Genomic DNA, 72,089 nt, shown 5'->3' on the forward strand with positions numbered 1-72,089 from the left:
TGGATCAAGAAAATGGTGTATATATACACAATGGAATTCTATGCCTCTATCACAAAGAATGACATTGCTCTGTTAGGAAATGGAAAGACTTGGAAAAAATTATATTAAGTGAAGTAAGCCAGGCCCAAAGAAACATAGGTCCCATGGTTTCCCTTATTTGCAATAACTAGTAAATTTCTGAGTAAAGCAGAAAAGGTCAGATCAGTTCATGTTAGGGAAATGAACCCTAAGATATGTATTCAATTTTTTTCATTCATAGGATTGTTTCTAGTACATTTATAAGATTATTTCTTTGTTGCTTTTTATGTCCCTGCCACACGGTATAATCCCTGCTTTCACTGTATTTGATGTTGTTGTAATTTATGGAGGGGAAGGGAAAAAACAAATCATTTAAAGAGGGATTACAGGTGGACCCATTGCAACAATGAGACGTAGAATTCGTATGTAGAAAATGAACTTTACAACTTTGGTATGGGGAGGTGGAGGGTCGGGTAGGGGGGTGGGGGGAGGATGGGACAGGAAGGGGAAACAAAGGAGGAGCCTACAATGCTTGATAAGAAATGTACTCATTGCCCCATGTAATTTTAACCCCTCTGTACTTTTTCACAATTTAAAAGAAAAAAAAAAAAAGGATCGGCTGCTGTGGACTAAAAGTTTAGGATAATCCATCTAAATTGATGACTGCACATGTTGCTACATGTCTACCATCTCAACTACAGAGTAACAGGCCTGGTGGAGCATACCTGTCACAGATAGGAGGACCTAGCCAGAGCATATATTGAGGCTCTGTTTCAAAAATGCCCAAGAGAAAAAGCCAGGGAGAGGACACAAGCAGGGGGTCATGATGCCCCCAGAGGGGTGTCTGACCCGGGGTAGGGGTGGTTTTGGGGCAGCTACTCACATGTGCTCCTGGAAGAAGTTGCTTGATGCTGCTCCAGGTGGGGCGAGCAGCGATGGCAGTGGCATTGCAGACACCTGGCCTCAGAGAAGAGAGCCATGCCCAGGGACCAGGTTGGGGCTTTAGACAACCTGGCAGGGTGCCATTGCCTGATGTTTGAAATTCTAAACCTTGGGAAGGTGGGGAGGGGGCTGGGGTGTAGGCAGGCATCTCAATTTCCTTCTATATTCCAGTCGCCTTGAGTCTCTTCTCACCATTCAGCCATCTCTACCTTCCTCAACTGCTGGTAGGAGTGTAACCTAACAGAGGGAATCCCAGTGCTACCAGGCAGCATGGAATGTGGGCGTGGCCACCATTCTTGTATCTCATTGGTCATAAGGACCATGAAAGAATGGGGCTGTGGCCAGAATGCTGTGATGCAAGCTGAATGGGCGGAGTCAAGAAGATAGCAGCTCCCCCAGCCCTTTTCCCAGGGAACAATATCCAATTCAGTTGGAGACAAGAGGGTGACCTGCTTTAGTCGGATGGCTGCACAGATTGTTGTATATGGCTGTTTGTTCCCTGTCACAGACCTTGAACTGAGGATATGGGCACAGTCTGTGAGCTGCTTTGGCTCAAGGCTGGCCTTCCACGCTGGAGCCACAGGGATTCTGGCTTTGTTGGCACTGAAGTTGGACTTTCCTTCCTAGGGTGACTTTGACCATGATCCTTCTATCACTGCCTTGTAAGTATCAAGGAAGACTGTTGAGATCCACTGGTGCCTGCCTAATCATTGGTCTTACTGATGTTCTTGGACAGACTGGTGAGTTCCATATCCTTGGGTTTAAGTGGTGGGAGCTGTAGCCCACAGTTGGAATCCTGGTCCTGCCACCTCCAAATGGAAGGGATCCTTAGAAACTTATTCCTGTCCATATGATTACCGATGGAATATGATGTATGTCATGATTAAAGAGCATTTCTTCAATGATTCTAGGATAAAATTATATACAATTGTGTTATAGGACACTAATCAAAATTAATGCTTTATGAAGCATTTAAACAATCACATTCATAAAATGGAGGCATAATGAAATACCTAAGAATTACTATACTATTACATAATATAAAGGTGCCATTTTTCTGCCAGGACTGGGATTGGAACCTATGGCCGTGGTAACTCTGTTGCACTGTGTGGGAAGGGGAAGCTGGCCTCCTTGAAGTCAAGAAATTCAAGTCTGTTCTTTAGGCCTGAAATAGATCCCCACCACTAGAAAACATCCTATTCATGTACCATTTACATATATGATTTATATTTATATACATATGGTGACTCCATATTGCATTCAGTGCTGTTATTTTATTTTTTTGTTTTATTCATGTATTGACAATTTATTTTGACTATTATAGCACATAAAATATTGATTACATTGATTACATAAGATATAGGTCTGCATATGTATTCCACTTCATAGGTGACACCCAAGACTTTCACAGAAAATGAAAACATGTCTCACCAGCAACTCCTTGCTCCACAATTCAATTTTGGGGAGTGCTGGCATCTAAACTCATGGCCTACAAGCCTACAAGGCCCAATTCATGAATGGGTGAGTGTCAGCACGCCATCCTGGGGCAAATTGAGCTGACAGGATGTTCCCAAGACCTGCGATCAAGACCCAGGTGTTACCAAAATAAGAACAGATTGACATGAAGATGGCAGTAGGCTAATAAATATGTATTGTTATAGAGTTTTAGAGATGTCTATAAATTATTCAGTTATATAGACTACATTCTTATCAATTCCTGGGTACTAATTATGCATCCACGTAATTAATGTTATTATTTTCATCCTTGTACTATTAATGAAATCAATCACTGTCCTGAAATTATTGTGTTCCTGTAAGTAATAATATTCTTTTTATGCTTCATAAATATTAAATAAAATCAATTAGCCTCCTGAAATGATGCTGCCTAAATTTATAGGAGCATCATTCATGATCAACTCATTGAACCTTGACATTGATAACATTCCATTTTTCTTCCTATGGATGGGAACCATTTTCTTAGTATCTCCTGCCATTGGTTGGTGTTAGGAGGGGGATTCAAATCGGGGCCTATGTTGCCACGTGGGCCTATAACTTCCCAGATATTCTGGCAGCCTTCAGCAATGCAAGGTGAAGTACCCTCTGCAACAGTGTCATTCAGACCCATGAGGGTCACCGAGCAAAGGAAGAAAACATAAAAAGGCCACATTTTTTCTGTGCATAGCTTTCCCTGCAAGACCTGGGGGTCTAGGATCCCAGAAGCAGCTGTAGGTCTAGTGGCTGTACCCCAGCCTAGGGTGATTGAAGCTGAGGCAGAGTTGCCAGAACCTGACTTCAAGCCCATACTGAGAAAAGTAAAATAAAAAAAAATTAGCTCCCTGGCTTGCAATTCGTGATATTGTATTTGAACCCAGGATCTGGGTAAATCTAGTGAGGGATAAAATTGTAAGAGTGAGAATAGAAATTTGGCTTAGTGGTAAAGAGCTCGCTTACCATGCATGAATGCCAGGGTTTAATCCTCAGTGACACATACTCAGAAAAATCCAGTAGCTCTGGAGTGGCCCAAGTGGCTAACTTGAGGAAAAGGAGTTCAGAGACAGTACCCACACCCTAAGATCAATCCCAAGGACTGCCAAAAACAATAGACGAGATGTCAGTTGCTCACACATGGAACTCTAGAATCTCAGGAGGCTGGGAGCTGAAGATCACAGTTCAAAGACAGCCTAATCAAAGAAAGCCTTTTAGATGCTTATCTCCAGTGAACCACGAAAAGACCACACATGTGGCACTGTGGTTCAAGTGGGAGAGTGTTCGCCTTGACTTGAGGGGCACTGAAACAAGCACAGTGGAAGACAAAATGAGGGTGAAAGTTAACCCCTCTGACTCGGGTGATCCTGATGGTCGTAGGCCCCCACCCTATTCTCCCGATTGGAGGGGAGGTATGGCACCCTAGGAGACCTGCAAGAGGGACTTGCAAGGCCCAGACCCCTATCCCATGGAGGGGCCAAGGGGTGGAGAAGTAACCTACTGGAAGACCTACCCTGGAATGTAAGGGCCACCCGAGAGCACGGACTCTAGGCCACAAGATTGGCTTCCCCAAGCATTTCCGTTCAATCTGTCACCAGGGGTAACAGGCCCTTGGAGTAGTATCCATGGGAAGCTAAGGATCTTAAAGAGCTTCACAAGGTGGTGGCAGAGGATGGCCCAAACTCTCCTTGGGCCCAGACCCTATTACAGGACATTGCTCATCAGCCATTTGTCCCTAAGGACTGCCTGGATGTGGCCAAAGCCGTCCTTACTAGTTCTCAGTTTATTAAATGGTGTGCTTTCTTTGAGGAGGAATGCAGAGTGTGGGCGGAGAATAACTGGCAGGCTCAATCTGCGATAGCTATTACTTATGCCACGTTAGCAGGGATGGGGGAAGGGTACTCCACTGACATCCAACAGGCCACAATACCTGGCCCGTACTGTGACCAGGTGAGACAGGCAGGACTTGCCGTGTGGTACAAACTGGATGATAGGCCTACTGAGTCCCCCATAGCAGGAGTGAGACAAAATCCAGGTGAGCCTCTACGAGATTTCATAGACCGAATCCAATCGAGCATTCACAGCAAGCTGCCGGAAGGGAAATTCTATGATCAGTTTGTAAAGCAGCTGGTCTGGGAAGGGATGAATGCAGACCACCGCATGGCCTGCCTGGGATTGACAGAGCGTTCCCTGGGCAGCTTGTTGGTGGCCTCCCAGGATGTGGGAACGCAACAGCACCAGTTCCCATCATTAGCTTTAGTTTTAAAGGCTCAGACATCTTCAATGACTGAGGCTATTACCCAGGCATTGGCAGCACAGGGCCAAGGAACCACAAGATCATCTGGGAGAGGACTTGTTTTAAATGCAGGCAGGAAGATCACTTTAAGAGGGACTGTTTACAACAATCCCCCACCAATTTGCCTGGGGGCAAACCATCCCCTACACTCTGCCCCAGGGGCGGGGAGGAATACAAGTTTGATTTAGATGGGAAGCCTTTAAACTAGGGGAGGGGCATCCTCCAGCCCCGCTAACTCAAGGAGTAACCCTTCTGCTGAGAGGCCCAGGCAGCCGTGTGGCAGGGTGACCCAGGCCCATTGGACCGACCCCTGGTGGAAGGACTCTGCCCTAAAATGAGTATTCTTGTAGGCGGAAAGAGGTTTCACTGCTTAATGGACACTGGGGAAGATTGAACCATACTCAGGGAGGAGGAAGTGCCCTTGAACTGGAAGCTCTCACCTGGGCCCCTGTTATTGGGGGTAGAGGGCAACACCCAGTTCCAAGAGACGGTTGCCCTTATGACATGGACTAGCCCAGATGGAGAACAGGAAAAAATATGCCCTTTAGTGGCAAAAAAAAATTCCCTGCCAATTTACTAAGACAAGACATGCTAAGACAAATGGATGCTTTGGTCACTACAGACCATCAAGCATCCTATGATGATATCCTGGATGGGGATGAAGCACAAAGGCTTAAACAGCATCTAGAGGGAGTTAAGGAAAAGGATTTGTTTAACTTTCATAATTACAGAGAAGAACATAGGGGACCCACTCAGGTGCACCCCCAATCCTAAAATGTCACTTCCTCCAGAGTACCTCCCATTAGGTGGAACCCGGGAAGCCCAATCTGGATGGAGCAGTGGCCATTGACAATATCTAACACCCATATTTGTTATTCAAAAAGCCTCCTGGGCTTGGCATATGCTCCAAGATCTACATAAGATACATGAAAGGATGGAGCTATGGAGCTAATAAGAACGCCCTAAGAAGCATGCCCTGGACTCCTGCTATACCTTCAGAATATACCTTGGTTGTGAAAGATTGTTTTTTTTCTATCCCCCTGACATGACAATGGAGAGGACCTGACCCCCTAGTTACTATGGGAAGGATTTGGATGCATTTTTCCCATAGGGGAGACAGCCCCCATTTGGATCCCTGCCAGGAAACTTAAGTTTTTACCCATCTCCTCTATACAAGAGGATACCCAAAGATAAACTAACAAGGAAAGAAAAACAGCCATGGGCGAGGATTGTGTTTAAAAGAGAAAATCCAGAAAGATAACTAATAACTATCCCCAAGGGCAACCAGCCCTTGAGAAGCTCTTGTGTTCTCTAACAATTGCAGATGGCGATACTCCAGCTGTTGGTTTTCCTGAACCTCCCAGTCCTGGCAATGGACCTACACAATCTGCATCAACCTCAAACATTGACCTGGGCAGTGATCAGCGCTGGTAATGCAGAAATCATCAATAGCACCACAAGAGAAGCTGTCCCTGTGACCTGGTGGCCTGACCTTCATTTTGATCACCACCGTATGTCATTTTAATATTACCTGCTTTAATTGTTCTTTTACTAATTTCTTGTATGGCGGCATTGAATCCATACTTATTGTTAAACAACCACCTTTTGTTACAAGCCCCACCTCTGGACTCTGAAGTGGCAAAGACTGCTATTCCATCCTTCACTAATGTTAAAGGACTGGTAATGACATTTCCTGGCCTGGTAATGCTTTTGCTAATGCTTTTTCTATGCCTTCCTTGCATTATACCTACACTGCAAAACTCGTTTGAGCTTAGCCAGCCTGTTACATAAGATCAAGCTCCAAGTGAATGAATTTCCCCCCTAGAGGAATCGCAGCCAGAGACAGGTAAGAGGTGGTGTCAGTCTAACCAACCTAAATACAGGGCCTTCAGCTTCACTCTGAAGAACTTCCCCATGACAAGTAAGGCAGACAAGTCAATCCACCCAATGTCAGACAGGTGGGTTCACCTCTTTAAACAAAGATGGGGTAGATGATGTAAGGAGCCATTGACAGTAAAGCTCAAAGGTCATTTTGACCCCTGTGCTAGCTTAAAGGCATGTACAAGGAACTTGCTTACTTAAAAGATACCAGGTGCCAGGATTGCTTTGCTATGTCTGCAGTTTGTTTTAAATTTTCCTTGTTTTTCTGGACTATAGTAGAACGGCCTAAGTGTGGGGGCCCATGAGGATGTACCGTGCCACATGTGTGGAACTCCCAATATCCAGGTTGCTCCCATGTTCTAAAGAGGACGAACTTACGAGATACTGATACTGACTTTTATATATTCCCAGGAAATAATTGAACTGCTTCAGACATTTCTAACTGTGGTAGGACTGATGTTTATTACTGTGCTAGGTGGGGATGTGAGGCAACTGAGACAGGCTCTTAGATCAGGCACAAGGGCCCTCGCTATCCTTGTCTGGTGAATCTCGACTCCCAGACTTGCCTCAAACCCACTATGTGGCAAATCCTATTCTTACAAATGTAATCCTGTTAAAACAAGAAAAAAGTGAGGGGGAATCTTCAGGGCACATGGGCAGCAAACAGGTGCTGAGAGAGTAGAGTGGGCTGAGCACAATTTGCCTTAAGTTCAGTGCGGAACCAGCCCTTGAAAGCTTAGTTGCCTGATAGGGTGTGACCTTGACAGTGGTTGGTTCCTCTTCCTCCCCTGCCATGCCACCCACCCTTTTTGGCTTTAAAAAGGGCTGCTCTCTGTTAATAAATGAGTTTTTTTTCCTGCTTGCTTTGGCTCCCCACTGTGTCTGATTGTCTCCCGAGCTGAAGGAGGCTAGGGAACGGGCGAGCGCGGCACTGACCTTTCCTCGGACCCGTTCATCTTTCGTTGGACAGACACAGACCCAACACCTAGGTATATTTTTGCCAGTTCTTGTCTTGAACTCAAGGCCTGGGCACTGTTTGTAGCACTCTACTACTTGAGCCACAGTCCCAATTCTGACTTAATCCATGTATGTGCTACCAAGAAATCATACCCAGGGCTTCTTGCATGTTAGACAAACACTCTCTCAATAATCCACATTCCCAGCTCCCTCATCTTTTCCTTAATGGTAGTTTTTTACATAAGTATGCTGCCATTTTACATCCCCAAGTTTAATTTTCTGAATACTGGTTACTTCTATGAAACCTGATCTTCTCTTCCCCTGCCTGGTTTGTTACTGTTCCTACATTGGCCTCATAATAAAATGTAAATAAAATCTGCTGAGAGCGTCAGTGTATCATATAAGGACACAGCCTGGAACCCTGGAAGAGAAAAGCCATGGGCCTGAAATGAAGAGAATGATGCAGTATGCATAAGGAGCATATCTGAAAAATAAATCAGTAAATAAAAGGAGAAGCATTATGTAAGGTCTGTTTGCATTCTGGGAGGTAGTATACAGATTAAATAGGTAGATCACTGAAAATTTTTGTGGCCATACTAAGGCTTAAACTCAGGGCCCGATGCGTTTCTCAGCTGTTTTTCCCAAGGCTGAGGCTTTACCACTGCCACAGCTCCACTTCCAGCCATCTGGTCGTTTATTGGACATAAGCACCTCCCAGGCTTTCTTTCCTGGTCAGGCCTGTGAATCCTGCTCGGCTTTCTCTCTTACAGCTGGAGCTCTACTCTCTGGAACATAGTACCACTTCTGGTTTACTGGTGGTTTATTGGAGATAAGAGTCTCACAGAATTCCTGCTCAGGCTGAATTTGAACGGCAATCTCGCAAACAGGATTCAATCGGCTTTTCTCAGGAAGAAACCAAGGAGCCCCTCCATACAAATCCTTGGTCTAAATTTCGAGAGGCACTAGAGAAAAAGAGATACATGAAGACGAGTCTAGTGTGTTCTACATACTTAAGGTTGGAGACACACAACTCTCATAATTATTAGATCATTTTATAGACAAAAGGAGCAATGAAGACAGTATAAGGATCGCTCCAGCTTTTGGTCCTCTCATCTTGAGACAGCAAATTCACTGCAGCTCAATGCTAAGTGACAGAACGTGCGTGTCCTGTGGACATTTGCTCCCAAATCCTGTGACACTCTTTTCTCACTTTTGGCTTCAAACCTGTGACCGAGAGGAGAAGATGAGGAGAGAAAATCCTTCTCAGAGATAATAGTTATAAAGATCATTGGGTAGATAATTTATAAATTCAAACCTTTGGAATGACCCTGTTAAGAAGTCAGATTGTCTGGATGAAAAAATGAAGAAAAGAAAGAAGGTGCCAGTTGCTTCTCACTGTAATTCCAGCTTCTCAGGAGGCTGAGGTATAGAGAATCTGAGTTTGAACCCAGCAAGTATAGCAAAATCCATGACACTGTTATTTCTAAGAGATCACAGGAAAACCCAGAAGTGGGGCTGGGATTCAAAGTTAATGCACTACCCTTGAGCAAAAGGAGTTCAGGGACAATGCCTAGGCTCATAGTTCAACCCCAGGACCTGCCCCATCAAAAAGAGCCTGTACCTCCATGTCTTTGGGTATGTATGGATATATTCCTAGAGGTGAAGCTCCAGAGTAGTTATGATGAATGGCATCAAGCTAGGAAATTTGTATTCAATAAAATGATTTCATTACAGAGACTGCTTTCATGACAGTGCATAATACAGAGCTCCCCTCACTGTTCCCAGTGTAGCCTGAGGGTTTCTCTGCATCCCAGGCCTGCTGGAAGAAGTCTTTCTCATTGTCTGGACAGGTAGGCAAAAGCCCTCACTTCTGTACAGCTGTGTAACAAACAACTCCATCTGGGTCAGATAGTGAGGATGATTTTGGGCGGGCTCTGAAGGTCAGGAGAAAAAGGTCTCTTTGTTCCCCAAACTATCTCTCTCCCCAGTGCTCTGGTTTGACAGGAAGCCTTCATTTGTGCCACCTCCTGTGGCAGGCCAAGTCCTGTGCACTTATCCCGCCTTTGTGAGACTATATTCTGGTGTTCAGATACAGTGCTCAATATAATTCAAGAGTCCTTCTGGCAGACAACTAGGGCCCTGAACTTAATTGTTTCATTGCCAGTGATGATGGGCCTATGATGCCTCTCCTATGTTTCTGGAAGCTTGGGAAATCCAAGCACATGTCTGATATCACAAAGGTTCCTGTCATCTAGGGCTGGTGAATCTCATCAGGTTTTGAAACATTTGACCTCTCCTAGTTGGGCCCTGGGTGGCTAGGTTTGGGGGTTGAACACAGGGCCAGGGTGCTGTCCATGAGCTCAGTGCAGAAGCCCGGTGCTTTACCATTTTGTGTAACAGCATCAATTCTAGTCTGTGTGTGTGTGTGTGTGTGTGTGTGTGTGTGTGTGTGTTTGTGTGTGTGTTTGTGTGTACACATGCGGGTGCACAGGGGCATGGGCACATACACCATTCTTGGAGGTTGAACTCAGGACCTGAGCACTGTTCCTAGTTTCTCTTGTACAATCATAGCCTTCTCCCACTTGAACCACAGAGCTACTTTAGTATTTTTTTTTTACTGTTGTGTTCCTGAGAAATCAAACGCAGGGTTTCATATTTGCAAAGCACTCTACCCCTAAGGCATATTCCAAGCCTTCTATTTCAGGTATGTTAGTTTGTTTCTCTATATTTTTATTATTGTAGGCGTTGATGTCTGGGCCTGGATGCTGTCCGTGAGCTCTTCAGCTCAAGTCTTGTGCTCTACCACTTGACCCAAACACCATTTCAGCTTTTCTGGTGGCCCATTGGAGCTAAGTGTCTCAAGGACTTCCCTGCCCAGGCTGGCTTTGAACTATGATCTTCAGATCTCATCCTCCTGAGTAGCTAGGATGACAGGCATGAGTGACAAGCACCTAGCTTCCACGTCAGGTTTCTTAGAGGTGAACTGGAGATAATACGCTCATGGGACCTTTTGTGTCTGGGATAATTTGGAACACAGATACTCAGATCTCAGCTTCCTGGGAAGGCAGGATGAGAGACCTCAGCTATAGACCCCTAGGCTGTGGCATCTGCTGCAAGGGGTCCATGGCTCCAAGCGGTGGAGTGCTAAACATGAGCCCAAGAGGTAAGGGTCAGAGCTTACACCCCTATTTCAAGGTTTATGACTTAGAAAAAACAAAACAATTGTCTGAAGTAGACAACTCACTAGTCTACAGTAATATATAATTTTGCCCCTGCCATGGATACATATATGAGCCTCAATAGTCTTGTCTGCATAATTATCTCCGTGGGGAGATCTTACAAGGACCCAATGAAAGAATGCACCTGGTGAAGGACACAGCACATGGCACTCTTTGCATGATTCAGCACACAGCATCCTGTGAAAGACTTAGCACCCAGCACCCAATGCAGGATTCAGCACACTGCAACCTGTGAAGGACTCAGCACATAGCACCATGTGCAGGACTCAACACAGAGTACCCTATGGATGACTCACACATAGCTCTGTTCCACAAGCTGTCATTAGACTTAGGCCGCTCTAATCAATATCACCATTCTTTGAGGAACATTTCACAAACCACACAAGTTCACACCTAACAGTTTAGTGGGATTTTTTTTGGAGGCGGGGGGTTAGTCATGGAGCTTGAGCTTAAAGCACGGGGATATTATTGTTCTAATAACATTTCCAAAAGGCTATAACTCTACCACTTAGAGCCATATTTCAAAGAGTCTAGCAGACTTCCTGTCAAGTTTTAAAGCCCCAGAGAAGCCAGGATATCAGGAGTAAGCCAGGGTAAGTCAGGATGATGGGGGTAACCCATGGAGCTGGGTTGCAGCAGTTTATATCTGACTAAGTCAGTTTAGTTGGCAGCTGTCAGCCCCAGACTCCTAGCTTGCTCTTTCATGTGGTATTTGAAGTCCTGTCTTTCTATAGTTGCCGTTAGAACATTGTACCTCTTTTTGGCGGCAGTCCTGGGGCTTGAATAAAAGTTTTGACACTGTCCCTAAGCATTTATGCTCAAGCGTAGAATGCAATTGATCGAAAGACAGCAGAACTTCTGGGTTTTCTGTTTATGTGGCACTGAGGAATCGAGCCCAGGGCTTCATGCACACTAGGTGAGCACTCAACAACCGAGCCCCAGGAGTGAAAAGGTATGAATAGAGATTGATGTATATAAGCATTATATACACAGAAAGATGTCGGTATATTATTAATTTATAGATATTACTACCAATTATTACTTATTATATTATTAATGATGTGTCCCAGTTAACAATTAATAAAGCATTAACTAAATTACTCAATATCCTGTTATTGTTTATCAAATATGTACATACACCCATACACATAATTTCATATTTAATAGAATGAGACAGATATATATATATATATATATATATATTGTTAAATTGTGCATCATGTGTTACTAACAATTATTAGGTATTTATGTTTCCATGCAATTTTTATTCTGGTAATACTTAATAAAATATTAAACTTAATCCACATCCTATCATTGTAGTGTCTAATTTGATCGTAGAATGATTCACTACTAATTCAATCTGCTTTTCATTTATTGTAGTGACTATTCTTCCACCTATGACATTTTTTACATTGATAACATCCTATTAAATATAGATTTGCATACATTACATATAGATTTTCATCTGAATTATACATCCTAGCTATCACCAAGCACTTTCAAAGAAAAAGAAATCATGTGTCACGCTCGGCTTCTCACTTCAAGATTACATTTTTTGGCAGGGTCTAGAAGGCTCAATTCATGAATGGCTGACTGTCAGCACAGCAGCTTCTAGGCAATTCAGCTGCCAGGCACTTCCCAGGCCCTGAAATCGAACCCCGTATGCTGACCCCATATTGTGCTTAGTGTACTTATTCATTTTATTTTTGTTTTATTCATTTACTTACCATTTATTTTATTGACTGTTATTACACATGAAATATTTATTACATTTATTACATAGGATATAGATTTGCCTATGTATGAAACTTGACACCTGATACCCAGGTCTTTCACAGAAAAGGAAAACATGTGTCACCATTGGCTTCTTACTCCACTATTCAATTTTTGTGTGTGCTGGCATGTAAAGTCACAGCCTACAAGGTCCAATTCATGAATGGATGAGTGTCAGTATGCCAGCCTGAGGCATATTGAGCTGACAAGCATTTCCAGAACTTGAGATCCAGCTCCAGGAGTTGACAAAATTAGAACAGATAGACAAGCAGATGGTAATACACAAATAAATATTGATTTTTATAGAGTGCCAGAGATGTCTATACATTATTCGGTTACATAGGCTACATTCCTATCAATTCTTGGGTATTTCTTATACCTCCATGTAATCAATATTATTGTTTTCATCCTTAATTATTAATTAAATCAACCACTGCCCTGGAAATATTGTGTCCATGTAATTAATAGTATTCTTTGAATGTGTCAAAAATATTCATTAAAATCCATTGGCCTACTAAAATCACTCTATTTATATAGTAATATTCAGAAACAACTAATTCAACCTTGCCATTCATAATCTTCCATCGGTATTCCTGTGAATAGGAAGGAGACTCTTAGGATCTCCATCCATTGGTAGGGGTCAGGACCTGGTTTCAAACACAGGGCTTATATTGCCATGTTGGCCTATGGCTTCCCTGGTAGCCCGCCAGCCTTCAGCAATACCAAGTTACCAACATTCTTCAACCGTGTCATTCAGAAGCAGGATGGTCACCTTGCAAAGAAAACAAATGTAAAATTGGTAGCCATCTGCAAGTTGCTAGTATTTTTTTTCTTTTTTTTTTTTTTTTGTCAGCCTTTGGTTCCCAGGAACCCAGGTTCGGCTGTGGGTCCCCTGGCTGCACCCTAGCCTAGAGTAATCAAAGCAGAGGCAGAATTGCCATAACTTGAGTTCAAGCCCTGTGCTTGACAAAAGAAAAATACATACATACATACATACATACATACATACATACATACATTCATACATGCATACATACATACATAAATACATTAAAAATATATTAAAAATTATGAGGCTCCTTGGCTTGGAATTCATGCTATTTTTTCTGCTAGGCCTGGAATTCGAACTCAGGGTCTGGGTCAGGTTCTGGGTAAATCTTCAGCACTGTGGGGGATGGGGAAGATCACCATTCTGGAAGACAAAAAAGTCAGGCCTGTTTCTAGGGCCTGAATTCAAGTCTTAGCACTTGAAAAAATAATATTCGTATATATTTTAAGAACCTGATTTTTATTGACTTACAAATTTTTACTGCATATTGCAGTTAGTGTATTCATTTTATTTTGTGTTTTATTTGTTTCTTATATATTTTAGTGAACATGATTACACATATAATATTTTTTGCATCTTATTACATAAGACATAGATTTGCCTATGTATTCTACATCATTCCTGAGTCCCAGGAATTTCATCGATAAAGAAACCAAGTGGTTGTTTAAGGATACAGGTGGACCTGTTGCAACAATGAGAAGTACAAGTCGTCATGTAGAAAACGAACTTTACTACTTTGGTGTGGGGGGGGGAGAAGGGGGGGAAGGAGAAGGATTGGGATTGGGGGGGAGGGGGGAGGCTGGGAAGGGATGTGAAGGGTAAACAAAGGAGGAGGCTGCAATGCTTGGTAAGAAATGTACGCATTATCCTGCCCATGTAATTGTAACTCGTCTGTACAGTATGTTCACAAATAAAATTAAATTAAATTTAAAAAAAAAAAACAAAAAAACCCAAACCAAAACAAAAAAAGAAACCAAGTGGGACAATTGGCTTTCCACCAGGATTAAGTTTTTGGCAGTTCTGTGACTTGTACTCAGGACCTAGCTGGCCCACTTCGTGAGTGGGTAAAAGTTAGCACACCAGTCTGAGGGAAGAGAAGTTGGCGGGCAAATTTGAGGACCTGAGATCAACCCCTAGGAATGGCCAATATATAAACAGATAGATGATTAGACTGCAGTGTGTGTGTGTGTGTGTGTGTGTGTGTGTGTGTGTTGTTAGCTGTTTTTGACCAGGGCTAGCCCTCTACCACTGGAGCTACACGGCTCTACTTCTGGCTTTGTTGGCACTGAAGTTGGACAAGGATCTCAAGGACTTTCCTGCCTAGTGTGAATTTGACCATGATCCTCCTATCACAGCCTTGTAAACATTAATGAGGACTGCTGAGAGCAAATGGTGCCTGCCTAATCATTGGTCTTGCTGTTCTTGGACAGACCAGTGAGTTCCCTATACTTGAGTTAAAATGGTGGAAGCTGGAGCCAACAGTTGGAATCCTGGTCCTGCCAACTCCAAATGGAAGGAGATCCTTAGATACTCATTCCTTTCTATATGAATATCAATGGAACGTGATGTATATTATGAGTGAATGGGCAGCTCTTAAATAATTCTAATTATACACAATTATATGACACTGATCGATTTTAATCAATACCTCATGAAGGCTTTAAACACTCATGTTCATTAAATGGGGCATAATGAAATACCTAAGAATTGGCATCACATAGTATAAAGGTGCCATTTTTTCTGCTAGGACTGGGATTGGAACTCATGGTCTGGGTAACTCTGTTGCACTGTATGGAAAGGGGAAGCTAGCCTTCTTGAAGTCAAGAAATTCATATCTGTTCCTTAGGTCTGAAATCGATCCCCAGCACTAGAATACATCTTATTTGTGTACATTTTAAATATATGATTTATATTTACATACATAGGTTGACTCCATATTGCATTCAGTGTAGTTATTCATTTTATTTTTTGTTTTATTCATGTGTTTGTGGGGCACATGGGCAGCAAAGATGAGACTGAGAGGAAGTTGAGTGGGCACAGCTCAATTGTTTACCTTAAAATCTGATTGGATAAAGCTTAGGCACATAATAGGGTGTGACCTTTACATTGATTTGTAGGTTCCTTTCCCTCCCCTTCCATTGCTGGCAGTTTTTCTCTTTAAAAGGTACTTGCTGTCTGGTAATTAACGAGTTCTTGCTTGACTTGACTCCCCACTGTGTCTGAATGTCTCCCGGGCTAAGGGAAAGGACCAGTGGTACACTTAACATTCCCGGGCCCCATCCATCTTTCTGGGTCAAACAAAGACCCAACATGTATTGACTGTTTATTTTATTGACTAATATGGCAAAAAGAACACTGGTTACATTAATTAAATAGGATATAGCTCTGCATATGTATTCCACTTCTACCTGATACCCAGGACTTCCACAGAAAAGGAAAACATGTGTCACCATCAGTTTCTTACTCCATGATTCATTGTTTGGGCGTCATGGCATCTGAACTCAAGGCCTACAGGGCCAAATTCATGAATGTGTTTGTGTCAGCATGCCATCCTGGAACAAATTAAGCTGATAGGCAGTTCCCAGGATCTGAGGACAAGCACCAAGGGTTGACAAAATAAGAACAGATTGAAATGCAGATCGTAGTACACTAATTATATATGTATATATATATATATATATATATATATATATATATATATATATTTACAGAGATGTCTATCCATTGTTCAGTTATATAGACTACATTCCTACCAATTCTTGGTTATAATTATGCCTCCATGTAATTAATGTTCTAATTTTTATCTTTAATAAACTATTAAGTAAATCAGTGTCCTGAAATTATTGCATCCCTGTGAGAAATAGTATTCTTTTAATGTTTCATAAGATATTAAATAAAATCAATCAGCCAACTGAAATCATGAATTCTAATTGTGTACAATTACCATTCATTAGCATGTCATTCAACTGTGACATTGATAACATTCCATCGTTATTCCTGTGGATGGGAACGAATTTTTTAGGATCTCCCACCATCTGGAAGTGGCATGACTGTATTCGAACTGTAGGCCTATGTTGCCGTGTGGGACTATGGCTTCTCCAATAGCCCTCAATTAAAAAAATATTTAGTTCCCTGGTTTGCAATTCATGACATTTTTTCTGCCAGGCCTGTGATCTGAACTCAAGGTCTAGGTACATATGTAGCACCGTGATGGAAGGGAATCTGAACATGCTTGTAGACAAGAAAGTCAGGCCTGTTCTCTAGACCTGAATTCAAGCCTAAGAGCTGGAAAACATACTCCTTATATCCAGTTTAAAGATAGTATGTATCCTTCCATACACACAGTCAGACTATATTTTGTTGGGTGTGGTTATTCATTTTATTTCTTGTTTTATTCATTTATTTACCATTTATTTCATTGACTCTAATGACCCCTCTACAATTTATTACATTGTTTACATCCTATCACAGCATCCAGATTTGTAAATATGTTCTCCATCATGCCTGACACCCAGGAATCTCACAGAAAAGGAAAACATGTGTCACACTGGGCTTCTTACTCCAACATTAAATTTTTGGAAATGCTGGGATGTGAACTCAGGGTTTAGCAAGCCCAATTCATGAATGAATGAGTGTAAGCATGGCAGCCTTTAGCCAATGAAGCTGTGAGGTGGTTCCCAGGTGTTGAGATCCAGCCCCAGGTTTGGCCAAAACAGTGATACATGTATAGGCAGAGGGTGGTATACAAATAAATATAGATTAGTAACGAGCGCCAGAGCCATCTATCCATGATTGAATGACACCTACTACATTCCTACCAACTTTTACGCATTTATTATATCGCCATTTAGGGAATATTATTCTTTTCATGCATAATAACCTATTAATTAAGATCAACCAGCGTCCTAGGATTATTGCATCCAATTTTAGACTAGACCGAAGCATGATGTACTCTTTCAGTTGGTATTCCTATGCATAGGAACGAGTCTTTTGTGATCTTCTGCCATTGGTAGGTGTCAGTACTGGGATTTTTTACCCGGGGCCTATGTTCACAGGTTGGCCTATGGATTCTCTGATAAGAAGCCCACCTTCAGGTATGGCAGGTCAGGTCCACTTTGCAGCCATGTTATTCAGACCTAGGATGGTCACTGTGCAAAGAAAAAAATGTAAAACCCTCAGCCCTCTGCAGCTTGCCACTTTTTGTGCTATGCTACGTATTTCTTTTTCTTCCTGAAAGCCCTCTGGGCCTAGGATCCCTGGATTGGCAATGGGTCCGAGGGTGCCCCACCCTTGGGCGATTGAAGCTGAGGCAGAGTTGCCATGACCTGAGTTCAAGCCCCTTGTTGGCAAAATAAAGAATAAATAAAAACATTAATTAATTATGTAACTAAATTAAAAAAGAAATAAAGCTCCCTTGTTTTGAATTTCTACCAGTTTTCTTTCCTAGCCTGGGATTTGAACTCAAGGTCATGGTAAATATGTAGCAATGTGAAAGAAAATGCAGATTTGCCACTACTTGAGTTCAAACCCCATGCAAATCCAAAAATAAAAATTAAGTCACTGAGCTCAGCAGGGGGAGTAGTTGTGGAGATGGGAGGGAAGGAATGGTAGGGGGAAAACAAAGGAGGAGGCAACAATGGTCAATAGGAACTGTACTCTTTACCATGCTCATTTAACTGTAACCCCTCTGTACAACATTTTTACAATAAAAAATGAAAAAAGTAGTGCTTAGACAAGCATTTTGGGGGTAAGAGAAAGTGTCTGAATAGATGTACAAAATTCTACACTACATTTTTTTTTAATGTTCAGTATGTAACTGAATAAACATAACTGCTTCCATTAAAAAATTTAAGTCACTGTCTTGGAACTGGAGCCAGTATTTCCATCATTGCTGGGATTTGTTCTAACCATCCAGGTAACTCTTTTGCACCATGGATGTAGGCAAAGCTCACTGTCCTTGAGGAAAAGAAATTCAGGCTAGAGTTCCCAGCGTCTGAATGAAAACCCTGCAATGGAAAAACTATTTCTATATATGTGTAATATATTTTATATATTACACATATATTTATTTATATTTACATATGTATGTTTATTACAAATTTTAATTATTATTATTGATTTTGTATTTATTTTATTTTTTATTTTTCATTTACTTATTGTTTATTGTATTTAGTATTATTATGCACACAATATTTAGTACATGTTGTACACCTATTATACATTTATACACAATAATTTAGGACATTGACTGGTTTTTCATAAATATTTTATTAAGTGTTAAACATGATACATAATTAAATGGAAACATTTTTCACATTCTTCACGTTTAGAGTCTGTCCCATGTATGAACTTTGTCTTCTTTATCTTTAGAACTTTCCTATAGGAATTTCTTTAGCCTTTTCTTGGGGATAGTCAAGTTGAGGGATAAAATTGTAATGGTGGGGCTAGAAATGTGGCTTAGTGGTAGAGAGCTGGCTCAGCATGCATGAATGGTAAGGTTTGAATTCTCAGTGCCACATACTCAGTAAAAGCCAGAAGCTGTGGAGTGGCTCAAGTGGTTCAGCGCTAGGCTTGAGAAAAAGGAGCTCAGAGACAGTACCCAGGCCCTTAGTTCAAGCCCCAGGTCAGGCAAAAACAATAGGCCAGATGCCTGTGGCTCACAACAGGAACCTTAGCTTCTCAGGAGGCTAAGATCTGAAGACCACAGTTCAAAAACAACCTAGGCAAGGAAAACCTGTTAGACTCTTATCTCCAATGAACCACAAAAAGACCACATGTGGTGCTGTGGGTCAAGTGGTAGAGTGTTCGCCTTGAGCTGAAGGCCTCAGGGACAGTGCCCAGGCTTGAATTTGAGACCAAAACTGGAAAAAAGTGAGGGTTAAGCAAAGTACTTTTCCTATTTGCAAATTAGAACATTCTCTGGAAAAAATGAATGTTCACGCACATCAGAATTGGAGTTAGAGCTCAAGGTTCAATTGTAGCCCATCCATATGCATAGCCTCTCAGATTCTAGCATTATAACCTTGTGTCCTACAGGTTTCTGAAAGGTCCAATGTTGAAAGGCCTAATATACTGCCCAAGCGCTTTGTGATAAGCAGCTGACTTGTAATGCGAACATTATTACAGTTCTGAACCTAGCAGAGCACCAGTAGCTCATGCCCATCACCTTAGCTCAGGAGGCTGAAGTCTGAGGATCACAGGATGAAGCAAGCCAGGGCTGGAAAGTCTATGACTCTCTGACTTCTACTGCTGAAAGATCAGATGTTCAAGAGCTTCCTGTGTGTCCCTTGGTAATGAGAAGTTGCTTGCACTCTAAATGTTCTTAGAGTTCTTGAGTTACAAAAGCAGGAAATAAACATCATGGACCAATTCTGGGTTCACATGAAGTTCTCAGCTTCCAAGCCCTAGTCTTGTTAGAAGGAAGAACTCCAGTGTAACAATATTTGAAGGCAGAAACCAGTTTCAAAAGCCAGACTAGGTGAAGAGACCTAGGCCTACAGGATTAGGAGGCAGAATGTACAAACTCAATAGGGAAGTGAGCTGCAAAACCACTTCATTCATTCCAGACACGGCCAGCAATGAGGGGAAACCTTGAATATTTGTCAGAGTTACACAAGGATCAGGCTTTTATCAGCCTCTTCAAACAATGACTAATTAACCTTCCTCCCTCAGGTGAAGGGAACCACAGGCTATCTTTAGGTTAACAATAGAGAGCCTTGCTCTTTGGTCTTAGGGAGTGGGTTTTTGACTCTCCATCTGTCAGATTTGAAGACCCTTCTTCTCCCTCTGCCAGTCCATTCTCCTTCCTACATTCTCCACATCATTAATGCAAATACCCAGTCCAAAGAGAGGCAGGGTCCTTTCTCTTCTGGCTCCAAGCACCTGAGTTAGAACCTGGCTCTGCCCTCCTGACTCTGGGGCCCTTGACTGACTGAGAAGTGGGAGACAGTCTTCCTGCGCTGTGGTTGTGTGAAGACCATGTTGGTGTCCTGGCACACTGCAGAAGGCCTCATGACTGGGGAGTGTTCCCTTCTTTCCTCCTGACATCCAAGACCAATTCTGGTTTTTTCTTGAATGTGCTACTGAGGAGTCAAACCCACGGCTTCTTGCATGCTAGACAACACTCTCTCACTAAATCACATTCCCAGCCCCCTCATCTTTTTCTTAATAGTAGTTTTTACATAAGTATGCTACCATTTTATGTCCGCAATTTTAATTTTCTGAATATTGGTTACTTCTAAGAAACCTGATCTTCTCTTCCCCTGCGTGGTTTGTGACTGTTCCTGCATTGGCCTCATAATAAAATGTAAATAAAGGCTGCTGAGGGTGACCTGCTTTAGGCAGATGGCTGCACAGATTGTTGTGTATGGCTGTTTGTTAACACTCCTGGACCTTGAATTCAGGATCTGGGCACAGTTCGTGAGCTGCTTTATTGAAGGCTAGCCCTCTAACACTGGAGTCATATGGCTATACTTCTGGCTTTGTTGGCCCTGAAGTTGGACAGGGTTCTCAAGGACTTTTCTGCCTATGGTGACTTTGACCATGATCCTCCTATCTCAACCTTGTAATGAGAAGTGTTATATATATAATCAGATAGACCTGTATTTGCATTTTGTATTAGATCTGCTTGAAGAATGCAGCTGCTATTCTACCCTCCCTTGAGCCCCAGATGCTCCTGGATCTGGAGCTGAAATTAACGACTCTTTGGCAGGGAGTACCTGACAAAGTACACATTCCAGATCACTTTCCCCTGTGCCTAGGATCGGAGATAGTGGCTGCTTGGCAAAACCACTTCCCCTGGGTCGGGGTCAGAGAGTTGCCATCAGGCAACCACTTCTCCTAAGTTACCCTAGAAGTACCGTCTAATCAGTTTAGAGCACAATAGCTCGCTAGCCTGACCAGTTATTAGCCCCAGCCCTTTTCCCACTTTGTATTGCGCCAATCATCTGCTAGAATTATGATTTAAATTTCCCACGTGGTATATTAATTCATTGCCAATACATACTGAGGCCTTACCCCTACCAAAGAACATATAAAAAGTGTTGTAACCCTGTGCTTGGGGCCTCTCTCTGCAATCGGACATCAGTGCACAGAGGGGTCCGTGCTCAAGCTCGTCAATAAAAGACTCATTTCCGCTTGCATTGATCTTTGGTCCCTGGTGGTCTTTTTGGGGGGCTCCAAGTCTCCAGGCATTATAGAAGTATCAAGGAGGACTTCTGAGAGCCACTGGTGCCTTCCTAATCATTGGTCTTGCTGATGTTCTTGAACAGACAAGTGAGTCCCTATCCTCAGGTTGAAGTGGTGGGAGCTGGAGCCCACAGTTCGAATCCTGGTCCTGCCACCTCAAAATGGCAGGAGATCCTAAGAAACTCATTCCTATCCGTATGAATACCAATGGAATGTGATGTATGTCATGATTGAATGGGAAGTTCTTAAATGATTCTCGGATAAAATTATAAACAATTAGATTATAATACACTGATCAATTTTAATTAGTACTTATGAAACATTTAATCAATCACATTCATTAAATGGAGGCATAATGAAATATCTCAGAACTGGGTGTCACATAGTATAGGGGTGCCATTTTTTCTGCCAGGACTTACTTTAGTTAATTGTTATATCCCATTTTCTGAATGTAATCTGGTATGTGAAACTAGGATATATTATAAATCAATTATTCAAACAGTTTTTATCATAAATATTTATAGCAAAATATAGAGATAAATCCAAATTATATATATTTGAAGACAATGCTTGGTTAGTCCTCTTCTCATATTCCCCATGCCCTTCATGAGAATAATACACATTGTAAGGTAATCCTAAGAATGTTTTGCTGAAATAGGTTGACTTTAAACCAGTGAGTTACTCTATGCTGCATTTTGTTTACTTTATATCCAGAAAATCTAATTTCTTACTTTGTCGTTTTCCTTAGGCTTTATACTCAGATTTAATCTCTGATGGGTGACAAATAAAGATATAAACATTTTTAAAAGTGACTAAATTTAGGCTGAGGAATATAGGTACAATGCAACTTATGCAGATAGGCCTCATAAATCATGACACCCTGGTATCAAAATGTTAACCAATGCTTACTGGTGTCATGCTTATGAGATTTTGTGTATTATAAATAGTGTTTATTAGAACGTTTTTGGAATCAAAATCAATTCTTGTGTTAGGAACTGAAGAGAGACATTATACTCAGAACAAAATTTAAGAAGGCATCCAAAATTAGATACCAAGATATACATCATGTAACACAATGTTTTTAAAATGCAAACTAAAGGAAATAATTTATGAAAAAACATTAACATTTACAGTAAATACAGAATCACTTTGACTGATTTTTCTTTTACCACAGTTGCAATACAGCTTACATAATGATTTTCTGGTGATATGTTTACTTTGGTCTTGATATTTAGTTAGAGAAGTTATGCTATTTCATATATTCATTTGTCAGATCAAAGAGGAAATGAATTCCATGCCAGAGTCAACATCCATAATAATGTTACAGATGTATCCTGCAAATTTGCCAAAGTTTCAAATCAGCTTTAGGAACTGAGGTCTTTTTTTGGATCTAAATAAATAGGTATGCAATTTTGTCAGTATTAGAAAGATTTTGACCACCATTTGTTAAGTTATTATTTTCCCGAAACTACTTCTCTCGTTTCATGAGATTTTTAATTTCATTTATATCATGTTTTGATGTTCTGCTTTAGATTCCCCACATTCAGTCTTCTACAAAGTATAATTTGGAGTAGCTTAAAGTTATATACACTCATGTACACTGCTCAGATTTTATTATTTGCATAATTTTTCTTGTTAAATCAGTAGGAATTAGTTCTCAATATGGATAATATTGGACTTATTCATTGCTTTTCTGAATTTGTTAAGTATGTCATGATTTTGTTATTTTGTTCTTTTAAATATGTGCAGATCTCACTCCACACACAGTAACATTCATTTTAAACAATTTGATCCATTCAAGGGATTTGCTACATTAGGTTCAACTAGATGAATTTAATTACAAATTAAGGAAACCATATTTCTGAGACACAGTTATCTTTATGGCTCTACTCCAAGTTAACATGTATTTGAAGTTTTTGTGCGTAAAAAAACTGGGCACAACATGTTTTTGTTCCTGGAGGACTTCTACTTTGTTGGTTGTTTTTCCAGTTGTGGTGACTTCAACATATGTGTGCATTTTATTTCAATTGTTTTGTTTCAGTATTTTGTTTCATATAACAGATTACAAAAATAGTTAGTGATTTAGAACTTTTCCAAATAGATTCTAAGAGAGATACTTGAAATTTTGTGACAACTGGGAATGGGCAGGTCTTCATAGTGAAGGGCATAGCAGAATAACAGACATTGTTTGACATGATTTTCCTCTTGCCTACTCTTCCTCCTTGCCTTCCTCTTCCTCCTCTTTCCTCTCTATTTCCAATGGTATTATTTCAAAGTCTTTAGTGGAAAGAAAATATTTTTGTCTGTATGAACTCAGAATTTTTGCTTCAATTGGGACACATTATAAATTTAAACTTCATTTTAACTCGAAAATCTTCTTTCCTTCATTTAAAATCACAGTTGTGAATTTATAATGCTAAAGTAGCATCTACTAATTTATACGAAATGGTCCAAAATATTTTCACTTCTCACTGTATGTAAGATAGAGTGTAATAATAATAATGAGTAATATAGTATGTAATAATTTCCTTTGGGGAAAGTCAATTACAGTGGGGTTTTGTGAGATACTGAGTAATAGTAAAACATATTTGATTCTATTAAAAAATTCCCAGTTACATCTAGAAATTACTGATAGTTATAAATTAATGCTGAAAAATAACATTGTTTATTAGAAAAACCAGAAGTTTCAATAAGCTTGCTTTTTTAAACTTGTCTTGTATCTGGGCTTCAGTGGCTCATGCCTGACATCCTAGCTACCCAAAAGTCTGAGATCTGAGGATAGTGGTTCAAAGCCAGTGTGGGCAGAAAAGTCTGTGAGACTCTTATCGCCAATATATCTCTTGAAAACTAGAAACGACACTGTGGCTCAAATGTGTTATCCTTGAGCTTAAGTGCTCAGGGACAGTGCCCAGGCCCAGTGTTCAAGCCCCATGACAGGCAAAAAAAAGTGGCATGGATTTTTACTTTATTATTTCATGATTTTTAATGTGAAAATACATATAGAGGGTTTTAAAATTGCATGAAGAAAGTAATGAGTACATCTCTTATCAAGTATTGTTGCCTCCTCCCTTGTTTCCCCTTCCCATCCCTTCCCATCTCCCTTTGGGCCCCCCCCCCCCCCGCCCCCTGCACCAAAGTGGTGAAGTTCGATTTTCGACATAACATCTTGTACATGTCATTGTTGCAATGGGTTCACATGTATCCCAATTTGTTTTTTCCTTCCCCTCCCCAAATTATACAAACATTAAATACAGTGAAAATAGAGGTTATATCGTGGGGAGGGACATAAAAAGCAACCATGTAATCATCTTGTAAATATGGTAGAAACAACAGCAAGAAAGAAAACCATTTGAGTCCTTAACTTGGTGTTCATTTCACCTAACATCAACTTGTCTGAGAGTTTAAGTTTATCTCTGACATATACTAGGTATTGCAAATAAGGGAATACATGGATGCTATGTTTCTTTGGGCCTGGATTACTTCACTTAATATAATATTTTCCAAGGCTTTCCATTTCCTAACAAATGGGGCAATGTCATTTTTTCTGATAGAGGCTTAGTATTCCATTGTGTATATATCTACCACATTTTTTTATTGTAAGAATTCTGTACAGAGGAGTTACTGGGCAAGATATTGAGTACATTTCTTATCAAGCTTTGTTGCCGCATTTTATTGATCCACTCATCTACTGAGGGGCATCGGGGTTGGTTCCACATCTTAGGTATGGTAAATAATACTGCAATAAACATAGTTGTGCTGATAGCTTAAGTATGGGCTTGTGTGTGATCATTTGGTAAATGCCCAAAAGTGGGATTGCTGTGTCATAGGGGAGCTATATATTGAGTCTTTTGAGGAACCTCCATACTATTTTCCAGCATGGTTGAACAAGATTATAGTCCCACCGACATCCTATCCAGCTTCTGTTGTTATTACAGTTCTTCATTATAGCCATTCAGACTGGGATAAATTGGTATCTCAATGTAGTTTAGATTTGCATTTCTTTTATAACTAGGGTGGTTGAGCATTTCTTCATTTATCTATTGGCTATCCTTTCCTCTTAAGAGAAGTTTCTCTTTAGTCTTCAGCCTACTTATTTATTGGGCAGTTGCTTCTTTGAGGATTTGTTGGTGGTGGATTTAATTTTTTGAGTTCAGGTATATTTTAGATATGAGAACGTTGTCTGTTGTATGGCTAGTGAAGATCTCCCAATCCGTGGGATTTCTAATGATCTTGCTAGCTATGTCTTTGCCATGCATAAACTCTGCAATTCCATGCAATTTCATGTGTCCAACCTTTCTTTGATCTGTTGTACTTCTGGGTCTCTATTAAGAAAATTTCAGCTTGTTCCAAGGAAACATTGGTTATCTCCTAGTTTGTCCTGCAATGTTTTCAGTGTGTCTGTTTTGACTCTGAGGTCTTTCATTCATTTGGAGTTGATTCTTGCGCAGGGTGATATATATGAGTCTAGCTTTAGTTTTTTACAATTGATTAACCAATTTTGTCAGCACCATTTACAGACGAGGCTCTTCCTTCCTTCCTATTTTTTTAGCTCCCTTATGGAAGATTAGGTGGCTATAGGTCTGTGCGTTCATTTCTGGGATTTCAATTCTATTTCACTGGTCCTGAGGTCTGTTCTTGTGCCAGTACCAAGTTGATTTGATTACTATGACTTTGTAGTAGAGTTTGAAACTTGGAATTGATATTCCTCCAGCACTTTTCTTTCTGTTAATGATCTTTTATGCTAATCAGAGTCTTTTATTGTTCCATATGAATTTTTGGATTGCCAATTCTATTTTCTTGAAGAAAGAGTTTGTAATATTGATAAACATCACATTGAATTTGTAGATAGCCTAGGGAAGTATTGCCATTTTCACGAAGTTGATTCTTCCAATCCAGGAGCATGGGAGGTTTTTCCACTTTCTAAGTTCCGTTTTTTATTTTCTTTTTCAGGTTTTTAAAATTTGCATCATAAAGATCCCTCACATCTTTGATTATGTTAGTACCTAGGTATTTTATTTTTTTATGGGCTATTATGAATGGAGTTGCTTTCCTGATTTCAGCCATGCTTTTCTCATTGTTGGCATACAGAAAAGCCATTGATTTTTGAGAGTTAATTTTCCCCCTGCTACATTGCCAACGTTTTGAATCAGCATGAATAATTTCGGAGTGGAGTCGGTTGGATTACTTAAATACAACATCATGTCATCTGAAAATAGGGAGAGTTTTACATCATCTTTCCCTATTTGGATCCCTTTTATGTTTGCATCTTGTCTTTTGCTGTAGCTAGGCAGTCAAATACTAAATTGAAGAGAAGTGGAGAGAGTGGACATTCTTGTCTCATTCCTGAGTTAAGAGGAAATGGCTTTAATTTTTCACCATTAAGTATAATGTTGGCTGTTGGTTTGTCATATACAGCCTTTATTGTATTGAGGAATGTTGACTGGATTCATAGTTTTTACAGAGCTTTCATCACAAAGGGGTGTAGGATTTTGTCAGTGCTTTTTCTGCATCTATTGAGATAACTATGTAGTTCCTATCCTTGCTTTTGTTGATGTGATGAAATTTATTAATTGATTTGCATATATTGAACCAGCTTTGCATCCCTGAAATGAATGCTGTTTGATCATTGTGTATGAATTTTTTGGATGAATTGTTGACATCGATTGGCCCAATTTTTGTTGAGGAGTTTTGCATGAATGTTCATCAAAGACATGGGTCTACAGTTGCTTTTCTTTGATGAGTCCCTGCCTGATTTTGGGATAAGGGTTCTAATGGAATCATAGAATGAATTCTGTAATGAACTTTCTCTTTCAATTTCATTGAAGATTTGGAGGAGTTTTGGTGTGAGCTCTACTTTGAAGGCCTTATCAATTTCTACTATGAATCCATCTGGACCTGGGTTTTTCTTAGATGGGAGGATGCTTATTGGTGTTTCTATTATTTTTTTTTTAATTTTATTTTATTTGTGAACATACTGTACAGAGGAGTTACAATTACATGGGCAAGATAATGCATACATTTCTTACCAAGCATTGCAGCCTCCTCCTTTGTTTACCATTCACATGCCTTCCAAGCCTCCCCCCTTACCCCCCACCCAATCCTTTCCCCCTCCCCCCCCACAGACATTGTAAAGCTCCTTTTTGACATGACAATTTGTACTTCTCATTGTTGCAACAGGTTCACCTGAATACTTAAATGACTTGTTTTTCCCGATCTCCTCCATAAGTTATACTGACATCAAATATATTGAAAGCGGGATTATACTGTGGGGGAGGGACATACAAAGCAACAAAGAAAAAAACTTATAAATGCGTTAGAAACACATGCATGAAAGAAAAAAAAACATTAAAATAACCAACCAAAGATTCATTTTCCTAACATCACATTATCTGATTTTTCTGCTTGACTCATACATATACTAGATATTGCAAATAAGGGAAACCATGGGACCTGTGTTTCTTTGTGCCTGGCTTACTTCACTTAATATAATTTTTTCCAAGATTTTCCATTTCCTAACAAATGGGGCAATGTCATTCTTTCTGATGGAGGCATAGAATTCCTTTGTGTATATATACCACATTTTCTTGATCCATTCATCTATTGAGGGGCATCTGGATTGGTACCATATCTTAGCTATGGTAAATAATGCTGCAATAAACATAGTTGTGCTGGTAGCTTTAGTGTGGTCTTGTTTGTAAACATTTGGGTAAATGCCCAAAAGTGGGATTGCTGGGTCATAGGGGAGCTCTATGTGGAGTCTTTCGAGGAACCTCCATACTTCTTTCCAAAGTGGTTGAAACAGTTTACATTCTCACCAACAATGAAGTAAGGTTCCCTTCTGTCCACATCCCCTCCAGCATTTGTTGTTGTTAGAGTTCTTGATTTTTGCCATTCTAACTGGAGTGAGGTTGTATCTCAATGTTGCTTTGATTTCCATTTCTTTTATGGCTAGGGATGTTGAGCATTTCTTCATGTGTCTATTGGCCATCCTTCTTTCTTCTTCAGAGAAGTTTCTCTTTGTCTTTAGCCCACTTATTTATTGGGCAGTTGTTTCTTTGAGTATTTCTTGTTGGGGGATTTAATTTTTTGAGTTCCAAGTATATTTTAGATATGAGACCCTTGTCCGTTGTATGGCTAGTAAAGATCTTCTCCCAATCTGTGGGCTTTCTATTGATCTTGCTAGCTATGTCGTTTGCCATGCAGAAGCTCTGCAAGTTTATGCAATCCCATTTGTCCAACCTTTCTTTGATTTGTTGTGTTTCCGGGTCTCTATTCAGAAAATTTCGGCCTGGGCCAAGGAGACCTAGGGTTTCTCCTATTCCATCCTGTAATGTTTTCAGAGTGTCTGCTTTGAGTTCAAGGTCTTGGATCCATTTGGAGTTGATTCTGGTGCAGGGTGATATATAAGGATCTAGCTTTAGTTTTCTACATGTAGTTAACCAATTTTGCCAGCACCATTTACTGAAGAGGCTGTTTTTGTTCCATTCTATTGTTTTAGCTCCCTTATAGAAGATTAGATGGCGAGAGGTTTGTGGGTTCATTTCTGGATTTTCAATTCTATTCCATTGTTCCTGAGGTCTGTTCTTATGCCAATACCAAGCTGTTTTTATTACTATGGCTTTATAGTTATGTTTGAAATTTGGTATTGATATTCCTCCAGCAGTGTTCTTTCTGTTGAGGAACGTTTTTGCTATTCGGGGTCTTTGTTCCATATGAATTTTTGGATTGCCTCTTCTATTTCCTTGAAGAATGAGGTTGGAATTTTGATAGGTATTGCGTTGAATTTGTAGATAGCCTTGGGAAGTATTGCCATTTTCACGATGTTAATCTTTCCAATCCAGGAGCATGGGAGGTTTTGCCATTTTCTAAGTTCTGTGTTGATTTCCTTTTTCAAGATTTTAAAGTTTTCATCATAGAGGTCCTTCACTACTTTGGTTAAGTTAATTCCTAGGTATTTTATTTTTTGTGGGGCTATTACAAATGGAGTTGCTTTCCTAATTTCAGCCACACTTTTCTCATTGTTGGCATACAGAAAAGCCATTGATTTTTGGGGGTTAATTTTATAAACTTCTACTTTGCCAAAGTTTTGAATCAGCTTGAGTAATTTGGGAGTGGAGTCTATGGGATTCTTTAAATATAAGATCATGTCATCTGTAAATAGGGAGAGTTTTATTTCTTCTTTCCTATTTGGATCCCCTTTATGTCTGCATCTGGTCTTATTGCTGTAGCTAGACATTCTAATACTAGATTGAAGAGTAGTGGAGAGAGTAGAGATCCTTGTCTTGTTCCTGTGTTAAGAGGAAATGGCTTTAGTTTTTGGTGTTTCTATTTTTACGCTTGATATGGGCATGTTAAGTTGATTTAACTCTTCTTGGTTGTTTCGGCATGTTAAGATTTGCTAGGAAAAGGTGCATTTCTGCCAGGTTCTCAAAGTTATTCGCACAATGGTTTGAAAAGTATTCCCTTAATTTTTGAATCTTGGTTGTTTCTGTAATGATGTTTCCATTCACATCTCTGATTTTTTTTTTTGTTTTTGTTTTTTGTTTTTTTAATTTGGGTGAGTTCTTTTCTTATTCTGATAAGATTTTCTAAGGGTCTGTCAATTTTGTTAATTTTTTCGAAGTAATAACTCTTTGTTTTGTTGATTCTTTCTATGATGTTTTTGGTTTCCAATTCATTTAATTCTTATTTAATTTTAATTATTTCTTTCCATCTACTGGATTGGGGTTTATCTTGCTGCTCTTTTTCAAGGAGGTTCAGTCAGATGTCTTATTAAATTGTTGGTTTCAGATCTCTCCAATTTGTTGTTGTAGGACCCCAGAGCCATAAACTTGCCTGTGAGTACTGCCTTTGCTGTGTCCCAAAGGAGCTGGTAATTTGTGTGTTCATTTCTTTTAATATCATGAACATTTGCATTTACTTTCTAATCTCTTCCATGACTCATTCGCGATTCAACAGTGTGTTGTTCAGCCTCCCTGTTGTACAGGACTTTCTTTGTTGGCTTTTGGTGTTGAGTTCTAATTTTATTCACTTGGATGCTGTTTCTTGGCTTTTACTGTGGTCTTGTTGGTTTTCTATGTGCAGAGTACTTTTGCCTTTTGTAGGGCTGGTTTGGTGGAGATATATAGTTTCATTTTTTCTTTGCTATGGACAGTTTTTATTTGACCTCAGGTTATGAAGGACAGTTTAGCTGGGTACAGTATTATTGGTTGATAGTTGTTTGTCTTTAGCACATGGCATACATCATTCCAGACTCTTCTTTCTTTAATCGGCTCTGCTGAGAAATCTGGGATGATTCTAACTGGTTTCTGTTTATAGGTGATTGTTCTTTTTATCCTTGAGATCTTTAAGGCTCCATTCCTTGGTCTGAATTGATCCTGTGAAGATTATAATGTGACAGTGGGATGTCCTGTCTTGGTCTGGTCTTTTGGGGTTTCATAAGCTTCTTGTATCTGGATAGGCCTATCTTTTTGCATGTTTTGGAAGTTCTCTGCTGGAATTCTGTTAAATACATTTTCTAGACCATTAACGTCTGTCTCTAGGTGCTCCTCTACACACATTATCCTTAGATTAGGCATTCTGACGGTGTCTTCCAAATGTTGAATAGATCTATCATATTTTTTTGGATTTGTCTTGCATAGTTGTATGCTTTTTCTCTATAATATCTAGGGTGTCTTTAATCCCCGTGATTCGATCTTCTGCATGGTCTAACCTACTGTCAAGACATTCTACCTTGTTTTTTATTTATTTTCCTTCTAATTGGTCGGCTTTTATGGCTTCAAATTCTTTGTTGGAGCTTTGTTTTAGATCTTGTATGACCTTCTTTACTTCCTTAATTTGGTGTTCATTTTCTCAAATCACTTAGTTGATTGGTTATGGTTTCCCTGGACAACCATTCTTTCTGTCAGGCTCCATTCAGCAATCCGTTTGTGATCTCCCTGACTTCTTTCAGCTGTCTGTTTATGGATCCCATGAATGCCTCTATTGATACTTAACTATTCTCATCCTGCTCTCGTAATTCCTGTATTACTCTTTGATTAGTTTAGTGAAGTTCACACAATTCTAGTAATTCTCTATGGCTGTGCTCAGCCTGTTCACACATTTCCTGTATTTCTCTTTGACTCTTCTCAACCTGCTTATGCAATTCCTGCATTAATCTTTAAGTAGCTTCTTAATGCTTACAAGATTCCTGTATTAATTTTGGTTTGCCTCCTCACCCTCCCTATCACGTTCACACTGAGTCCTTTGCAAGTTTTCAATCATATCATTCACCATTTTTACCAGTAGCATTTGTACAGGTTTTTATGGAATTTCTCTGGATTATTCATTAACAAGTCTGTCACCTGATTAACATGAGTGGGAGTGAGATACCTGGACTTGCCATTTTTATTGTGCTTTTCAACTTGTTCTGCCCATTTGGTATGAAAGTAACACCAATTTTGTGCTACAACACTATTTCAAGGCAAGCATCAACCAGAGTCCTGTAGTTGTGTAATCAAAATGGCTGCAGATACAATCTAATTCAACAGATACAATCTATTCAACATCAAACAACTATGTATTAATGGGCTACAAACAGCAAAAAAGGATTTGACAAACCAGAAATTATTAGCTTTAGGGAGAAATGTGGGGACAAATAGGACTAGAGGGATGTGGAAGGGTAAAAGGAGAGTAAATGTAACCAATTCCTAATCTCAGAGAAGGAAAAGGATTGGACAGAATGACAGAGAAATAAAAAAAAGAAAATTGGAAAAACAAAAATTAAATTTAAGAAGTGAAACACTTAAAAATTATATACGTTTAAAGAAATGATATTTAGAGAAGAAAAGGATAGGATGAGTAGAGGGGAGGGATAGAAAGAAAACATGAAAGCAAAAAAATAAAAAAATTAAAATTAGTAACTTGATAATTATGTAGGTATAAAGAGATGATACTGCTCTTAAAGAAGTTAAGCCTAAGAGGTTGTGAATTGAGTAATAAATTTCTGGATTAAGTATGTACACATTGGGGTATAAGGTCTAATAATTGACGATAGGTAGAAATCTGGGGATGAGCAGAACAGCAATTAAGTCATGCAAAAAAAGACAGAAAAAATGAAAATAAAAAAGGACCTAAAGGTCAACAGAGATTAAACACACACACACACACACACACACACACACACACACACACACACACACACACACACACGCCAAAAATAAAAATTATGAGAAAAAATATTAACAGAAAACACTTTTAAAAAATAAAAATTCAAGAAAAGTTTCAAAAGAGAGTTCCTAAATTTTTTGGGTTCTTTTTGGGGGGGGGTGAATGGGAAGACCCTGTATTTCCCTGTGTCCATAAGAAGTCTCTTGGTGGAGTCTCGGGTCTGCTTTTGGTGTTTGGTTGTCCTATGGCTTGATTGGTTTCTTAAGTCTGTTTGGGCCAGCTAACTGCTCTGTGTTAGGCATGATTTTTGATCTTCCTCCCAGGCTAGTTCAGTGGGAGGGTGCTTGGAGTATCAGAAAAGAGGGAGATGGCTGTTTCCTCTAGTTTGGAGATGCTGTGATGAGGCTAGGTTCTGTGTAGGGTTGAGGTCTTTCAGCAAACAGTAGCTTTTCCCTGAGGGGCTAACTCTTGAGACACTCACAGAGCCCAGTTTGGATCTTTTCTCGGGGTTTATGTTTACTGAATTTCACTTGTTTGTCTAGGCTTTTGTAGAGAGGGGCAATCTCTGGCTGTGTTTACTTGGTGCAGAAAGTCACTTCTCTGTGGGAGGAGTATTTCTGCCAGGGCGGAATGAAGCCACTCCTGGGTGGAACGGACATCGTATTGTGTGATCGTGGTATTTCCCCTGCCAGGTAAGTATGTGAAGGGATGGGAAGGGGAAACAAAGGAGGAGGCTATAATGTTTGATAAAAAATGTACACATTATCTTGCCCATGTAATTGTAACCTCTCTGTACAGTATTTTCACAATAAAAAAAAAAACCTATTGTGACTTATTGTAACATCGTAAGCCTATTGTGACCTCATCACCATTATGGCATCACCTACTAAGTATAAGATCAAAATATTATCACTCAATATTGTGACATCATATTTCCATTGTGATATCGTTGTTCCATTGGGTTTTTCAAACCTATTTTGACCTCATAACATTTTACAAAAATCGTGGCCTTTGAAACTATTAACTTGTGAACTTGTACACTTATGATGCATAAAACACAAGGCAATCCAATGATGCACATTGAAGATAATTTTATTTACACTAGAAATGGGCCTGCATTTACCTGTCCTGTGCTGTACAGTCAGTGACAGCCCAGCCCCAAACACCAAACCTCAGACCTCCAATAGGCATAGTTAATTGGTTTGCAAAACACCAAACCCCCAAATTACCATCTCCACGCTCCAAACTTCAACAGATAAGGCTTTTTCCTTTTCCCTTATTCCTTCCATCTTTATAGACCTTTCCTTCATTTCCCTTTTTTCCCTTCCATCACTTCCTTCTTCTCTTTAGGCCTCTCCACTACACTTCTCTGGCCTGGTACCCAATTGTCTTTCTTCCCCTCCTGCTCTCCCCCAAATTTGTCTTCTCCCAGGTCTTTCCCCTCCTGCGTCTCACCACTTCCTACCTTGCAGGACTTCCCTTGATTTTCTCCAATTCCATTGCTCTGACCATGCAGCCTATATATAGGTTGAACCCCTCCATCACTCCAGTGGGTCTCCTACCTAACAGTGTTCAACCATCACTTCACAAATTGCCTGTTCCCCAATCACTTCTTCACAGCTCATCATGTGAGGATGACATTCTACCTCCTCCAGCAGCATGGCCTGCTCACTTGGGTGGCATGCCCCATGCACTCCAATGGGCCAGGTCATGGGGAAACATTGATTAGTGGGCCTTGCTCATTATTGGGACCATGCTGCTTTATACATCCCCCACTGTTTTTCATGTCCAATGAAATCCTTAATTCCTTCTTACCAAATCCTAAAAATTCCCTTCTCTCCACCCAATGAACAGGCCTAAAAGGTGAATTTAATAGAAAACAAGTAAGTTATAGAAACACACTAGTCAGCAATAATTAACACTTAGTAAGTCTTATCCTTAACATTCCATCTTGCAGCCTTCTCTGTATATTGGTCCACTGCTTATTCCACTTGAGACTGATGGATCCAATGCTGTTTTCGTGCTAATTTAATAGGCGACAGTGATGTTATCACCACCAAGTAAGGTCCTTGCCACTTCGGTTCTAATTCAGGAGCATGATGCATTTTTACCCACACCAGCTGTCCAGGAAAGAAAGAGGGGGCTGAGTTTCTTATTTTCTTATTTCAACTCCATTTCTTAGTTTATTTCATTTACCTGGGGTCTAGTTTTTTAATTTCTATCTGAAGTGAGACTTGCTATAGAATAAACTAAACTATTCTCCCCAAAGAATTTTGCTTCAACTGGATTTAATTTCTTATTTTATATTTGAAATTTTATTTTCATCCTAATGTTTATTTTTAAAACACTTATTATGATTATTATCTTTAAATAGTTGTACAAAGAAGTTCCCATTCTACAAAACAGTACACAAATACAAGGTATCTGACAACATTGTCACCCATCCCTCTAACCCTTCCCTTCACACACATTTTTGTAAAAATTGAGATATGTGATTACATATATTTCACATATTTCACAGTATTGTGGAATTGTGATACTTAGTTAAAGTCACAAAAACTTCTTACCCTTGACAAGGCAAATTATTGTTATCATGGTCAAAGTTTGTTAATTCCATGAGCTTTTACAATCCAAATTATTTTTCCCACCCAAGGTGATATTTACATTTTTTTTGCTTTTGCTTAATGTAGGCTATTCCCTCTTGCCCACTTTCCCTCTCATTCATCTCTTCCCATCACTGTATTTGGGTTACTCAGTTATTTTTCTTCTATGTCCAGCTGATGGGCCCCTTTGTTTTATGTTGTTCCATTTCCCACTTATTGTGTTCCTCCTCCTGGCTTCCCTCCGTTGCATGCGTATTTCACCGTATACATAGTCAAGAACATGGAGTCATTAATGGTGATACAACAAAATGAGTGGCTGTCCTTTTATTCTCTAGTCCTGTTTACTTTGTCATAACTTCTTGCATTTTGGCTTTAGCATCCACGTATCAGATAGACCCTATGCCGTTTGTCTCATTGTTCTTCGCTTACCTCACTCAAATAATTTGGTCTATCTCCATCCATTTCCCTGCAAATACCATCATTTTTTCCTTTCTAATGGCTACATGTATTCCATTGTGTATAGGTTCCACCTTTTTTGGATCCATTTATCAGTTGTGTCTTATTTGGGTTGTTTCCAAATCTTGGCTATTGTGAATAGTGCTGTAATAATCATAGAGGTGTTTATGTCTATATATACTGGTTCCTGTTGTTCAGAGTAGATGCCTAGAAGAGGTATGGGTTCATAGGACAGGTCGATATTTAGCTTTCAAAAGTACCTCCAGACTGCTTTCCAAATTGATAGTATTAGTATACATTCCCACTAGCAATGCAGTAATGTTTCTTCCTTTGTATCCCTTCCAGCATTTGTTATTGGCTGAATTTAGGATGTGGGCCATTTTGACTGGGTAAGGTGGTATCTCAGAGTTGTTTTTATTTGCATTTTCCTTACAGCCAGGGATGATGAACATTGCCTCATGTGTTTCTTTGCCGTTTTTATCTCTTCTTCTGAGAAGTCTCTCTTTAGCTTCCTTGACCATTTCAAGATTGGTTTGTTAGGTTTGTGAAGGGTTAGTTTCTTGACTTCACCTTATATAATATAATGGATATTATAATATAATGGATATTAGACACTTGTCTATTATATTACAGGTAAATATTTTTTCCCATTTCTTCCCATTTCCTGGTAATCTCTATGATTCCTTTTGGTAGGCTTTTATAGTTTTCATGAAACAGACCCTCTATAACTTTGGTTAGGTTAATTCCTAGAAACTTTTTTTTTTGAGGGTAATGTGAATGTGGTTCATCCCTTGATTTCCCTTTCTATTTGTACATGGTTACTATACAGAAAGGTGACTGATTTTTGTGGGTTAATGTTGTATCCTGATACTGTGCCAAATTGGTTTATAAGCTCTAAGAGTTTGGGGATGGAGCTTTAGGGATTTATCTTCTTCCTGTCCTATGTGGATCCTTTTAATGTCTTTTTCTTGCATTATTGCTCTGGCTAAGAATTCCAGAACTATATTTAAGAAGCGTGGATAGAATGGGCATCCTTGTCTTGTTCCTGTTTTTAGGGGAATTGGTTGTAGTTTTTCCCCATTAAGTATAATAATGGCCTTTGATGTGTCATGTAAGACTTTTATTATCTTATGTAATGTTACTTCTATTCTTATTTTTTTCCATAGATTTTAATATAATTGAGTGCTGAATTTTATCAAAAGCCTTTTCTGCATCAATGGAGATAATCATATGGTTCTTGACCTTGGATCTGTTGAGGTGATGGATTAGATTTATTGACTTACATATGTTAAACCATCCCTGCATCTCTAGGATAAAGCCCACTTGGTCATAAGGTATGATTTTTTAAAATGTTTCTGGATTCTGTTGGCTGCAATTTTATGGAGGAGCTTTGTATCTGTCTTAATAAAACAGATTGGTGTGTAGTTTTTTTGTTGGGTCTTGCCTGGTTTGTGGATGAAAGTGATATTGGCTTCATAGAATGAGTTTGGGATTACTCCCTTGTTTCTATTTCTCTGAAGAGCTTGAGAAATGTGGGTATTAGTTCCCATTAAAGGCCATACAGAATTCTGTAGAGAATCCATCAGGTCCTGGGCTTTTCTTGTTGGAAAATTTCTGTTTACTTCTACTATCCCATTGTAGGTAATTGACATGTTTAATTGATTTCTTTCTTCTTGGTTATGTTTGGGCAATTTGTATTTCTTTTTCTCAGGCAGAAAAAGAGTTTAATTACTGAACTTCTGCCCACACCATGTATGGTGAAGAAGCACAGCTTAAAAGGAAGGGGGAGACCCACCTCTGGGCCAGGACTTATCTAGGCTAGGGAAAGGAAGTAGTGTGACCTGGTGGGGGAAAGGTGTGGCCACACTGGATCTCAATGTGACCTCAGGGTCTGAGACCCTCCTAAGGTCAGATGGGAGGTTTGTGACCAGAGATGGCTCAGGATGTGACCTAGCAGGAGGGGAAGGTGGCTGATTCCAGATCTGCTAGTTACCTATGTAACAGATATTGGGCAGAAACTTAGCCAAGAAGGAGGGAGGTGTTCCTGTTCAGACCTTACATTCCAGCCTTTTGATAATTATGAAAAAGGGTGAAGATTCTCTCTGGCTATTTCCTGTTTGCAAGGGGTATGAACAGTAGGAATAAAAGGCTAAAATGAGATCCCATGTGAGAAAAGGCAGCAGGCAACAGCTGTCACTTGGACAATGAGTACTTAGATGAAGTCTGGAGGAGGCAAGTCTCTTGGATGAAGTATGAAGTCTCATGAGGCATTGAGGGACTGAAAAAAAATACTTGAGAGCAAATAAATGGCAAGAGGAAAGACTTGGGGCTGAAAATGTTGCTGGAAATATCCCTATCTACTTCTGACATCTGGTGACTGGGTCGAGAAGAAGTCAAGTGACAAAGGCAAGAACATAAATTCCTGTCCAGTTGAAAGTTAGACTGGTATGGACATTAGATGGGCAGTCTTACTTCTATTGGCCTCCCGGCTCTGGTTAACTTTGAAAGGGCAGGCACAAAGTGGCTGATTTGTGTCATTTCCTCTTACTCTTTTTCATGTTCCTTTGTTCTGCAGACAGGCTGATTCTAAGTGTCATTGGTGGGATGGTTTGTACCAGTTGGTATTCAAGGAGGTTTGAACTCAATTCCTGGGCACAATCCCTGAACACTTGCAGTGTTCGCTGGTTAGAGTTAAGAGGCTTGAGCCAAGCTTCCACCCTGGCTCTTTGCAGGTTAGTTGGGAGATGGAGTGTTAGGGATTTTTCAGCCCGGGCTGGATTTGAATTGCAACTTTTGTCACAAAAACCCTTTGTTATTTCCAATTAAAGCAACAAGGAGATCAAATAGAATAAGTAGACCTTACTTGGTCTTTATCAAGAATTGACCAAATATTCGGCAATGACAAAACTTGTTAGATGGGAGAATATTAGCTCAGATATGCCCAATATTTTAGCATCATGTATTCAGTACTAAACTAAACAACACAATACAAAAGAGGCAAAAGTCAAATCCTAAAATTTTAAACAACAATGTTTAGACATCTTTGCTAACAAAGCACATCAGATGGTGGGCCTCTGTTACCAGACTCTGTGAAAAGAGCAACTTGTTAGCAAGGCACATTTGCATAGATGGATGGAGGAGAAGTAAGTTTTTTGGAAGTGTAAGGATTGGAGGGGGCCAAATCCTTAACCCACCATTTGGCCAAGATGGCAAACTCAAGATGGCAAATTTCTAAAAAAATGCAAAGAAAGCCTGAACAAAAAATCAAGCCTAATTTGGCTAGCCTTTTAGAGGGAACCTAGAATGGTTCCCCTGGACCCAGCCCATGTTGCACACTTCATGGCACAATACAAATAGTAGTAGAAAAGAAAGGGAGAGATATAGAAAGTTGGACATGATTAGCAGAGAGCAAAGAAATCCTGAAAGTGAACAGACTTCTGACTATTTACCATTGCAGAGGTAAAAATTGTCTAAATCTGAGAAAAGCATACAAAAATTAGGTGCTCTGTCTATCCAGGGAGGACAGCAGGCATTTCAGAGGGGTTTCATGGCTCGGGCATGACTTGTAGCACCCCATTAATTTTGGAGTAGAGTCAGTCTGTTGAGTGAAGGAGAGCTGACCAGACAGAAGCGTTGTCCCTACTTCCCTTAGAACACTCTAGAGAGAAATCGCCAAGAACCCATAACCAAGTATCCTCGGGTTCGGAGGTGACCAGCCTTTTCGCTAAAGACCATAGGAACTCTCTGGCATGGCGCCACATCTGAACAGAGATTGAGCAACAGAGAGCTGTAGAGAGTAGTTTCACTTGCCAGAGAAAAGAAGTGGTGTGGATGTGGATATGAAGGCCAGCAATGGTATTGGTGAAAAATCACGTGTGATGTCTCAAGGCAGTTTAGTTCACAGAAAAGGGGTGTTTAGGAAATTCTAACATTTCCAACTCAAAAACCCCATCTGAGTCACAGCATCATATGTAAGGAATATTAAATAGGTAGGTTTCATTCGATATCCTATGAAGAGAATACTACACATTATTAAGGCAGGAAAAGAAGTTTATTTATCTAACTGCTGCCCCCACCATACATGGTGGAGGAGCAGGACCAAAAAGGAAAGGAGGGATAGCAATTTGTATTTCTGTAGACATTCATCCATCTCTGCTAGGTTTTTCTTCCTTTGTGAGTAGAGTCACTTATGATTATTATACAGTCCTTATGATTGTTTGGATGTCTTGGATGTTTGTTGTAATTTTTTCTGTGGTATCTCTGGTAATATTGATGTGGGTCTCCTCTCTTATTTTGTTAGTTACTCTTGCCAGTGGTCTGTCAGTTTTATTGATTTTTTCTTAAAAACAGTTTTTTGTTTAATTAATTTTATTTATAATTTTCTCAGTCTCTATCTCATTAATTTCAGCTCTTATTTTGGTCATCTCTGTCTAGCAAATTTAGGTTCAATTTTTTCCTATTTCTGTAGCAGTTTTACTTGTATCATAAGATTGTTTACTTGGTCTCTGTTTTCTTGATATGTGCACTGAGAGCAATACATTTGCCCCTCAGGACTGCTTTCGCTGGGTCCCATAGGATTCTTTGTGATGTTTCTTCATTTTCACTGAATTATAGGAACTTTTTAATTTCTTCTTTAACTTCTTCTGTGACCCATGTGTTCTTCAACTTAGTGCAGTTTAATTTTCATGTGTTTAAGATTTTTCTATTTTATGTCTTGTTATTGAGAACTAGTTTGATTCCACTGTGGTCAGATAGAATACAGGGTATTATGTTGATCCTCTTATATTTGCTTAAATTCCTTGTATGAACTAAGAAATGATCTATTGTAAAAAAAGTGGAGGGTTTGGCAAGAGTTAGAACCTGCTGGTGTGAATGCCTGTAATTGTAGCTACTCAGGAGGCTCAGATCTGTGTATTCAGGTTCAAAGACAGACCAGGCAGGAAATTTTATGAGGCTTTTCTGGGGTTGATCAGCACCACACACTGCATCATGTCTGGGGTTGTTCACCACATTTGCCACCATGGGCTCAGCTGGGATGCTTATGCAAGCCGGTATGGAGAGGCCCTCCACACCACCAGGAGTCAGTGTTAACCAGTACTGCTGCCTCAGGCTGGCCTAGGGTGCTTATGCGGGCCAGTATGGAGTGGCACAAACAGCCATTGTTCTGGAGTTGTTCACTGCCAATGTCCCCACCACAGTTATCACTGCCTCCCCAGGCTGGTCTGGGCTGTTTCTGTGGGCTAGTACCAAGAGGCATTGTGCCCAGAGTCTGGGTGGTTTGCCACTACTGCCAGCTGCTGCTGCTGATCAAGGTTAGGCTAGGCTGTTTACACCAGCAGGACAGAGGTGCCATACTGTGGGTCTAGGGTCATTTGTCACTGCTGACAGCTGCTGCTGCTCCTGACTGGGTTGGGCTGCTTGCACCAGCCAGGCAGAGGTGCCATGCCAGGAGGTTGAGGGGAATCTTCATGGCGGCTCTGTCTTCTGAGATTTCGGTTTGTATTTTCTGGGTAGGCACTGGACCTTGGGAGTCTTCTGTGAGCCTTGGGATGCTTGTGGGTGTGTGATCCTCAGAGGGTCCAGAGCCAGCCCACTTAAGCAACCTGGCACAAAGCTCCACCACTTAAGCTGCTCAGCAGGGAGCCTCATCACCAACAAGTGGTGTGGGAAGGGTCTTCTTACTTTACTGTCTGTGTAGGTTTTTCCCTTTTATTTTTTCACTTTCTGTATCTCTCTGAGTAATTGCCTTTTTTTTGGTGGGTCACTTGCAGAAACGGAGCATTGAAATCCAAACTCTGTATTTCGTTGGGGAGAGCTGTGGTGTTTTTCTGCTGTTCCATCACCATCTTGGCCCCTCCCCTTCAGGTGGAGTTTTTCTTAGGTGGCTGGTGGGCTTTGGTTACCAAAGGATAGGTCCATAAAAGAATATGTTTTAAAGCCTACAGATTGTAGCTAGACATTTCTGTTAATATAGCCTTCCCAAATTTAGGAAATGAAGGGGGTAGTCTACCCTAAAGTATTTCAAAGGGATTAAATCCTTTGACATAAGGGCTACATCTTGCTCAAAGGAGAGCAAAGTGGAGGAGGCTCACCTAGCCATGGACAGTCTCTGTATTTAATTTAGTTAGTTTGCTTTGAGGGCATATCCATTCTTTCTAATGCCTTGAACTCTGAGTTCTATAAATGGATTGTAACTTCTAATTTATTCCTAGAGTGTTAGTTAATAATTGAGAACTTGGGCCATGAATGCAGGGCCATCTTTGGACCCCACAGCTAAGGGTAAGCGAAATCAAGGAATTATTACATGCCTCAGCTCAACCTGAAAAAGTGTCTATTATTGCTAATAGATACCAATACCCATACTTTCCAGGCTTTACCTCTGTGAAGACCACTTTCCCAAATTCACCATCTGAGTTTCCTCACATATGAATTCTTTCCATAGATTCCAGCTTTTGAGCATTTACCTGTTGGAAATTACCTACACACCTTACAAAGTATTGTCAGGCTAAAGCCACACTGGTTTCAGAACAGTTTTACGTAGTGGTCTCGGGAAATTTACCAGGGTGCAAATATCTACATGTAAACTGACAGAAAACTTGAGCCTGTATGCTTTTTTCAAAAGTTCAGTGTCAACATTTGCACACTTATTACAACTATTTTTGCTTCTTCCTTTAACTTTAACGACGAGTAGCTCTAGAGATCCTACTGGTTTTAGAGTGATCTCCCAAGCTACCTGATCAGCTCAGATGTTTTCCTGTATCTTAGGGTCTCTAGTTTCTTTAACTCCTGTCCAGTACTCTGAACCTTGGAGACTTCTTCCATTTTATTCTCTTCCTTTTCTCTTAAACTTGCTTTCAAAATCCCACTCTCCTTCTCAATGTGCTCCTTGAACTGTAACTGTTTTGGCAGGGTCACAGGAGAGTTCTTTTGACCGGACAAATGCTGCTCCTTCTCACAACACCTTTGCTTGATTTTCGGCTCCTCCCTGAAGTTCACAAAAGTGCTATTGTGAGGTATTATATCTCACCTCAACCTGTTCCCTTGAGACACGATGCTTCTGCATTACATTTATGGTGAAGATCTTAGCAGTCTTTTGGGTCTTTTACTCTAGTAGTTTCTCTTTCTAGTTTTCCACTTCAGTGTATTTTTGTGACAGATCTTTCAACTGTTTGTTTAGCCTTTCTGTTTTTCTTCCTAATGCTCTTTCCCTTTCCCTAGCATTCTCTATCAAAGCATGTGGCTCTTTAACTCTTTCTGAAGAGTAACCATCTCTTTCTTGAGCCTGATATTTTCCTGTTCAGTTTACTTGGCCTCATCTATGACAGCACTTCCCTGTCTTCTCTGCTAATTACTCTTTCCTTTTCACTCTGTTTCTTTGAATTTCTGGTGACAATTTTCAAAGCTTATAATCGACATGTACTTCAGCCTAATACATTCTTATATCAGATCCAGCTCATTTTTCAAGTCCACGATTTCATAATGCAGCATCAGGATATCTTCTTGGCCTCACTTGTGGTTAGCAAGGATGGCAGTATTGGTGTCTTGTGCTTCTGTCGGCCTGTGGTCCCCTAATTTGCCTCATACTCCAGGCTAATGTATTTGATTCTGAGTGTTTTCTAGTTTCCTTTTGAGGATTTTCTTCTCATTTTTCACTCTCACAAGTTTATATGTTCAAATCTTTTCTTAACATCAAATAATTCTCTCTGTTGTCTCCAATGTGCTCTTCTATATGCTTTTAACATCTTGGTTGATTTTAACTGGCACATAATGGAGATTCAGTTTTTTATAAGCCTGTGTTTTGAGATACAAGTGTGTAAATTTTTCTTTGCCACATTTCTTCTTAAGTTCAGAGGGCTGCTTTTCAAATTTAACACAGTTGGAATTAAGAGCCCCAAGCTCCTTTGCATATTGCTCCAGAGATATGAACACATTTTCCATGTATTTAATGTGAATACATACCTGTCATTTTCCTTTTTTAATTTTTTTTAATTTTTTTAATTTAATTTAATTTTATTTGTGAACATACTCTACAGAGGGTTTCCAATTACATGGGCAGGATAATGCGTACATTTCTTACCAAGCATTGCTGTGTCCTCCTTGGACATTCCTTTTCCCAATGTCCACTTTGCTTTCAATAAGCAGTCTGATCTAGTCCTAGAGGTTCCCTACTGCCATTTCCAAATGAATTGTACTGTCTTTGCCAAGGGTTTCTTGATCCCTATTCTGGTGCTCTTAACAAAACTCAAAATCCCCTTTCTTAGAGTCTTTTATCCAGGGTATCTCTGTTATCAAACACCTACTGGGTAACCAATTCCAACTTACAATACATCATTCCCTCAAATCCTTCTAACTTTTGAAGCTTTTTTCTAATATCTGGGGCTGACTGGGTAACAAAGGCCATATTTAGGGCTCTTTGACTCTCCAGGGCTTCAAGATCTATAGGCCTATATGTCCTATAGACTTCTGGGAGAAGTTCCAGAAAAACATTAGGGTACTCACTGGGGTACTTTACCATCTCACTCACCTTAGATTGATGACTTGGCTATCTAGCCAATAAGGTACCCCTGCTAATCAAAACTAGCAATAATAGGTAAGCACTTCCATACCTCGATCACAGTTAGTCTCAGCTTGGGTAAGTCTGTGGAAAGACTTGCTCCAAATGGTCTGGTTAATAGTGGAGCTACTCTCTGGTCTAAGGACTACTTTCAAGTCAATGAGCAGGATTCACTCCCCTTTCTACCAGGTGAAAAGCACCTGTAAAATTTGATGACACTCATTCCGGATGTGCTTGTGTGTGAAAATTCCTGTCTCTAATGAAGTAATGAGCCCCTTTTTTTCTGAAAAGGATAGAGTTTGCTTTTTCCAGTTATACAGGTCACTAGTTGTAAAGGGAATATATATTAAAAAGGGGTCCTGCCCCCCATCTCCTTCATGTTCCTGCCTCAAGTGTAATAATGGTAACATACGACCTACCACCTCAGGCTGGTAAAAGTAACCACTTTTGGTATGGGAGGACTTAACATTACAGGTGCGAATGGCAAAGAATAGGAGAGAGAGTACATCAATGCATCTTCCTCTGAGGGACTCTATAACCCTTGGATAGAATATTTTTTGGCTATAGGAACTTTAGGCCTTGTTCTCCCATCCTGAGAAAAGGAGTAAGCATAAGTGCATACAACACACAGATAGAACTATCAGTATACACAAACAGACCAATAGCCACAGACGCTTAACTTACATGTCCCATATCTCTCAATGTTGACCTCTGCAGGAGGTCCCAGATGACAGAGACAATGTCCCAGATTGCCTCTTGAGGAGGCCGCAGGTGACCCCTGGAAAATGTCACATATGTTCTCCTTAGGAGGCCCTAGATAATCTCTCATGGAGGTTCCAAATGGCTCCCCAAGGAAGTGTCAGATGATCCCCAAAGGAGGTCCCAGATGTCCTCTCAATGAGGCTGAGATTACCTCTCGAATAGCTCCCAGATGGCCACTCAAAGAGGCGATAGATGAACCCCAGAGGAGGGTCCAGATAACCCTCTTGAGAAAGTCACAGATGACTTCCAGAGAAGGTCCTATATGGCTTCTCAAGGAAGTGCCAGATGATGTCTGAAGACAGTCATGCATTTCTCATCAAGGTAACCCAAGCTGACCTCCCAAAGAAGTTCCAGATGACCTCAGGAGGTGGTCCTAGATGGCCTCTTAAGGAAGCCTCAAAGACTACTTTTGAAGAGGTCTCAGGTTGTCTCCTGAGGAAGCCCCAGATGAGCTCTGGAGAAAGTCCAAGATGGCCCCTGAAGAAGGCCCCAGATGACCTCCACAGTAGATTTCAGATGGCTTCTCAAGGAAGTCACAGATGTACTCTTGATGAGGTTCCAGATGGCTTCCCAAGGAAGCCCTGCATGACCTCCCAGAAGCCACAAATGACCTCCAGAGGGAATCCCCAAAACAGGCTGGCAAGCTTTCCCAGACATACACTTAGAGGGACCTAAATGACTTTTGTCACTGTTGGTCCTCCGGAGACAAACACTCGAGGTAGACTCAACCCTGAGGGTTGACACTTTCACCTATGGGGATTTTTCCCTGGGGCCAAGGCTTGATGCTATCCAAATTGATTATCTTCATGGGTTTTCTGAAAATTCGGAACTCTGTAGTTCAAGAGAATCCATCGAGACACATCTAATATAATAAATTTTCTCCAAACCACCAACCCCCAAACTTATGATATCCAACGCTCCAAACATCAAAGGGCAAGTCTTTTTCCCCCTTCCCTTTGCCTCTCCTTGGCTACAGAACTATACATCCTTCTATGTCTTTCCGTTTTTCCCTTCTACCAGTTTATTCTTCTCTTCAGGCCTCTCCACTCTCCACAGGTCTGAACTGCTTTGCCTAGGTCGTCAGTTGCCATCCTTCACCTCCTTCCCCCTCTCAACTTCCTCTCCTCCAAGGTCTTTCCCCTTCTGCTATCACACCAATTCCTTCCTTCCAGGACTTTTCCCTTTTTCTCTTTCCTTTTATTGCTCTGAACAAGTAACCTTTATATAGTCTGTACCCCTTCTCTACACCAACTGCCTAACAATTTTCAACTGTCACATCCCAAACTGCCCACAGCCCAATCAATTCTTAACAGCTCAACACTTAGTGATTAATGCATCTCCCCTCCCACAGAATGCCCCACCTTCTTTGGTGGCATACTTTGTCCTCTCCAACTGGCCAGAAGATGGTGCCTGGCTGATTATCAGACCCTATAGATTATTGGGGCCCTGCTGATTATTACAGTATCCTCCTTGTGAACTAGTAGCAATTGAAATTGGAAATTTGATTTTAACATTACAAACTCGTTGTGACATCACAAACCCATTTTGACATCATCATCAGCAAAACATCACAAACCCATTGTGACAATATTGTCATTGTGACATCATGATTCCATTGTGACATCTCAAATCTATTATGACCTCTTAGCTCCTTTGATAAATCCATGCCCTTTTCAACAGCACAGTCCCTTTGTGTACCCATATCCTTGTTGTTAACTGACAATTGAGATCAGACATGCCATTATAACATCAAAAGTTGTTTGTGACATCAACAGTGTGACATCACATTTTCATTATGAGAGCATCAACTCATTGTGATATCACCAAACTCAATGACATAATCTCATTATGACAACAATTCTCATTTTGACATCATAGACATTGTGAATGCCTATTCTGTGATTTCATTGTATTTCAAATGTGGCATGAGAGATGATATCAGAAACACATTTTTGTGCCTACATAACCATATTGTCATCATAATCACTTTGTGATATCACAGTTCCATTGTGATACTACTAACACAATGTAATATCACAAACATCTCCTGTCCTCATAACTTTTGTGACATGCTAACATTGTGATATCTTAGACCTTTTGCCCTCATAATTTTCCAACCTCATATTTCAGGTATGACATGAGATCCCAGAAATCCACTGACATCATGACCATTGTGACATCACACTGACAGATTTTATGATCATCGTGTCACATTGGGACTTCACAAAAGTTTTGATGTCACAATTAGTTGATGATGCAATAGAGGTAAGGGGTCACAGTAGGTCTATGATGTCACAATTCGTTGGTGATATCCAAATGGCATAAAGGATCGCATTTGTCATGAAATCACAGAGAATATGAGTTCACAAATGGACTGTGGTCTCTACAAAGGCATGTGTTGTCGCAAATGTGTTGAAGTCCTAAGAGGATTATGTCACAGTGTGACACAATGGTCATGATGTCTGTCAGTATGATGTCACAATGGTCATGATGTCACAGTGGATTTCTGATATCACATATCCTAACTGAAAAATTATAAGGTTGAAAACAGTTTATGAGCTTATAAAGGGCCTAAGACATCACAATTGGAGCACATCACAAGACTTATGAGGACAGTGCTGTCACACAGGCATCAAAGATGGCCCTGAGAGGAAGTTGAGTGGGCCAAGCCTGATTTGTTTAAGTTCAGTGGGTAAACAGCTTGTGGAAGCTTAGGTGCATGGTAAGGTGTGACCTTTACAGTGATTGGTTGGTTCCATTTCCTCCCCTCCCACGCAGTCTTTTGCTTCAAAAAGGGCTTGCTCTGTGTTAATAAATGAGTCACTGCTTGACTTGAATCCCACTGCTTCTGATTGTCTCTTAGGATAGAGGAGGCTGGGGAATGGACCTTTCCTTGGACCCTGTCCATCTTTTGTGGGTCAAAGGAAGACCTGACATCTGGCTCCCCACATTGGGATCGAAAGGAAAAGATACCAGCTGAGGCTAAGCACTATCTCAGGGTAAGTGAAACCCTTAGTATGGGTAATGCTATTTCACAGAGGAAGGAAAGGGCAACATTAGGCCTAGATGGAGTAAAGGAGGACTTGGGAAGTGAGAAGGAAATGGAATGGGTCAAATTCCACAGAGAATGCACCAAAACATGCACAGTGGAAATCAAAAAGAGGGTGAAAGTTACCCCCTATGATTTGGGTGCCAGTGACGGTCTTAGATCCCCACACTATTCCCCTGATTGGGGGGGGGGTATGGCGCCTTATGGGACCTGCAAGAGGGATCGGCAAGACCAGGACCCTTACCAACCTTCCATAGAGGGGCCGAGGGCTGGGGAAGTAACCTACTTGGAGTCTTGACATTTAAGGGAAGTGCCACATAGGAGTCCAGACCTTAGGCCACAGGATTCACTTCCCCAAGCTTATCCGGTCAATCTGGCACCAGGAGGTAATATGCCCTTGGAATGGTATCCATGGGAAGCTAAAGATCTGAAAGAGCTCCTCAAAGTGGTGGTGGAGGACGGCCCAAACTCTCCTTGGGCCCAGACTCTATTACATGACATTGCTTATCACCTACTTGTGTGTCTGGTGGGATGTGGCCAAAGCCCTCCTCACCAGTTATCAGTTTATTAAATGGTGTGCCTTCTTTAAGGAGCAATGCAGACTGTGGGCGGAGAATAATCAGCAGGCTCAACCCATGATACCTATTACTTATGCCATGTTAACAGGGTCAGGGTAAAGGTACTCCACTGGCGTCCAACAGGTCACAAGACCTGGCCCATACAATGACCAGGTGAGACAGGCAGGAATTGCTGTATGGTACAAACTGGATGATGGGCCCACTGAATCTCCCATAGCAGGAGTGAGACAAAAACTTGGTGAGCCTCTAGATGAGTTTGTAGACTGAGTTCAACAAAGTATTAACCACAAGCTGTTGGCAGGGAACCTCCAAGATCAGTTTGTAAAGTTGCTGGTTTGGGAAGGGGTGAATGCAGACCACTGCATGGCCTGCATAGGATTTAGAGAGAGTTCCATGAGCAGATGTGTGGTGGCCTCACAGGATGTGGGAATGCAACAGCACCAATCACAATCATAATCTTTAGCTTTACAGGTTCAGACATCTGAATGACTGAGGCTATTACCCAGGTGCTGGCAGCCCAAGATGGAAGAACCTGAAAACCATTGGGGAGAGGGACTTGTTTTAAATGCGGGCAGGAGGGGCACTTTAAGAGGGACTATTCACAACCCCCCCCTGCCAAACGGCCCCGGGCGGTCCTAACCTCCCCCTACACCCTGCCCCTGGAGCAGGAAGGGGTACCATTGGAAATAGGATTGTCCATCCAAATTTGATGTAAACAGAAAGACGTTAAACTAGGGGAATTGTGTCTTCCAGCCCTGTTAACTCAAGGAGGAACCCACTCTGTCTGAGTCCCAGGCAACCTCATGGCAGGGTGATCCAGGCCCATAGGATTGTACCCCTGGAGGAAGGACTCCACCTTAAAATGACTATTTTCATAGGTGGGAAGCAGTTTCACTGCCTAATTGACACGGGGGCAGATCAAACCATACTCAGAGAGGAGGAAGTGCCCTTGGACTGGAAGCTTGCACCGGGGCCCCCAATATTGGGGGTAGAGGGCAACTCCCAGTCCAAAGAGACGGTTGCCCGTATGAAATGGACTAGACTAGATGGAGAACGGGGAAAGATATGCTCTTAGTGGCAAAAACCTCACTGCCAATTTACTAGGGCAAGACATGCTAAGATAAATGGATGCCATCGTCACTACCGACCATCGAGCATCCTATGATGATATCCTGGATGGAGAAGAAGCACAAAGGCTTAAACAGGATCTAGAGAGAGTTAAGGAAAAGGATTTTCAACTTTCATAATTACAGAGAAGAATATAGGGGATCCACTCAGGTACACCCCCAATCCTAAAGGCCACTGCTCTGGAGTACCTCCCATTAGGTGGAAACCCAGAAGCTCTATCTTGGTGGAGAAGTGGCCATTGACTAAACCTAAACTTGTAGCCCTCCACTTTTTGGTGAAGGAACAGATAAACATTGGGCACGTATGTCCTTCTATTAGTCCTTGGAACACACCTGTATCTGTTATTCAAAAGGCCTTTTGTGGCTTGGCGTATACTCCAAGATCTAAGTAAGGTAAATGAAAGGATGGAGTTAGTAGGAACGCCCCTAAGAGGCATGCCCTGGACTCCAACTCTACCTTCAGAATATACCTTAGTTGTGATTGGTATTAAAAATTGTTTTTTTCTATCCCCTGCATCCATATGACTGCAAGAATTTGCTTTCTCCATCCCTTCTCTTAATTTTTCCCAGCCTGATCCGAGTTTTGAATGGACGGTGCTGCCACAGAGAATGGCCAATAGCCCGACCTATTGCCAACAATATTTGGCCCCACTTTTAGGGCCTGTGCTGGGTTCAGATACCTCCTTTGCTTATGCCTCCATGGATGAGATAATTCTGGGGCACCAAGGCCAGGGATGCCTGGAGGGCCCTCTGGACCAGGTTCTCGCCATATTAAAAATGGGTTTTACCATAGCCCTCAATAAAATTCAAAAGGTAACTCCTTTTAAAGTGCTCGTGTCTCACCTTACCTTGACTTAGGCCAGCTCCGTTAACCCTTTGCTGGACATTCCAGCCTCTCTGACCTTAACCCAACTTCAGAGACTGTGGGGGGAAAGCAGTTGGCTGTTGGCATGGGTTCCTCTCCCTAAAGATATTCTTGTGTCTTATTTGCTCTACTAAAAGGCAGAATGCCCCAAGAAGTTATTACAATTTCAGATAGCCATTGGGCAACAATTTTGCAGTTCCAAAAAGCCCTGGATGAAGTTTACCTGAAGTGGTATTCTATTTTTGAGCCCATTTTCCATTGGTTGTTTGCAGGGGTTACATTGATTTCTGCAGTTTTAACGTAAAGAGGGGAGCCATTAGAGTGGTTTCATACTCCCCTGGGGGTCACACCTCGGGTGTACTCTCAGGCAGGCCAACTTGCAGATGTTATTGTCAAGGGAAGGACCCAAGCTCAAAGGCATTATGGACTCAACTCTTACTCCATTGTTTTTCCTTTTCAGATGGTAGACGTTGAGTGGCTCACTCGAGCCAATGCTCATCTTGCTCTCTCTGAGGAGGGGTTCCTAGGCCAAATTGATTGCCATTATGGACCATCCAAATGGACTGTCACGTTAGGGCGACTTCCCCTCAAAATGCTTTCTCTATTTTCTTCTACAAATCTTCCTGGTGCCCTCCATATTTTTTTCTGATGGAGGTAAAGCAGGCTCTGTGTATGCAGCCTTTGAAGAGCAACAAAAGACCCCGAGCCAACAAATATTTCAACCTTGTCAAGGGTCAGCACAATATAAAGAAATGCTGGCCGTAATTATGGCCCTTCAGGACATTCAAAAACCCTTTAATTTGTATTCTGATATCCTATATATGATTAATTTGTTCCCTCATATTTCCCAGGCACATATTAAGCTGGATGAAAACCCTTTTTCTCCTCTTATGGTTACCCTTAAGGGTGTGTTAGAAGGGTGAGGAGCCACTATTCATATTCAACATTTGACAGGGAATTCAAAACTTCCTGTGTGTTTATCCGCAGGCAAAAATTGGGTGGACCAGTTAGCTACTGGTCCACGAGTATTAACGTTACAAGAGGCTACCTGTTTGCATGATTTCACCCACATTAACTGAAGAGGTCTTCAACATAGATTTCCTCAGATTCCTGTAAAGGACCTCAAAAAGATAGTACATACCTGCAAAACATGCCAGCCCTTCTTAAAAGTATCCCCGTTATAACCACTAATGGTATATCCCAGAGGCCTTTATCCTGGCAAACAGACATTACTCATTTCCTAGCCTTTGGTACATTTAAATATATCTTTGTCTGTATAGATACCTACTCAAGAGCATGTTGGGCCATAGCACATACAGGAGAAAGAACTAAACATTCACAAGCACATTTTCTTCAATGCTCTGCCACCTTGGGTCTACTAGCACAAGTTAAAACCGCTAATGGTCCCTGTTTTGTTAGTAAAGCAATGTCAGAATTTTTTGACAAATGGAACATTAATCATACTACAGTATTTCTCTATAATCCCCAAGGCCAAGCAATTATAGAACGAAATCACCAATGTCTTGAGAAATTATTAAAACAAAAAGTGGGAGTTTGCCCCCCTATACAGTTACAGATAGCTTTGTTTACCATTAACATTTTAAGTTTTCCAAAAGGGGCAACTGAATCCAGTTTTCAGAAGCACTGGGGACAACTAAACCCTAAGCCCCAAGTGAAATTCAGGTGGAAGGACCCCCTGACACAACAATGGAGAGAACCTGACCTGCTAGTTACCATGGGCAGGGGATTTGGATGAATTTTTCCCACAGAGATGACAGCCTCCATTTGGATCCTTGCCAGGAACCTCAGTGCTGGCAATGCAGATATAGCTCCATAAGAGAAGCTGTCCCTTCAACCTGGTAGCTTGACCTTCATTTTGATCACCTCCCTATGTCATTACATATGGACCATTTAATATTTCTGTAGGAGCTATTTATTTTAATGCTACCTGCTCTAATATTCCTTTTACAAGCCCCACCTCTGGACTCTGAAATGGCAAAGACTGCTATCCCATCCCTGACTGTTAAAGGACTGCTAATGACATTGCTTGGCCTGGGAATGCTTTTGCTGATGTTTTTTCTATGCCTTCCTTGCATTATATGTGCACTGGAAACCTCTTATGAGTTTAGCCAGCCAGTTATAAATTTCCCTCAAGAGGAACCGCAGCCAGAGATGGGTAAGAGGTGGTGCCAATCTGACCAACCTAAGACAGGCCCTTTAGCTTCGCTCTGAAGAAGTTAAGGATCAAGGGGAAGACAGACAAGATGATCCACCCAACCTAAGACAGGCAGGTTCGCTTCTTTGAACAAAGACGTGGTGTTGGGAGACAACAGTAAACTCAAAGTTCATCTTGACCCCTGTACTCGCTTGAAGGCACAAAGAACTGGCTTTATTGAAAGACACCACGTGCCCGGGATTGCTTTGCTATGTCTGCCGAGTTTTTTTTTTTTTAATTTTCCTTGTTTTTCTAGACTATAGTAGAATAGCCTGAGAGTGGGGGCCCACGAGGATGCACTGTGTCGCATACCCAGGCTGCTCCTATGTTCTGAAGAGGACAAGATAAAGACTGTTCTGTATGCCCCAGAATTAATCGAACTTCTTCGGACATTTCTAACTGTGGTGGGGCTGATGTTTATTACTGTGCTAGTTGGGGATGTGAGGTAACTGGAATGGGCTCTTGTATCTTGCACAAGGGCCCTATACTTTTCTGGCAATCTTGCACCTGCATAGCCAATGCTATTCTTACCAATGTAATCCTGTTAAAATTACCTTTACAGAGGAAAGGAAAAGGATAACTAACTGGGAGTTGTATCTGCCATTAATACAGAAAGGGAGAATCTGTGGGCCACACAGGCAGGAAAGATGGCCCTGAGAGGAAGTTGATTGAGCAGAGCCTGATTTGTTTACCTTCAGTGTGTAAACAGCTTGTGGAACTTAGGTGTATGATAAGGTGTTACCTTTACAGTGAATGATTGGTTCCATTTCCTCTCCTCCCACGCAGTATTTTGCTTTAAAAAGGTCTTGCTCTGTGTTAATAAACGAGTTCCTTCTTGACTTGACTCACTGCACCTGATTGTCTCCTGGGCTAAGGGAGGCTGGGGAATGGGCGAGCAGACACATGTAGCTTTCCTCGGACCCTGTCCAGCTTTCATGGGATGGATGATGACCCGACAGAAGAGGGCAGGTTTGTGATTTCACAGTGTGTTAGTGATATCACCATAGCACTGTAATGTCACAAAGTAATTGTGATGCCATATTATTTATGAGATCACAATGGTTTTCGGATATCAACCCAAATGCCACATTTGAAATAGAATGAACTAAGAAAATAGGCATTTACAATGTGTCTATAACATTGCAATGACAATTTAATGTCATAATGCTATGAGGTCATTGTAAATTGATGTGGCAAGGAGGTAATGATGTCATAATGACTATGTGTTGTCACACTGGTGACTGGGTAACAAAGGGTTTGTGATATTACAATGGCATATATGAATTCAATTATGTGTTCACAATGAGGATATGGATACACAAAGGGACTGTGATGTCACAAGTACCATATGTATTTTCAAAGGTACTTAGGGGTCAGGATAACTTTATGATACACCGTTGTGATGAGGTCACAACAGGTCTTTGATGTCATAATGATTTGGTAACATCTCAAACACATGTCCAGTTTCAACTGCTAGTATTTCACAATGTGCATACAAGTTCAAAGAAGGAGCTTGAAGTCTTAATGGACATGAATTTTTAAAAATGTTATGAGGTCATATTAGGCTTGTGAATACACAATGGGACAGTGATATCACCATGGCAATGTCAACTCAATACAATATGTCAAAATATTGTTTTGGTGTCACAATTAGTTGATGATGCTACATTGGTGATGAGGGCACGAAAGATTGGTGATGTCACAGTGTGTTGTGCATGTCACAATGACATGATGGTTCTCAATTGTCTTTACCTTACAATGAGTATATGAGTTCACAAAGGGACTTTGGTTTCTCCAATAGTATATGTTGTCACACATATATTGAAATCCTAAAAGGTTTGTGATGTCAGAATTTGTCACAATGGGTATGAAATCTGGCAGTGAGATATCACCATGGTCATGTTGTCACTGGGAATTTGTGATATCAAATGTCATATGTGAAATTTAATGAAGTCAACAAGAGATTATGAGGACAAAAAGGCCTAAGATATTAGAATTGCAGCGTCACAAAAGTTATGATGACAGGATAGGTTTGTGATGTCACGGGGAGTTATGTGATATTGTAATATGTGGTTATTGTGATATCACAGTGGCAACGTGATGTACAAAGGGATTGTAATGTCACAATGGTTATGAGTTCACGATTTGTTTATGATATCAACCTACAGGGCACATTTTAAATAGAATGAAATCACATAAAAGGCATTCATAATGTGTCTATGATGTCACAAGGACAATGTGAAGTTCTAAATCTATCATATCATTTTAGTTGTGTAATTTCCCAATGTGCAGATGTTGTCAAAATGACAATGTGATGTCACAATTGTGATGAACTAACAAACTGTTTTTGATGTTAAAATGTCCTGTCTGATTCTCAATTGTCAATATTTCACAGTGGGGATTTGAATACACAAAGGGAATGTTATGTCATAAATCTATGTATTTTTTCAAAGGATATAAGAGGTCATAATAGATTTGGGATGTAGCAATGTGATCCTTGTGTCAAAACAGCAATGTGATGTTACAATGGGTTTGTGATATCATACTGGTGATGAGGTCATAATGGATTAGTTATGCCACGACTTTGTAATATGACAACTATTTGTCCAATTTCAGTTGCTACAGACCACCATGAGGACACTGTAAAAACCAGCAGTGCCCCTATAATCCACGGGAACAGATAGTCATCATGGCCTCTTGGTCTGGACCATCAGAGAGGGGAGGTTCATGCCACTGGAGGGGGCAGGACATGCTGCTGAAGGAGATAGGATATCAAGCCCCACATAGTGAGCTGCCAAGAAGTGATGATTGAAAACTGTTATGAATGAAATATATCGCAGTGGGGGAAGGGCACAGCCTATATATAGGCTGCATGTTCAGAGCAACAGAAGGGGAGAGAAAAAGGGGAAAGGCCTGGAAGGAAAGAAGTGATGAGATTGCAGGAAGGTAAAGACCTGGGAGGAGAGGAAATTGAGGGAGAGCAGGAGGTGAAGGATGGCAGCTGGCCACCTGGATAGGGCAGGGCAGGACTGTCAAGAGTAGAGCAGCCTGAAGAGAAGGGAATGGTGGAAGGAAAAAAAGAAAAGACCTGAAATGTAGGACAGGTCTGGAGAGAAGGAGGATGAAGAGAAAGGAAATAGCCTTGTCCTTTGAAGTGTGGAGTTTTGGAGATCATTATTTTGGGGGATGGTTGTTTGCAGACCAGTTAACAAATCGCTGGGCTGCTCTTTGGAGCTCTGAGGGTTCATGGTTGAGGCTGAATTTAGCTCTGGGCATTCAGCCCAGGTCAAGGTAGTCGCTTGTTACAAAATTTATGAGGACAAGGCAGGTTTGTGATGTTACATTGCATTAATGATATCACAATGTCAATATGAGGTCACAAAGGGATTGTAATGTCACAATGGTGATGGGTTTCTGAAATCAAATTATATGCCACATTTGAGACAGAATGAAATCACAGAATAGGCAATCACATTGTCTCTATGACCTCACAATGAAAATGTGATGTCATAATTCTATGATGTCATTGTCATTTTGGGATGTCACAATGGGCTGATGTTTTCCTAACAAAAATGTGATCTCACTCTTGAGATGATGTCACAAATCATTTGTAATGGTACAATGGCATGTCTGATATCAGTTGTCCTTTGTTCACAATGAGGATATAACTACCCAAAAGGACTGTGATGTCACAAACACCATGTGCTTTTTCAAAGGTGCTAAGAGGTCACAACAAGTTTGGTATATCACAAGGTGATCGTGATATCATTGTGGAAATATGATGTCACAATAAGTTTGTGATGTCACAATGGGGATAAGCTCACACTTGGATAGTGATGTCACTATGAATTTGTAATATCACCATGATATTAGTAGATCACAATGAAGATACGAGTTCACATAAGGAGCTAGAAGTCAGAAAGGCCATGAATTTTGTAAAATATTATGAGTATGTAATATATTGGTGGAAATGCGATGGGACAAGATATCCCATTGGCAATATAAAGTTACCATTACATGAGATAGTATTGTTTTGAAGTCACAAATAGTTGGTAATGCCATATAGGTGATGAGGTCATATAGATTTGTGATTTCACAATGGGATGGTGACCTCATGCTAGGTCTCTAATTGACAATGAATATGTAAGTTCACAAGGGATAATGATGTATCCAAAGGCATACGTTTGCACAAGTGTAATGAATCTTAACAGGTTTGTGATGTCACAATGTGACTCAATGTTCATGACATCTGGCAATGTGATGTCACAGTGGTCGTGATGTCACCGTGGATTTCTGATATCACATCTCATACCTGATGTATTATGAATTAAGCAATTTATGAGCTCAGAGAGGCCAGAGATCACATTGGCAGCATGTCAAAACATTTATGAGGATAGGACAGTTTTGTGATGTCACAGTGGGTTAGTGATATCATAATGGCAATGTGGTGTCATCAAGGTACTGTGATGTCATTATGGTTATGTTATCACAATCTATTTCTGATATCAACCCACCTGCCACATTTGAAATAGAATGAAATCACAGAATAGTCATTCCAATGTATCTGTGACATCACAATGACCATGTGATGTCATAATGCTATGAAGTCATTGTTGTTTTATGATGTCACGATGGTCTGATGGTGTTATAATGACAATGTGATGTTACACTGGTGATGATGTCACAAAAGTTTTGCCATGTTAAAATGGCATGTCTGTTCTCAATTTGCTCAAAATGAGGATATTGGTACACAAAGGGCCTATGATGACACAAAGGCTAAGCTTTCAAAGCTTCTGAGGTCATAATAGGTTTGGCATGTCACAATATGATCATGGTGGCACAATGGCAATGTGGTATCACAATGAGTTTGTGATGTCACCACAGTGATGAGGTCACAATGCGTTAGTGATGTCTCATCCAGTTTTAATATAACAATGACATATGCAACTTCAATTTCTTCTAATTCACTATGAGGATACTGTAATAACCAGTGTTGCCAGAATTATCTGTGGGAGCTGATAATCATTGCAAATTTTTGGCCTGGCCCACGGGAGACTGTGGGGAATGCCGACAAATGTGGAGGTATCAAGCCTCACGTAGTGAGCTGTCAAGAAGTGATTGAGCTTTGGGCAGATTGGGAAGAGATGGTTTAAAATAGTTAGGCAGTAGACCCGTTGGAGTGAGGAGGGGTACAACCTATATATAGGTTGCATTTTCAGAGCATTGGAAGCGGGTATAAAAATGGGAGCTACCCGGATGGAAGAAAGTGATGAGATAACAGAAAGGAAAAAACCTGAGAAGAGAGGAAGATGAGGGAGAGCAGAAGGTTCGCAAGTGGTAACTGGGGCAGACTAGGGCAGACCTGTGGAGAATGGAGAGACCTGAAGAGAAGAAGGAAGTGGTCGAAGGGAAAAAGTGAAAGACCAGGAAGGAAGGACAGGTTTGTAGTGAAGGAGGGAGGAATGAAAAAGTAAAAAGCCTTGCCCATTGAGGTTTGGAGATTCGGAGATCATACTTTTTTGGCTGGTGGTTTGCAGACCAATTAAGAAAGGGTGGGGCTGCCCATTGGAGGTCTGAGGTTTGGTGGTCAGGGCTGCTCTTGGACCTGGGTATCCAGTCCAGGATAAGGTAATCTCAGTCCTCATTCTATTGTAAATTGTTTTATTATATTAAATGTGACCACATGGTTTGTCTCCTTGCCTTAGAGGTCATAAGTACACGAGTTCACAGAAAGAGCTTGAAGTTTCAAAGGCCACGAATTTTCTAAGGTGTGATGTAGCCATATAGGTTTGTAAAAACACAATGGGACAGTGATATCACAATGGCAATACCACAAATGTCAAAATAATGCTTTGATACCACAATTAGTTGTTGATGCCATTCTCGTGATGAGGTCACAATAAGTTTGTGATGTCACAATGGATTCATGATGTCAGAGTGTCATGGCAGATCTCAATGGTCATTAATTGACAATGATTATATGATTTCAAAAAGGGACTGTAATGTCTCCAAAGGCATGTGTTGTCACAAATGTGATGCCGTTCTCACAGGTTTGTGATGTCACAATGTGATACAATGGTCATGATATCTGGCAGTATGATATCACAGGGGAATTCTGATATCACATGTCATATCAGAAATATGAGATTTAAAACAGATTATGAGCTCACAAAGGGCCTAACATATGACAATGTCACAAAACTTATAAGGACAGGACTGGTTTGTGATGGCACAGCAGGTTAATGATGTCGCAATGGCAATGTGATATCACAAAAGATCGTGGTATCACAATGGTTATATGGTCAAATGGGTTTCTGAAATAGAATGAATTCACAGAATAGGCCTTCACACTGTTATGTCTATGACATAACAATGTCACTGTGATTTATCATGCTATGATGCCATTGTCATTTGGTGATGTCACAATGAGGTGATGGTATCATAATGACAATTTGATGTCACTGCTGATTTATGATGTTACAACTGTTATGAGGTCACATTATTTTTCTGATATCAATGCACATGTCAAATTTTAAATAGAATGAAAAAGCCTGGAACTGGTGGCTCATTCCTGTAATCCCAGTTACTTAGGAGGCTGAAATCTGAGTATTGCAGTTCAAAGTCACCTCAGGCTGGAAAGCCCATGAGACTCTTATCTCCAATAAAAACCAGTAGAAAACCAGAAGTGGTGCTGTGGCTCAAGTGATAATGTGCTCGCCTAGAGCTGTCAAGCAGGGACAGCACCCAAGCCCAGAGTTCAATTCCCATGACGAACTACAAAAAAAAAAAAGATTAAAAACAGGCATTCAGAATCTGTTTATAACATCACAACGACAATGTAATCTCATAATACTATCTTGTCATAGTTTTCTGATGTCAAAACTAGTTGATGCTGTTATAATGAGAATGTTATGTCACACTGATACTGTCACAAAGTGTTCATGATCTTACAATGGCATGTCTGATATCAATTGTCAGTTCATAATGAGTTATAGTTACACAAAGAGACTGTGATGTCACAAAGGCTATGTGTTTTTTCAAAGTTGCTAAGAGGCCCTAATAAGTTTGGGATGTCACAATGTGATAGTGATGTCAAATATCTATGAAAGCTCACAATGGGTTTGTGATGTCACACTGGTGATGAAATCAAAGATTTGTGAAGACACATCTCATAATCACATGCCCAATTTCAGTTGCTACTACTTCACAATGAGGATATGAGTTCACAGAAGAAGATAAATATAAAAGGCCATGAATTTTCTAAAATGCTATGAAGAAATACTAGGTTATTGAAAACACAATGGAACAGTGATATCACTATGGCAATGTGATGTTGTAATATGATGATTTAATAATGTTTTGATACCACAATTGGTGATGCCACACTATTGATGAGTTTACAAGAGGTGTGTGATGTCACAATGGGTTGGTGACAACAAAATGACACATGTGATCTCAATTGCATACTCACAATGAGTATATGAGCTCACAAAAGGACTGTGATGTCTCCAAAGTCATGCGTTGTCTCAAAAGTGAGGAAGTCCTAACGTGTGTGTTGTCAGAATGTGACTAATGCTCATATTATCTATCAGTGTGTTGTCACCATGATCTAAATGTCACACTGGATTCGGGTATCACATTTCATATCTGGATTAGGTAAGAGAGTATTGGAATTTCACAGTGGATTAGTGATATTACTATGGAAATGTAGGGTCACAAAGGGATTGTGCTACCACAATGGCTATTAGATGACAATGTGTTTTTACTATATTAGGTTTGTGCTGTCACAATTGTTTGGAAATGTCACAATGGCATGCCAATTCTCAAATATCATTAATTCACAATGAAGATATGAGTTCACAAAGGGACTGTATTGTCTCCAAAGTCATGTGTTGGCACAAATGTGATGAAATCCTAACAGATTTGTGAATTCACAATGTGACACCATGGTCTTGATGTCTATCAATGTGATGACACAATATTCATAATGTCAGTTTCAATTTCTGATATCATATGTCATACCTGAATAATTATGAGTTTGAAAACAGAATATAAGCTTACTAAAGGCCTAAAATATCCTAATGGCAGCATATCACACAAGTTATGACTAAAATCTCATGGTCTTTGGATCTTAAGATACTTTCTTTGAAATTGTATCGTCATTGTGAACTAGTAAAAATTGAAATTAGACATGTCATTGTAATAATACAAACTCATGGTGATATCACAAACTCATTGTGATCTCATCACCACTGTGACATCACAAACTCATTGTGACATCACATTGTTGTTGTGCATTCACAATCACATTGTGACATCACAAAGCAATTGTGAAGTCCTAGCACCTTTAAAAACACACATGACCTCTGTGGCCTCACAGACCCTTTGTGTACACATATTCTCATAGTGAAAATTGTGATCACACATAGCATTGTATCATCACAAATACTTTGTGCAATAATTACGACTGTGAAATCACATTGTCATCATGAAACCATCATCTCATTGTGATAACACCAAACCCCAATGACACCATACCATTTTTTTCTTTTTTTTCTTCTGTACGTTTTTTTATTGTAAATATAATGTATAGAGGGATTACAGTTACATGAGTAAGGTAATGAGTACGTATCCTATCAAACATTGCTGCTTTGATATCACATTGTCACTTTGATGTCATAGACCTATTGTGAATGTCAATTCTTTGATTTCATTCTATTTCAAATGTATCATGTGGGTTGATATCAGGAAACCTTTGTGAACTCATTACCTTTGTGACATCAAAATCTCTTTGTCATAGCACATTGCCTTTGTTATATCACTAATCCACTGTGACATCAAATACCTCTCCTGTCCTCATAACTTTTGTGATATGTCATTGTATTATTTTAGGCCCTTTGTTAGTTAAAAATCTGTGTTTGACTTCATATTTCAGATATGACACGAAATATTTAAAATCCAGTGTAACATCATGATATCACACCACTGGACCTCATAACCATTGTGTTATTTTGTGACATCTCAGAACTGTTAGTTCTTCAACTTTTTGACTACATACACTTTGGGGACATCAGAATCCCTTCCCAAACCCATATACTCATGCTGAGTTAATGACAATTGAGATCCCACATGCCATTGTGACATCACCAACCCCTTGGGACATCTCAAATCTATTGCGACCTCCTCATCAGTATGGTGTCAAAAATTGTGACAGTAAAACATTATTACAACATGATGTTGAGACATCACATTGTCATAATGAAATCAGTGTCCCATTGGGTTTTCACATAGTATGACCTCATGCAATGAATCTTCTTCTATCACCTGGTATCCTCATATTGAATTATGAGTAATTGAAATTGGATATATCATTCTAATATTATAAACTGTGACATTATAAAACCATTGTGACCTCATCAAAAACCCAATGGGACATCTCATTTCCATTGTGATCTTATGAATCACATTGTGCCATTCCAAAGCTATTATGACCTCTTACCACCTTTGCAAACACACATGGCCTCTGTGACATCACAGAATATTTTTTTTATCCATATCCTCATGTAGAGCTAATGACAAATGACATCAGACATACCATTAAAATATAAAAAAATCCTTTTTGACATCGTCATAATTGTGACATCATGTTGCCATTATGACAACATCAGCTCATTTTGACATGTAAAAGTACAATGACATCATAGCACTGTAACATTACATTGTCATTCTGATATCATAGACACGTGTTTGCCCTTTAGGTTATTTGATTCTATTTCTAATGTGGCATGTTGGTTGATATCAGAAACCCATTGTGAGTTCATGTCCATTGTGATATCATGGTGCCTTATTAGCATTACATTGCCATTGCAATGTCACATTGCCAAATTGATGTCACAAAGGGATTTTGATGTCACAAACGTTATGACATCACAATGAGTTTCTGATATCAACCAACATGCCACACTTCAAATACATTGAAATCACAGATTAGGCATTCATAACGTGACTATGATGTCACAAAGACATAATGGCAAATGGTATAATGTCATTGTCATTTTGTGATGTTACCATAAGCTAAAGATATCATAACAACAATGTGATATCATACTGGGTATGACGCCACACAGAGTTTATAATGTTACAATGGTTATGAGGTCACAATGTGTTTCTGATATCAACTGATATGCCACATTTAAAATAGATTGAAATCATAGGATATACATTCACAATGTGTCTATAACAGCAAAATGGCAATGCGATGTCATAATGCTATGATGTCACTGTAGCTTGGTGATATCACCATGAGCTGATGGTGTCATAATGACAGTCTGATATCACACTGGTGATGATGTCACAAAGGGTTTGTGATGTCACAGTGGCATGTCAGATCTTAATTGCCATTAGTTTATAGTGAGGACATGAGAATGAAATCACAATGACATACACAAATGAACTGTGATGACACAAAGGCGATGTTTTTTGTCAAAAGTGCTAAAGTTCCTAACAAGATTCGGTTGTCAAAATGTTAATGATATAAAAATGGGTTAGTGATGTCAAAACTAGTTTGTAATATCACATCTTATTTCAAATTTCAATTGCTATCAGGTCACAATGATGCACGTTCACAGAAAGAGCATGATATCCCAAAGGCCATGAATTTTCTAAGATGTGATGAGGTCATAATAGGTTTGTGAAAGTATGATGGTACAGTAATATCACAATTGCAATATGATGTCAAATTATAATGTCATGTGTGTTATGTCACAATTAGTTGGTGATGCCATAATAGTGATGATTTCAAAAGATATTTGTGATGTCGCAGTAGATTGCTGATGTGACAATTCCATTCCAGACCTCAATTATCATTAACTCACAATGGGATTGTGAGGATTCCAAAGGCATTTGTTGGCACAAATGTGATGAACTCAGAACAGATTTCTGATGTGACAAAGTGACACAATTGTCATTACATCTAGCAGTGTGATATCACTATATTCATGATGTCACAGTATATTTCTAGTATTTCTTGTCATACCTGAAATAATATGAGGTCAAAAATAGAGTGAGCTTTCAAGGGGCCTAACATAACATAGTGGCAACATGTCACAAAACTTATTAAGACAGGACATGTTTGAGTTCTCACAGTTGTTTAGATATCACAATGGCAATGTTATGTCACAAAGGGATTGTGATGTCACAATGGTTATGAAGTCAAAATGTATTTTTGATATGAACCCACATGCCACATTTGAAATATAATGAAATCACATTATAGATATGCATAATGTATATATGATATCACAATGACAATGTGATGTCATAGTGGTATGATGTAATTACATATTTGTGATGCCACAATGAACTGATGTCCTAATGACAGTGATGTCACACCAATGATTATATTGTAAATGTTTTTTGATATTACAATGGCATATCTAATCTCAATAGATATTTCACAATGAGGATATGGGTACACAAAGATACTATGATGTCAAAAAGGTCATGTGTTTTTTCAAAGGTGCTAAAGATGTCATAATGTGTTTGGGAGGTCTCAAGGTGATTGTAATGTCACAATAGCAATGTGACATCACAAAGGTTTGTGATGTCACATTGCTGATGAGGTCACAATGGACAGGACAAGTTTGTGATGTCACAACAGGTTAATGATATCACAATAGCACTGTGATGTCACAAAGGGATTTTCATATCACAATGGCTTTGAAGTCACAATGGATTTCTGATATCCTCCAATATTGCTCACTTGAAATAGAATGAAATCACAGAATAGGCATTCACAATATGTCTATAATGTCACTAGGAAATATGATGTCATAATAATAATAATAATAATAATAATATATTTAAGTTTAGTGATGTCTAAATGGCATGTCTAATTTTATTGGTCATTAGATTACCATGAGGATCCCAAAGGTTACTATATGCTGAGTCCTTCAAAAGGCACATTGTGCTGAGTCCATTACACAGGGTTCTTTGTGCTATCTTTTTAAAGTGTGCTGTGTGCTGTCATCCCAAATGGTGCTATGTTCTGAGTGCTTGAGAGGTAGGTATCCCCAACAATCACACACACACACACACACACACACACACACACACACACACACACACACACACACACACGGAGGTTCACGGTGTACCTTCCTGGTGTGTGGGGTGGATGGCGAAGAGTCTCCTCCAGTGGTTGGGCTGAGCAGCTGCTGGATTTAGGGGGAAGCCCTGAGCTGAGGTGTGGCTGTTTCTGCTATGGCCTGGTAGCCTTATGGCAGAGTCAGGGCAGCACAAGACCAAGGGTGGGGAGGGGGTGTGACTGAGTGGCTGACATGGCAAAGCCAAGGGGGCACATAGCTGCTACAGCCAGGGGCACACGGGTGCTAGTGCACTGACCTGGCGGTGGCAGGGCAGCCCGGGAGAGAAGTGGGGGCAGAGAGAGAGAGCAGATAGAAGAGCAGGCACATGCACCAGGGGAGATGGCAACAATGGCTGGCCTCTGCTGCTCTAGGAGCACAGTTCTGGGCCAGGAGCACAGAGCACAGAATGCCAGCACAGCAGGCACATCCCTCGCACTTCCCCAGGGAGGGTCAGAGGCTAGGTAGGCCCTAAGTCCAAGGATCCTGGGCAGGGACCTCAGCTTCAGGGAGGTGCACTCAGCCCTACCACCCGCCTGCCCTGCCCCAGCCCCCTTTCCTGCCCTTCCTGCGGCACTGCTTTTCAAGCATGTCCCTGCAGGTTCAGACCCGTGGTGACTTTTGGAGTCATGCAGCAATGTTGCACCCCCGGCTGGATTGGAGCCCTGACCTGGTCCCAGCCCCCGGTCCTCTGCTCTGGGCCTGAGCATCCACGAAGCCACTGCCTTCACTGCCTGGTGCACCTGAAACCATAGCCTACAGCTTCTCCCCAAAGCACACATGAGTGCTGCCCCATGGACCCACACCTCACGAACTCCCCCTATGCACCCCTTTCTCCTCCGCTCCCCCCCCCACGGACCCAGCCCAGTGACTCTCACCTCTCCTCTCGTGTCCCAACCACAACTCCCCAGGGCCAAGCAGGCCAGCCCTGAGTCTGAGACAAATGCAGCCCAGGACTGGGGTGGGGGAGTGGATGTCGACTCAAAGAACCTAGTCCAATCCCTATTGGCCAACGTCTGAGGAAATAGGGAGATGCAGGAATGGGTGAGAAGGGGGCGTCACCTCACCCCTGGCCTGGAGCAGTGGGAGTCACACAGCTGCACATCTGCACCCTTACTCTCCCTGATGGGAACCTGGTGGCTTTAGTCAGAGGTGGGGAGCAGCATCTCCTCACCTGCCTTCTTGGCTCTTTTCCTTTTTTCTGGGGGTGGGGGATGTTGGATGCAGAAGATAGGCCCCCATCTTGCTGTGTGAGACCTTGTCCTCTGTGCTGTTACCCTTTCACCTGAGGAGGGTCCCAGAAAAACCCACTAGGGAGGTGATGGCACTGGGGGTCAGATAGAAGGTGAATATCTGGGAGGAACACACCCCCTCTGACACACGTACACCTGGCCTGTTCCTCCCACCCCAGCTGTCAACACGACTCACAGGGTGATCACATTTCCCAGCTCTGCCAGCATCTGCTGGTGCTTCCAATCCATCTGGTCTCCTTGTCCTCTCCAAGAATCCACCCAGTCGCCCAGAAGCATCTAGGCTGGAAGTAGGGAGTCTGTCCATGTATGTAGCCTTTAGGACCCAATCAATTTCCCCAACACCACCCCCATCCAGGGTCAGAAACACCCCTGTGTCCTGGCCTAAGGTTTTGGTGAATGAGGATTTAAGGCTGGTTGTTCCCAAGGGGAAGGGCTGGCCCTGTGAAAGGGGAGAGATGAGTCATGCTGTGTCATTAGAGTAGTGCTCCCCTTGGGTGGGAGCCTTTGGTTTTTACAAGGGAACAGGGAATGGGAACCTTTGTCCTTCAGCTTGTACATTGTCCCACATGAGGAACCAACAAACTTAGGAGAGGCACTACTGTGAGTCTGTGTGTGTGTGTGTGTGTGTGTGTGTGTGTGTGTGTGAGAGAGAGAGAGAGAGAGAGAGAGAGAGAGAGAGAGAGAGAGAGAGAGAGAGAGAGAGAGAGAGAGAGAGAGAGAGAGAGAGAGAGAGAGAGAATCTTTCTCCTTGTACAGACTGACTGTGCTCAGGTGAGTGATCAGTTGGCAAATTGCAGGTGCTGCATGGATGATGAGACTTCTGTCACCGTTCTGGATTTGTGTGTGTGTGGGGGGGTGTGTGTCTCTGTGTCTGTGTGTGTGTGTGTATGTTTGGAGAGCAGGGAGATGAGAGCAATTAAAATATATTTAAGTCATCATGTCTAAAAACAGCTAAAGCATTTGATTTCTGTGTGTGTATTTGTTGTTGTTCTTTTTTCAATACCTAGTACGAGCCCAGCCACAATTTTTGTGTTCTCCTTCACCGTTTCGTGGCTCCTTTATGGGAAGATTTCAGTAGACATTCCTTTCCTCCTATTTCCACCTCTCTTCCCACTTTCCTATAGCCCACAGTAGATGCTGGGCCTGCATGTGCCTCCCCTAGGTGACCTGTTTGAACCCTGGACTAGAGTGGACACCTGTCCTTCTATCCACAGCCAAAAGTTTGGTGAGGCGAGTGTGACAAGAGCCACACTATTCCAGCCAGACACTCTGCTTTTGTGTTTATATTCTAATTCAAGGGTTGGGAATGTGTCTGCCTAACAAAATTAGGGAATGAGGTGGGGGAGAGGGTAGGGCAGGGGCTGTGAAGCTATGACATGGCAGATGGTTCACCATGACCGAGGATGAGAGGGGAACCTTACCTAGGGCATTTATGATCTCTGAGGGCATTCAGGCACAGGGCTCTGGACCCCCACTGGTGGCCTGGATTCCCTCCTGGGGCATTGCACCAGTTTTCAATCCTCCCTGGAGTCCTGCACGACTCTAGTCCTGCCTGGGCTGTTTCCAGCTGGACAGTGGTATGCAAGTCCATTCCCGCTGCTGGAGCCCTCTCCATATCAGGAGGTGGCAATTAGCTAGGGCTCGCTGAATGCCAGTTTCTGCAACCAGCTGTAGGCTGTCTGGAAGGAAAAGGGGACCACTGACTTGGGAACACTTTAAGTTTGATTGGGACAGGGTGTTTCTTTTATTTAAGTTGGCAATTTTCACTAACACCTTGGATTATGGGTCAAATTAGATGGATGATTTCAACCGCCAAAAAATGATGTTCAGAGGTCAGGAAGATGGCAGAGGAGAAGCTGGAGGCTAAACAAACTCTCCCATAGAAAGCAGTTTTAGAGTTCCAGTGAACACTCCTAGGCCAGAGAATTACACCAATTATGCAATTACAGCACAGGGAGTTTGGCCAGAAAGGGAAAATCCAGGCAAAGAGACAAATCTGAACACTTGCTGGCAGCTGCAGCGGTGGCGGCAGCAGCGGTGGCGGCTGTTGCCACATCTTCAATACAGAGAGTTCGGGACAAAGGTGCCAGACCCAGCAGGCGAACAGATACTACTTAACACCAGCAAGAACTGACAAGGAGCAGATATCTTCACCCTGCAAATCGCAGACCAGAGACGACACAGGAACCCACCCTCTGGCATGAGTAGAAGCCTGACATCCTCACTCCTCAGGGAGCAGAGGAGGAAAGGCATCCATCTCCGACCCCACTACCGGAGATCTCCATCTTTGATACTGACAAAGGCTTGGCTGAGCTGCCAGCTCCAACTCAGGCCTTGGACGAAAACAAGACAGTCATTTAGCAGGTCACAGGAACCTACCCAGACCTGCAAGGCACAACACCACCCAGGAAAAAGGCACCTACCCCAGACAGAAGAAAATCTGTCATCAGGAGTGGCTTTCTTCACTCAGTAAACAGAACCAGAGGCTACCCCTCCCTACAACAGCCTAGACAATCCATTGAAATTCAGTAAGCATAAACCCTGAGAAAGGCTCCAGGTTGGGCTCTGTGACTGTCTCAGAAGGTAGCCCCTCAGGGAAAAGCTACTGTTTGCTGAAAGGCCTCAACTCTACCCAGAAACTAGCCTCAACACAACATCTCCAAATTAGAGGAAACAGCTATCTCCCTCTTTTGTGATACTCAAAGCAGATCTCCCTTCCACTGAACTAGCCGGGGAGGAGGATCACAAAATCCTGGGTAAAGCAGAGCAATTTTCTGTTTGCCCAAACAAACTGATTTAATAAACCAATCAAGCCACAGGAAAACCCAACTCCACAAGCAAACCAGAGACTCCACCAAGAGACTGGTTATGGAGACAAGGGAGATACCGAATCTTCCCATCCCCTCCAAAAAAAAAAAAAATCAAAGGACTTTCTAATTTTTGTACCTTATATTTTATTTTTTTAATTTTTAATTTAAAAATGTTTTAAAATTATTTCTTTATTCTTCCTAGTATAATTTTTATTTTAGGTGTATATGTGTGTGTGCTTTTTTGGAAAAATCTCTACTGACCTTTTGATCCTTTTTATTCTTTCTTTTCTGATTCTTTTCATTTCTTCTCTTTCATTTTTTTCTGCGTGACTTAATTGCTGTTCTGCTCACCCTCAAATATACCCGTCATTGATTATTAGATCTTATACTCTATTGTGTACATACTTAATCCAGAAATAACTCAACTCAAAACCTCTTAGACTTAAATTCCTTAATAGCAGTATTACATGTTTATACCCATATAATATTTTAAACCTTTTTTATTTTTCTAGTTTTCATGTCTCCTTTCTATCCCTCCCCTCCTCTCATCCCATCTCCATTCTTCTCTGAATAATACTCTTTCAAACTTGCAGTTTTTAAGGGCTTAACTTTTTAATTTAAATTTTTTTCCATTTTTTTCTTGTATCTTTTTTCTTTTTCTTCTCTTTTTTCTTTTTCTTTTTTTCACTCTCTCTGCTATCATTCTGCCCAATGCATTACCTTCTTTGAGATTAGCATATGGTTAATTCCACTCTGCCTCACCTTCCCAAATCCCTCTAATCCTATTTTCCCCACATTTTCCCTAAACCTAATAATTTCTGGTTGCCAAATTCTCCTTTGCTGTTCTTAGGCTATTAAGACATAGTTGTTTGATGTTCAATAAATTGTATCTCTTGAACCAGATTGTATCTGCAGATTTTGGACTATGCAACTATGGATTTTTGTTGATGTTTACCTTAAAATAGTGTTCTAGAAAAATATTGGTGTTATTCTCATCCCAAATAGGCAGAACATGCCAGGAAAACACAAGAAAAATGGCAAGCCCGGGGAACTCAACTCCCACTCATGACAATCAGGAGACAGAACAGATAATGAATAATCCAGAGGAGAGTTCCCGAAAGGCTCTACAAACACTACAGTTAAACAGGGTAAATAAAAAGAGGGAAAACTAGCAAAGGTCTCAGTGTGATTATGATAGGGAGAGAGAGGAGGCAAACCAAAGATCAATACACGAGTCTCCTGAATGTGAGGAAGCTACTCAAAGATTGACACAGTAATTGCGCGTGCAGACTGAGAACATTCAAAGAGAAAAAAAAGAATTGCGTGAGCAGGTTGAGATCAGTCAAAGAGATAGACAGGAATTGCGTGAGCTGGCTGAGAACAGACAAAGAGAAAGTCAGGAATGGCATGAACAGGCTGAGAACAGACAAAGAGACCTACAGGAAATGTGTGAAAGTGAGGATGCTAATCAAAGAGAAATACAGGAACTGAGAGTTCAGGAACTGAGAATAGACAAAGATCAAAGGAGGCATTCATGAAATCCATAAACAGGGAGCTGAAAGACATCAGTGAGACCGCAAAGGGAATGCTCAGTGGAGCCCAACAGAAGGAATGGGAGTCCAAGGAATCCATAACCAATCAACTCAGTGAGAATAAACACAGAACACCAAATTAAGGAAGTAAAGAAGTCCTTACAAGATCTAGAACAAAGTGCCAACAAAGAATTTTAATTTCTTAAAGCCAAGCAATTAGAAGGAAAATAAATAAAAATCAAAGTAGAGTTTTGAGAGTAGAATAGACCATGCAGAAGATCGAATCTCGGGGATTGAAGACAGCCTAGATATTATAGAGAATGAACATACAACCATCCAAGACAAAACCAAGAAATATGATAGATCTATTCAACACTTGGCCTAATCTGAGGATAATGAGTGTAGAGGAGAACCTAGAGACAGAAGTTAATGGTCTAGGAAATTTGTGTAACAGGATCCTAGCAGAGAACTTCCCAAACATGCAAAAAGATAGGCCTATTCAGATACAAGAAGCTATTAGAACCCCAAAATAGACCAGACCAGAACAGGACATACCACGGTCACATTATAATCCGTATAGGATCAATTTAGGCCAAGGAAAAGATCCTTAAAGCTGTCAAGGACAAAAGATCCATCACCTATAAAGGGAAAATAAAGAGAATCACCTCAGATTTCTCAGCAGAGACAACCAAGAATACTGTACCCAGCTAAACTCTCCTTCATTATGGAAAGTAAAATAAAAATGATCCATAGCAACAAAAAACTGAAACAATATATCCCCATGAAACCGGCCCTACAAAAGATTCTTAAAGATGTCCTAAGCATAGAAAACCAACAAGACCACAATAAAGGCCAAGAAACCACACCCAAGAATCCAAGAACCATAGGAAGAACCCAGTAGGTGCAGCCCCAAATTAGGTGGATAAAATGGCAGGAACTCCCAAATACCTCTCACTCCTATTTCTCAACATTAATGGACTTCACTCTCCAATCAAGCGACATAGACTCTCTAGTTAGATTAAAAAGTAAGATTCTTCTATCTGCTGCATTTAGGAGTCACATCTTGCCCATAAAAACAAACACATTTTCAATGTGAAAGGCTGGAACAAAATCTACCAAACAAAAGGCCCCCATAAACAAGCGGGAGTTGCAATCCTAATAACATATAAAATAGATATCAAATTAAAATTAGTGAGAACAGATAAAGAAGGTCACTACATACTAATTAAGGGATCTCTCCTTCAAGAGGACATTACAATTCTTATTACGTGTTTGCCAAACAAAGGAACACCCAAATTTATCCAAGAAATACTACTTTATCTCAAATCTCATATAGATCCAAAGACATTAATTATTGGAGACTTTAAAACAACACTATCCCCCCAAG

Source organism: Dipodomys merriami, unplaced genomic scaffold (assembly GCF_024711535.1).
Source record: "Dipodomys merriami isolate MVZ:Mamm:240054 unplaced genomic scaffold, mDipMer1.0.p SCAF_1357, whole genome shotgun sequence".
NCBI classification, from domain to species: Eukaryota; Metazoa; Chordata; class Mammalia; order Rodentia; family Heteromyidae; genus Dipodomys; species Dipodomys merriami.